Below are 71,310 nucleotides of genomic sequence, written 5' to 3'. Positions count from 1 at the left end.
CAGACACTCTGATAATGTCCCCTTCGTCCATTCAGCCTCCACTCTACCCATGGAGGGGTTAATTGTATCTGGCTTCTTGATTTTGGGCATTAATGGGTGTTCCACTTCTCCAAGGTGTGGATGGGAAGATCCCACAAGAAAGTGGGATTTAATGAGAGATGAGGAATCCATTTATTTAAACCCTTGTATGCAAATGTACTGATTCAATTCCATTCTGCAAATCAGAATTAAATCCCTACACAAATGTTATGGTGAGGAGTGAAATGTTCTCTCTCTCTCCTTGGACTTAAACTGCAAATGCAGGGTTCTGGTCTAAATGGGGTAGAAAAGGACTGTGATTCCCAGTGAATGGTTATTGGATTTGGTCTGTCTCATGGGCACATGCACTTTCTCTTGCTCACCAAGGTTTGGTTTGGGATGGGTGTGGAAGGGTAGAAGTTGCTGACATGTTTAAGTCCCTGTGCTCTTGCAGTGGTGGCTCCTCAGCAGCTTTGCCAAGCTGTGAGGCCAAAAGCACCTTGTGACTCCTGCACCTCCTTCCTCACATGCACTGGTGGCAGCTGATCCTGGAACAACGAGCATGTGTCTTTTCTTTGAAAATGAGAACAGGGCCTTGCTCTCCTGGGGCTTAGCAGTTGTATCCAGAGATATTCACCCCAGCTTGGGCTCAAAGTGAGGGCTGCAGCTCCTCGCCATCACTGCAGGAATTTGACTCCAGCCAACAGTCGTGTTCCAGGGGAGCTCCGATGGCATCGTGCTGAGGGGGCTCAGCCCAGGTGGGGCTGCCCTCTCCCCCGTGCTGCGGGAGATGATGAGATGGGATGAGATGAGATGAGATGAGATGAGCCTCCCACCCTACCCAAAAACTCCTGGCTCTGGAAGAGCTGAACCCAGGCGTGACCCGGGGAGGAGCAGGACAGCACAGAGCCGACTCTGGGCAGCCGGAGCGGGGCGCTGGGCATGGGGGATGCTGCCCGGGGGCACGGGGGGTGCTGCCCATGGGGCGCTGGGCACGGGGGATGCTGCCCAGGGGCACGGGGGATGCTGCCCAGCCCACTGCCGGAGCCCGGCGCTCCCAGCCCTGGGCAATGGGTCCCTCTTGTGGGGATCTCCGCTCCGCAGCCCGCTCGGAGCAGCACCGACACCGCTCGGCCTGGGCTCCCCACGGGCAGCGCTGGGCACAGCGGGTTTGTCTTTCTGGCCCCACGGCAAGAGAGGGAATCCTCTGCCCCGGGAAAGATCCCTGACACCCCTTCCTGCCCGGGTCCTTGAGCCCCTGGCTGGCCTTGCCCGGTTGGTACAGGGCGGCTCCGCCTTCAGAGAGCGGGGATGTGCCCAGAGCCCTGCCAGGCTCTCCCGGCGCCTCCAGGCTCTGTCCCAGGGCGGTGGCGCTGGCAGCGTCCCCTCCTGCGGCACACGGCGCTCGGCAGCGTGAGGGCAGCGGGGTCCGCCCTGCGCCTCTCCAACTGCAGCTGCCTTAGCGCAAAAACAGCCCGGGAGGAAAACCAGCACACCTGGCTTGTTCGCCAGGCAGAAACCCACCAGGGAGAGGTTGGCTTGCACTGCAAGGAGCAGCTGTCGGTAGCACAGAAACAATCCCATGGCAGAGGTCAGCAGGGAAGTTTATCCCTGCTGGCCGTGGGAGGGAGAAATCACCTCTCGCCGCCTTTGGTTGGACACGCTCTCGGTGGAGCCTTGAGCCTTGTGGCTTGCCTGGCTTTGTTTATGATTTCTGTGATGTCCCCACCCTGCGTCCAAGGGCTTGGCAGCCTTGGGAGGGCAGGGAGGCATGAGCGGGGTGGGAATGCTGCGGACAATGCAGCACGGGCTGCGCAAGTGCCGGGCCAAGGTCACCTATTGTTCCAGCGAGTATAAATAGCTGGGCTGTAACAACGCAAAACCCAGCCTGGAAATCAAAACTTGATTTCTTCTTCAGCTCTCTGGTAAGGAAGGTGGAACAAGTGACCAGGAGAGAAAGGAGCGTCTCCAGGAATGCCCTGTGCACAAAGCAGATTGTTATAAAGTTTTGCCCAAATTTCCTGTTTGTACCAGTAATAAGATTTTTTTTTCCCCCTGGAAACTGCAAGAGGTAAATCTGCTCTAAACAGAGATGTAAAAAAATTAGTGTGTTTCCCCCTGTTATAAATAAATGTGATATTTGTATGTCACAAATATTAATGACTGTTACTTCAAAATCAGGTTCAGAAAAAAAAATCAACTTTCTATTTGACAGGTTTTCAGATACAAGAATTACATAGTGATTTAATATTTTTTTCAATAGCATGGCTAAACCTCAGCAAAATCCTCACTGTATTCATCTCTTGAGTGAAGTTATTGGTTTTGCTGCTTTGGAGAAGGACTGGCTCTGCAGGGAGCTGTCTTCACCAGTGCAGGTTCAAGGACATTAAAAGTGAAAATATTCTTGTTCAGTGGCTCCTGGTGCCCACTTGCAGTCTGTTCTATGAGGTCTGTGGTTTCAATCTCATCCCCAAGGATCTTGTCTAACAGGGTTAATCCCTCTCTAAACCTTTACGTGATGCTGTCTGCCCCTGGACTGTCCATGTTGCCCAACCTCAGGGGCTTGGCTTTGGGACACTAGCAGAGCAGGATATACCTTTTGATTAGTAGGGTTCTCCTTTCGGAGAACAGACCTGAAATCAGTTTAATTGAAACAAAAGTAGTTGTAAATCTAGTCATCCCCTACCCCAACCCTCACATCATCATTTGGGAATTTCACTTGAAAGTGAGTATCACCCAAAACCCATCTCTGCTTTGTGAATAATGTATGCATTGAAGGAAAAAGGCACCACAGATAAATTTTCATTTAGGTAAAGGGCAGGCTGCATGTGCAGATCCTAATCTGGCTGAGAAAAAGGCAGTTTCAGAGAAGCTGTGTAAAATGAATGTCTGTTGTTGTGACAGTGTGAAGTACTTTCATATGTCTCAGAGTCTTTATCCCCTTTCATTGTGCTGTTTTCTTTCTTCTGTCAAAGCATTTATTGTTTCTAGAAATTGGCTGAAAGGCTGGGCTTGCATGTCCACTCTTTTTGTGGACCAGAAGTTGTCAGGGTTATTTAACAGTTTGTGCCTATCTAACTGGATTGAGGAGTGCTGAGATGACATGGTCTGTGCCATTGAGATCAATGCTGTTGGGATCACATGTGTGACCAAAGAGAAAGCTGTGACTTCAAAACTCTGTTTGCAAGAACAGTGCTCTGAATTGTGCTCTGGAGTGCTTTGATTGTATTAATGAGAGCATTACTGCACCTTAGAGCTCCAGTGCATGTGTTAGTTTATATCTTGTCTTCCTCTGTCTTGCAAGCCCAGAACAGATATAATTACAGCACATCTTTCCTTTTTAAGTTTCCTGCTGGGATATTTTCTGCTTGAAATCAATGCCTGCCAGTATGCCTGTGAAATTTCCTGAGGAAGTAGTTTAAATGGTGCTGTAAAAACCAGGACTGATTTAGTAAGCAGGAGCAATCCAACATTGTTTCCAGAAACCCATTGCACAGAGGGAAAAGGAGGGCAGAGGGGCTGGGGAGTTCATGCCCATCAGCTGCTGCCTGCACTGCTCTACAAATACCTGCATGGGAAGGAAAATAAGTGGAGAAAAAGGAACATGGATACGGAGCAAAGCAGATGCAGGACATCAGGAAGGATTGTGTTCTTCAGACAGGAAGGTCTAATGAAACAAGGGAAACAGCATCATTGCTTCAAACTGCTCTGCTTGCAGAAGGTGTCCTCATCTCTCACTAGCACAATCTAGACTTCTGTTGTGGGAAATAGCAGAATAATTCCCTCTTTATCTCCTCCAACTGTCTCCTGCCTCGTGTTAGGATGCACCCAGCCCAGTAGCAATTGTTTGCACTGATCTTTGCTGCCACACACTTGGCACTAGCAGCAAGGGAGAGTGAGCACTGGCCAGCTGGGAGAGGTCCCCAGCACTGCTCTGCCCAGGGAGCACAAAGGCAAGCTATAAAGATCTGTGTCTTGCTCTCCTGTCATTCTCCTCTTGCTGTTATGGTCCCAGGAGCAGAGGATGTCCCTTTGGCAGAACCTGGGGGTGGTGCTGCTCTCTGCACACTCACCAGCAGCATCTCTGATGGGGCCAGGCTGCATCTGGGAGCACTGCCAGGCTTGGGGAGGAGAGGATAGACATCACCTCACTTTCAACCCTCACAGAGGTGCCAGGCTGCTGCCCTGGGGGTGTTGGACTGGAGTTGGTGATCAGGACAGTCCCTTCCACAGGTAACTGTGCTTGGCACTCTGCTAACATCCCCCTCTAAGCACTCGAGCCTCTGTGCTAAGAGGTGTTTGAACAACTGGGTGTGGGCATTGGCACAGTGCTGCAAGGCTGCCAAAGGAGCTGGTGTTGGGGCTGGAAGATTAGAGCAAAGGGCATTTCTAGGGTTATGGATATGTTTTACATCAATTCACCATCAGATGGAGCAGTTTTGGAAGCAAAGACCAGAACTGTTCCACTTGCACTCTCCCTGAGGCCAGGACAAGCAGTGCTATATAGCATCCTGCTTTCAGATCAGTGAATCTCCAATTATTTGAGAGCCTTTATCTGAGGGGTAAAAGAGTGGGCTCACAAGTCTCTGTCAGTACTCACTCTCTTGGGAAGTGCAAGAGGCAGCTTCCAGTTTCTTCTTGCAAAGAACAGGAATTCAGCCTGGAGCACTGAGTGGTGTGTGAGTGTGGGGCTGGCAGTGACTGCCCCTCGTGGGGAGCTGGGTCTGCGGGAAGGAAAACGGGAGAGGCTGTGCTGGGTCATGGCACCTGCAACAGCTTTGGGCAAGTACAGAAACTGTGCAGTGATGTTTCAGGTGAGGTGTTAAAGCAGGTGAGTGAGAGGACAGGGAGGGTTTCTGTGCCTCAAACACAGACCTGTCTTGTCTCACCTGTGACATTGCCCTGATTTTGCTCCTGTGGACATTGGTTCACTTGAGCCAGGCTGTGCTGCTTTGCTCCAAGAACAATAATCAGCTCTTTAGGGCAGATATTCAAGCTGTGTTCCAGAACATCACTTAGTATTTACTTTGACACTGCAAGAGTAGTACATAAATAAGTGCCTCTATATTTAGGCATTGGTCCATCAAGGGAGGTTTGCTGGAATGGGGTATCTGTGTGAAGTGCACAGTGAGGTGGGGATAAATTCTGGCTGAAGCAGTGGAGAGGAATATAAAGCCTGGATTTTGAGAGACTGAAAGAATCACTTTGCCTCTGCAGACCTCAGGGGAGAAGAGAAAAAGAGTATTTTTCCTTCCAACTGTGTAACTCCAGTTCTAGCAAGGCACAGGCTGTTGACTGCATGCTGTCTCCATTAGCATCTCGAGTGCTTCCCAGAAATACACCTGCTGACTCCTCTGAATAAGAGGAGTTAAATGAGGTACATTAAAGCCACGTTTCCTTGCCATGAATTTCCAGGAGCTCAATAATGCTGTTTTGGCAAGTTAATCTGGCAGTCCTTGTAGTGATGTCTTTAAAGAGTCATTAAAACCTCTTGTTTTTTTCTAAACAAAAGACTGAACCAAAGATTTTTGTGAATAATGACCTGAGTTAAAAGACTTGGTAAACCTGCTGTTGCATCAGGTAGTACATCATCATCTTTATGATGCTGGAACAAACACCCTGATGATGCCTCAGTGTGGGACAGCACCTAATTTTCTGGAGCTTCCCCAGGCATTCTCTGCCCTCAGCAGCTCTCCTGCCCAAGGTGTGCCCCATCACTGCAGGCATTTCAGATTTGATACCACTTCTTGGTGACAGACAGTTGTAGGTGTTAGGGGTTAAATCCTACCCAGCTCTGAGCACTCATCAGGAATGAGGACCTTTTCAAAGTGAGTTGGAATCCTCTCCCTCCTCCTTGCAAAGGCAGCTGCAGCTGGGATGCAGACAGGGAAACATGAACCAGCCCAGCCAACACAAGGAGATGACAACCTCCCTCGCATCGGCAGCCCTGCCCCCCTAAATCCACTCCGTTGTTTTTGGCCAGTAAATGAAAGCCAAGCTGAGGCCTTGATCCAAAATTTGGTCCCAGGCTGTGTGGGAGAGTTTGTATACGAACCTACAAAGGACAGACTGTTTTGTTTGCGAGGTTTTTTTGGTGGGTGGTTGATTCCCCTCCTTCCCCCCAGTCAATTCATTTTAGGTTTCACAAACAATATTAAGCCAATAATGTCTGTGCCAACAAATTGTGATTCTAATCCTGCTTCTTGATACTTGCAATCCTGACTGTTTGTCTGGGTGAGCAATTTGTGTCAGTTGGCTTCTTCCCTGCCTCCCAAATAACTCTCCCACTGTTGGGAAGCCCTCTGCCCAGGCGGGCTGGGAAAGGCTCTTCTGCTCCAGCTGCCAGTGGCAGTGGTGCTCCAGCTCCTCTGTGGAATTAGCAATCACCCTGCAGGGATACCCATCTCTGCCCTGTCTGCTGGGGAGAGAGGCTGAGGACATACTGACATGGATACTGGGATGAGAGTTTGGGTTTAGCATCAGGGGAAATAATGGGAAGGCCACTGCACACGACAACTGGTTAATTTTCAAGCGGCCTGTAGCTATTTTAGTTACAGTCTCTTTTAAGGAGATCAACACTGAGGGCAAATTCCTTCCCAGATAAATCATGCTCATTCCACATGCACGAGAAAGTGGGGAATTTTGTTTTTCAAGTGGCTGCTTTGCATGTTTCCCTGGCTGGCAGCTCGTGTGCCAGTGCCAGGGCTGGGTTCACTGGGAGCGAGGGCTGTCACTCTGGGGGTGGAGGGGAGGTTCAGCCTCACGTGATGCTCATGGGATAACTCCCTAAGATAACACTCTGAAAAAGCACACAAGCTTTTAAAAATCTTCTAAAAATCCTTTTAGAGAAGGTGTCACCCCTGTCCTTGTAATAATCTTTTGAGCCTTGGAATAAGATGGTTTTTTGTTTAGAAAGGAAGGGGAAGAACAGCTTCAGGGCATGAGCTGCTTTTCCTTTGCCCTGACAGACTCATTCACATCCTAAACCTTGGGCAGCTGCAGCCCCTGCACTCCCTGCATGCCCTTTGGATGCCCCAGCCCTTTGGATGCCCTGGGCAAGGCAGGCACCCAACAGCAACACTGGTGCTGTGGCCACCTCCCTGCACAGGACCCAGCTGTTTCCCTGGGCACTTCTGGCCTGAGCTTTGCTGTTCACCTGACCCTGCTCACAAGGCACAGCAGTGGCTGCACAGGATCCCACCGGAGATCCATGGAGCCTGGGAGTGCTGCAGTGGTAAGGAATGAGGATGCAGATGCCTGCAGCTCCTTGCTGGGGCTGTGAGCATCACCTCTTTGTGCTTGGTAGTGACAGGTGAGGAAAAGCTTTAGTCCTTGCTGCCTCCTTCGAGCTCCAAAATTTCACTGCAAATACCTTGGTGTGGGAGAGGAATGGAGGACCTGAAATGTGGTGACCTGACCTTTCCTATTCCTACAGGCAGCTGTAGCTATGTGGAGGTTTCTTTCTCTCCCATCTGTAAGCTGTGTGCACAGAAAACAATGAATTCCCAACTGCACACACAGAGGAAGCTCCTTGCCTTCCACCAGGACCATTCAGGGAGACAGTTCCTCTGGAGATACTCATGAACACCATGAACATAAACACCACCAATATTTGTCTATTTTATCCAGTGAGATTTATCTGTTCTTTTTTTCATGGTTGAGTTGTGTGTTAACTCTAACTCAGTTGTAAACATGGCTTAAATTTTCCACGTCTGTTACTCTGAATGTGGAAGAATGAAGACGTTTTTGCTAACTCCCTTTAATGCTAAAAGAATTAAGATGTTTTAGTTGTCAGAAACTATGCTGGTGACTTCCATGTGGTCTGCACAGCTTTGTACTGTACAAGGAGGACAATATTGCCTTTGGATGCTTCTAAAACTCTTTGCATCTTGTATTTGGTTTATAAAATTATGGCAGGCACTGTGAAGGTGACTTCATAAATCACTTAGTCTGTTACACTGGCCCAAAGTTAATCTGAGTTTCTAGCCAAAGCAATGGATTTGGCAAACATTAAAATCCAGAGATTTTTTTACATTTGCATAAACAGCTCTAGATTTGAGGGTTAAACTGAATTTGTCTTTGGAGGAGTCAAAAACACTTGGCTCCCCATGTGTCTCAGGGATCCTTGTGCTCTGTGTGAGTTTTTAATTTTACACGAATGAGCACCAGCTGAAATGTTCTGCTCCTTGCTGTGGATAACAGCATCTCTAAGAGGAAATGCTGCAGAATTCCTACATTTTTCAGTAGCTCCTGACCTTAAGCCAGGCCTTGTTTCTGTAGCTGGCTCCTTTCTTACCAAGAAGCTGAACATACAGGCAAACTCAACCAGGCCAAATGAACTTAGGGCTCCTGGGCTGAATTCTGCCTCTTGACTCTGTCACTTGGTTCATTGATGCTTGCTGGAAATGCACTTTCCATGAGCTCTTCTGACTCATGAAAGGGCTCTGATTTCCTGATGTGTGTTGTGCACATTAAACTTCACAAGCAGATCCTGCTTTGGGCAGCATCTGCTTTTCCCAGTCCCAGCCCTGCTGCAGCCCTGGTATTGTTTTACATGAATCTGAAGGCCATGTGTGTTTGTCCCTTCCACGGATAATGTCATTTCTGTTAAGAACCACCATGTCCTTTTTGTTTTGATCCTTTTCCCATGTGCTTGGGATGTACTTGGGGTCATCTTCACTGCAGGCTGAAGATCACTTACAGGGCATTGAATATTTATTTGCTGGATTTACAAGGAAGGTATTGACTGCAGTTACCATGATTAGTTATTAGTCTGTGTCACTAGATTTCATGATAAAGTATTTTCTTTGCTAGCTCTTATTGCTGTGAATTTCCTTTGTCCAGAGCAATAGGATGTTCTCAGTTAAATATAGGGCCTCTGTTTCTGTTTCACTTAGCAAATCTGAAAATTTTATTTCCACATGTTCATAAACTGGCTTTTGAGTTTCTTTTGGGTTGTGTTTTTGGTTGGTTTTGTTTGTTTTGGTTTTTTTTTTCTCCTTGAGCTTCAGTCTGAAGGTTTCCCTTTACTCACGTTCCAAATCCCCGCATGGATTCAAGACCTTGCATGGAATTGCCAATAATGCTCTTTTCCCACAGATATTTGCTCAAAAATAAGGATTTGGTGCATATTCTTTTTCACTGTGTGTAGATGGGGAGGCACAGACTAAACCTACTGAGAATACTGAAGTGGGCTGGTTATGGGGAGCTGCTTTTAGGGTAATTATGCTTCCCATACCCCACCCACACACATGATGTCTGTCAGTAAGGCTGCATGAAAAATATTCCCAGTGACAGGTCACACATGGCCAGAGATGTAACTGGTGTCAGCTGAGCTCTCTCAAGAGAAGCCAGAAATGCTGTGGTCGATCAGAAATGCAGAGATACTCAATGAAAATCTTCTTTATCTGAGTTTCTAATTGGAATTGCTGGGGTGCCCTTCTCTGAACAAATTGCTGCATGGGCTTGTGGAGGCAAAGGCAGGGTGACACTTTCAATATGTGTTTCTGAAAATCTCCTTGGACCCCATCTGTTGCTATCAGTGCTTTTAAAACCCTTAAAATCAAATTCTAGAAAACCAGATCTTACTGTTGTCTGAACTTTTCCATGCTCTTGAAAACCTTCCTATGTATCATGGAGCCAAATGCTCTGTTGAAGTGCAAGTCTGTTCAGAATTTAGTTCAAAGGGGCTGGAAGGAATTCCCGGTACTGCAAAACAGGCAGTGCTGGAGGCCAATCACAGCCCCTCCATTGCTGCACGGGCCTGGCCACAGCCCAGGGGTGGCAAATTGGTGACCCAAAGCATTGGGTTAGTCACAGCCTGATGGGGAATCCAGTAAGATGTCCTGGAGGATTGCACTAGATAGGATGTTCTCCAAACATGGCAAGGAAAGAACAGCTAAAACAACAGAGAATTCAATGCATGCCTTAATTTAACCATGCCTTAGCAACCCTAGCTATGTATTTTCATGACAACTCCATCCATATTTTGAGAACAATCACTCCCAGCCATTAAACTATCAACTATGTACTCAGTGTAACAAAATAATTCATAAACTGATGGACTAAGTGCCAGGAAAAGATGTGATCAAGCAGTCTCATGATACTCCAGAGAAATACTGTCTTGCTCCAATGTGCATTTGAGTTTACTTTTTGTTAAAAATAGATGGAGATGAACATTAACTGAACACAGTGAATGTCTGAGATAACTTACAATGAAATGCTGGGGGGTTGACATTGCAGCACCAAAAGGAAAAACATCAGGAGATCCTACGCTTTGATACTAAGATACGACTTGTGGGCTCAGCATTATTCTAGGCTTTACTCTCTATATTTCAGTGATCTTGGCCAAATGAGAGCTGACCTTAGGGGTTCTCCATCCCAGTGCCCCCTCAGGAGCACTCTGCAGGGCTTTGATACTCTCAGGTGCAGCACTCACAATGTTTCTTCCTTACAGGAGGGGAATGAAGCAGCAATGCCTGGGGCTCCCCATGGGAAGGGTTTGTCACTGGCTTCTGTGCCCAGAAAGCTTGGGACCACCCAGTGAGGGCACACAGGTCTCTGTGATCCTGTGTCTTGGGCATTTTCATGGTTAACAAGGTTGAATATGACTTGATTTCTGAGGGATTTCCTAAATATTTCCTTGGTAGTCTTTACCCCGACTTAATCTCCTAAATTTTTCCAGGGCATTAACTTCTCCTTGCTGATAATTCCCTGGGAGTTTGGCTGTGCAGAATGAGATCCCTGTGTGCTCTGCACCCCCAAACAAAAGAGGCCTGGTGCAAATGGGGGGCACACTGGGGCACCCCAATGTCCCATGGGCCACGAGCCTGTGCCACGGTGGCCAGCCCAGCCCCACCTCCACGGCCCAGCATTCCTGCCTGTAATCCAGGGTGAGACTAACCACCAGATGTCTGACCTCCTCACCCTCCTGGCAACACTAAATGTCCTTTCCTGTAAAGTTCTGCAGGGTTTTATTTTCCTTTCTTTCCCCAGTCTCCAACTGCTGGTTATTATCATTATTAAGCATAAATGGCCTCTTTCACACTCTGCAAGGCGAGTGCTCCTGTGAATGAAGCCTAACTAGCGTGAAAGGGTTTGCATGGTGATACTGCACAGGACTCAGAGAGCGCCTTGTAACTAAATTAATAAGAGAAAGGAACATTATGAACACATCTCCTTTCATAAGTGAGGGGATTTTCCCATAGGCTTGAATCAAGAATGCATCCCATACTTTTGCAAATGAAAAAAAAAGACCAAAGTGAAGACTTTTCTTTAGGATAAGGAAGCTATCTGAAGGGCAGCTAGGAAGAAGGTTTCAAAAACTGAGTAGTGGGAAAGTATTAAGATAATACTCCAGCTCCCAGCCCAGATGAACAGTTGTTTTTCAGTGTAAGTGCAATTGCCTAAAACAAAATACGGCAAAAGGCATCCATCTACAGAACCTGGCAAGGAAAAAAAAAGCATTTCTTTGCCATGTAACAGATGAGTATTGTCCTTGTGCTGCATTTTTAATTTATCATCCATCACATCTATGCACTAAGGGCAATCTGAATGCAAATGTTGCTTTTATTTGCATGAAGGGCTGAAAATAGCTGGATGCAGGTTACAGTTACGGGCATGTGGATATCAAACCTCCCCTACCCTCATCCTGTTACAATTAATGGGCTGTGTTCCTACCTCCTCCCGCTGCAATGCCCTCAAATATCACAAACTAAGCAGAGTCAAGCAGGATCATTACAAGGAAAGAAGAGCTCTGAAGAATCCTCCTGCATTGGCAGCATGGGTCACTCTGAGCCGGCGTTGTCCTGATTCCCAGGCTGCTGCACAGAAAAAACAGAAAATACACAACCTGAGACTGGAATTCAGCAGTCTTACACATTATATATAGAGATTTTTGTCTGTTCCCTTCATTATGATTTGATGCACAGTTCCTGCATCATGGTATTTCCTTGGTAAGGCCAGGCTGATTCATTTCTACACCAAAATCCTGCAGAGTTCATTCCCAAAAGAGCTGATCAGTTCCTCTCTAGAGGGAGCTCCCTCTAGGCTCACTCACAACCATCCCTTCCCCCCTGAACACAGAGGTGAGCTGTGACCCCCACAGGTGAAGAGGAAGGAGCACACATATTTTTTCCAAGAGAAATTGAGACTATAAGTACTCAAATGCATCCCAGGGAAATATCAAATACAGCATTTCATGGTCAGAGGTAGGTTCAAACCAACCTCTCACATCTCTAAGACCCACAAAATTCAGGCCCAGAAAGCCCCAGCCTGAGTTGCTGCACACTGCAGAGTGCAGGGATTTCCCAGTTTCTCAGTGTGCTTCATCCACCATTTCAAAACCATTTTGTAGAAGTATCAGGACACGTCTAATCCTTGAAAAAAAAAGTGGACATCACAGTCATTTAGCAAGATCCCCCCCTTTCACTTTCCTTTGTTAGAGTAGAATGAGATTGGATGGACTGTTGTTTACAGTCCCTTACAGTGGACTCTTTTACTGCCAATGCCACAAATGATGTCATTTGTTTAGTGGGAGACTGACTATTAGAAATGCCAAATGTAATTAGGATCTTTCCTTTCAGCTGGGTCTCACAAACACTGATAGTGAGAAATGGCTCCTACCTTTTGAACTCTCAGACTAGTGGTGGGATCCTTGCCCTGACAGGGCTCTTGGCAAAGGTTTCAACCTCGGGTGAGAAAAGATTTCACACGGTATTTGCAATTCTCCTCTGAATTTGGGAAGTTCGTAAGCTTTCAGCTGGGAGTGACATCACTGGAAATAACTCCTCTCCTGGGTGAAAAAAAAACCCCTCATTAACCCCTGGAGATTGTAGAGCTGAGGCTCTGCCTGCTTCAGGTCCTCCAAGTCTGGGAAAAATGGGGCTGAGGCTGGCCAGATGCTGCCAGCTGGTTTGGAGCCAGCGTGCTGGGATCCTACTCCACCCATGACACTTAGAGAGAAACAAAGGGTGCAAAGGGTGTGTTAGGGACAGGAAGAGGCGTGATGCTTGTGACTGTACTGCAGCTATTCTCTACTGTCAGAAGCCCCCTGAGGGAGGAGGTGGGAGGAGGCCAGGGGAGGAAGGCCAGGAGCAGATGGCATTAATTTAGCACGGCCCAAGGCTGCTGCATAATATGCAGAATATTGGTCCTTGTTTAGAACCAGCATAAAAACCTGTGGCCCTGTCCTTGCAGGCTGGCCTTTTACCCATCATAGCAGGAGAGGAAACTGGGCATCTGAGCCAGTCCTGAAACTCACCCAGCAAAGCTCCAGCTGACATCAGTCACAATGCTGTGAGCATGCAGTGAAGCTCCAGGGCCCATCCAGTGCTTGCTGACATCAATGGAAACCTTTCAATGGACTTCAATAGACTGGGGATCAGGCCCCTGGTTTGTAATTGGGGGCATAGATGGTTCCTTCTGACCAGAGATGGTAGAAGTGTGTCCAAGACATCTCTTCAATGGCTCTGGCTGTCCAAGCACCACTCTTGCCCTGATGAGAGGAGTGTGTGACCAGAGTGACACCACTCAGACACTTCTACACTTCTGGCACCTGCTTCATTGTGATCACTGTGATTTAGTTTCAGCACACTCAGCATGAAGAATGCCACTTGCTATGGCAGCTGGCACTGCTGAGCTCTGGGTGCCCAGCCCTTTCCTCTCCACTCCCCTTCTTCACCAAGAGTTTGCTTCTCAACTTGATGTTGACTTAACTGTAAAATTTACAACCAAGAAAACCTTAAAGGTCCATTTTCTATATTAGGTCCTATCTGCTCTTCTGGTCACCCAGAGAGAGAGAGAGCCCAGCCTGTGACTGGGCAGCTTTGTATTGATGTGAAGAAGTTCAACCCAATAAGTTTTTGCTGGCTGTGATCCTTCAGTGCCAGCTCCATGCTCTCCTCAGACTGTTTCCTTCATCTTCCAAAGTCTTCCCACCACCTCTTTCAGGGATTTTTGTGCAGGTTATTTGAGGATAGGAGTACTTGAGTGAAAATATGGTGATGAAGCACCTGTGCTTTGACTATACACTATCTTCTGCTGCTGGTTTTAATGTTCTGTACATTCCTGTATGATTACTTTTTCTGCATTCTCTCTCTTTTATTGAGCTTGCAAATGCAAATCAGTTCAGTGTTTTTATTCATTTACTTCCAACTGATAAAACGTCTGTGAGGCAGGAGGGAGCCTGGAGTCTGGTCTGTGTCCTTTAAGCACACACTGCATGCAGCCAGTATTTTTTCCTGCTGTTCACAGTTACATCTATAACAAATGGATCAGAAAAGAAAAGCTGATTTTATTTTGAAAAAATGGAAAAATTGAAAAAATTGAATTTTTCTCAAAATTCTCAGAAAACTGAAAAAAAGAAAAGGGATTTGTTATCAACACTGTGGAACTGAAAAAATCCCCAAGTTACTCTTCCCCTCATGCTGCTAAATTTACTGAATAGCCACTATGTGGACTTCATAAAAGAGCAGCCTGGCTACATGGTGAAGAACTTTTTCAGATTTTCCCCTTATTTTATGTAAATTTGCCATTATATTTTAGGGACCTCATTATTGCTTCCTTCGGGTTTTGAGGCCAAAGTTCCTTTCAACTCTTCCCATTATAGCAAATCAATAGCAATGCAGCTTGAAGATAGATCAAACATGTTTTACTGCTTTTCTAAAGCTTTCTGCTATTATTTTGGTGCTACCCTTTAGTTGCATATCTGTGCCACTGAATCCACACAGCCATTTATTTTAATCAGTTCTGAACCTTTTTCTACTGTGCCAATAGGATTATATTGTGTTACCATGCTTAGGTTACATTAGATAATATTGTGTTATTCTTAGGTTATATTCCTAGCCAAGGGTGAAAAAACAATTTTCCCAGTTCATGTCATAAGGGGAATATTGATAATAAACTTTGTCTTTAAGACTTGTAAATCCAGCACAGAACTACGGAGATTTAGGAAGAGGGTTCTCAGTCTCCTGTTTCTGTGCAGGATGCCTAAGTCCAGTTCACTGCCATCTTTTCCAAAGAGTAATGGACTGATTTAAAAACTGTGCCATGCCCCTCTTCTGCCCTGTTTTTCTGGTTTAGGAGCAGAAGATGAGATAGGAAGCTTGTCATTGCATGTAGGTACCTTGGGGTCCACTGTCCCAGCCAGACTGCTGTGCACCTGCTGGGAAGCAGAGCTCTGGTTTCAGTGTGGGGGTTGATCAGACACCACTGATTTCTGGAGGTCCATCACAGTGTCCCTGTGACTTTGGGCAAGGCACAGTTTGCAGTCTCTGCATGCCATGACCCTGCTTTTCACAGCTGCTGGCTACCAGCTACCAGCATCCTGAGTGATGCTGAGTGAAGTGAAGGAATTCGCACACAGTGCTGGCCAGGTGTGGGTTTGCTGAGCACATCCCTGGACAAGCTCCATGCTCCTGATGCTCCTGATACCAACACCAGGGGTAGCACCAGAGTGAGCAGTCTCAGCAGGGCAGCTCTGTCCCTCCCCTGGATGTCACAGGAACTGATGGGGCTGTGTGTGAGTGAACTCCTCTCCTTTGCCAGAGGTTAGCTTGAGATGCAGCCGTGGGGCCATGCTTTGTTCCTGGCACAAAGCTGGTGTAGGACCCACTTCCTGGACACAGGGAGGAAGGAAACCCTAAGGAAGGAAGATGAACAGCACTCTGAGTCATGACCTAAGTCTCAGCCTGCCTCTGGGCAGCATGTGTCATGCTTAATATGAGTGGGGCTTAGGGCACAGTGACAACAGATGTTCCAGATTCAAGTATTGTGAAGATATTGCTTGAGGTTTTCAACTTAGCATTCAAAAATTTATATCTAGACTGGTTTAAAGGCGAACATCTGGAGGAATATATAATGTTGTGGCTTAATTAAGCAATGTTAACAGTAAGCACAGGTCAGTGCATAAGGCAAGATAATGAAGGCTGTAGTGCTGATCATGTGTCCTCCTGGTTTGATGCACCATCAGAGTTGGTGGCTTTGGCCAACCCCTGAGAACTTCCAGAAGCAAATGCAAAAGGGAAATGAGTAAGCCAGAAAGAAACTTCCCAGATGGAGAAGATTTTGCAACATTTCTGTGACTTGACTTCAACTTTTGTATATACAAAACCCTTTCATTGCTGATGTACTTGCTTTAGAGATGAGGAAGAGTCAGAAATACTCAGTAACTTCAGGCTTGAACTGCACTGTGAAAAGCTTTGAGGGGAGGAAAATGCCCTTTCCTCTTCTCCCTGATGATCCATTCTTGAACGTGTCACAGTCCCTTCCAGGCAGGGCCACCTGCTAAGGTGAAATGACCTTCACAAATTTGATAACCTAAAAGCAGGTTTGGGAATTTCACTCATCAGAGATGTTCATTAATAAAAGGCTTGGTGCAGTTATTTAGCTGGATGTGATAATGAGGTGAATTCTTGCAACAGAGCAAAAATGTCAAAGCTGACATTTTCTTGTGTTGGAAACAGAATTTTGTGAGAAAAATTTGAAGACTTTCAGTAAAAAAGGGTACCCAGTGGGGTTTTGACACTTGTTTGCCTATTGCTCTCTCCACCTAAGTTCTGACAGATTCAGTCTTCAAAGAAATTACAAAAGAGATAAAATTGTCACAGTTTGAGAATCAATCAATACCCAGGTGAAAACAATAAAAATTTTTGAAAACAAGGGTAGCAAAACCTTGAACAAAGGTAAAAATTCTTTGCTAACATTTGGCTCTCCAGCCTCAGATGCCTGCAAAAAGTTTGATAATTTTACACAGAGATGCTCTTGTTTATTTCTTCTCTCCAATCTTTCATGGTCATTTGAAAGTTAAAACAGATCCTCCTCCTCCTCTGGACAGTCTAGTACAGTGAAAGCAGCTTGTTACAAAACATGGCTAGGAATGTTTAAATAAAAATATGTAGAATAAAGGAAGGAACTATTCATGATGCATCACTCCTCTGACAGGCTGTGAAGTTATTTCACCCTTCAACACAAGTGCTAAAACATAATGGAATCCCTACTGAGTGTTTTCATGCTTACCAGAACATAAAAAAAATAGCATAACAAAATGCCCAGTGTACCCCTAACTATTAGCTTGGATGAGTAAGGAGGCCAGGGGAAAACAGTGGCACTGTGGGAAATATTTGTGGCCAGGGAAGGAAACAATAACTGAAAGTGATAAAAATGGATGATTCCCCCAGAACCACGCACTGGCCAGGCAGCTCTTTGTGCCCTGTGCAAGGAGGAAAATCTGTAAGCACAACATCAATGTAGATTAAGGGATTTTTCTCTCTGCTACCATAAAGAATTTGAAAAGCCAGATTCAGATTTAGAAAAGGCCTTCAGTCAGGAAAGAAGGCCATTTTTTGGTTACAAAAAAAGACATTCAGCTTATAAGCAAGACTATGTGTGAGATACTTATAATGCACCATTTCAATCTATTCTTTTTGGCTTTTAACTTAGCTGAGAACATGAAATGGGCACAGATGCAGCATTGCAGTGTGCAAAAGTGGGGCACTAAATGGTGCATTAACATAGAGCTGAATTCTGTTGTTAATCAGGCCCTATTCAGAAAGAAACAGTGAAGCTTTTGCCTACATAAAAACACATATGACTTGGCCTTTAATATACAATAATTCATTTAAATTTACTGAATCCACTGAACTTTATGAACTCAGAGTGGTTGTTCAAGTACACATTAATGGTGAACCAGCTGTAAATAATGATTTGCTCCAAAGAAGTTATTAACTCTTACTGCTTTCTTTTCCTCTGATTCACAGCACAGATTGTGAGTGCTTCTGAAGCCTTGCATGTCATTTGATGTTTAAATGCAAAGAACCTATGAAGAATTGTCCTGAATTATTATCATTTACGACAAGGAAGTGAAGTTTTATGGAGGTTCCAAAGGCCTTCTGTACTCAGAAGATGGGATGGTTTAACTTTGTTCTCCCTTTGCATTGATGTAGCTTCAAAACAACCCAATGGGAAGTGACGGTTATAGTGTTGTAAAACTGGTGGAAATAACAGGATTACTTTTGACTGACCACAGGGTTTTCCATGTCAGGAATTTGAACAGCCTGAAATCATTCTGTCCTCAGACTTTTTTACCTTTTAGAAGAAAGGACAAAACAATATCTTTAGGGCTTATATGCAGATTATACAAAGCCTGTGAAAGTAAGTGGAAAGGACAAAAGGCAGGCAAGGGGGAGCAGTCAGCCAGAGGGACCTCTTCAAACCAAACCCAGTGTTCCTTCAACTTAGAAAAGGGTGTTTATCAGTCAGATGAAGGGCAGGACATGGGGAAGCCATCCTACTTAGCATTATGCTGTCTGTAAATTTTTGAGCCACCAGCAGCACCAATATGCTGTAATTTGAGAGAAAACCCCGAAGTGCTCATGCCAACTTCTCAAAGTCACTTCATTCTTATGCATATGAACTTCCTGCAGCAACACTGGCCTGGAGGAGGGAAAGCCCACTCTCCTTCCACCTCTCTGGGCTTGACCATCTCCCTGGGGTAGATGATGGATATGCCCAAGTGTTTGTGGCAGCTCAGGTGCTGGTTGTACCCACAGCCACCTGCCAGTTCTTGCAGAGTTGAGCTGCTCTAAACTGGCTGTGAATCACTCAAAACTCTTGGTTTTGAAGGTACCAAGTTTCCTGTCTTATATTCTCCCAATACCTGTTCAGTATCGTTGCCCTTCAGCCAGGAATACATTTTCCTGTACGTGAAAATAATTGCAGTAATGTTCACAAAATAAAAATGGAAGTGTGCTTCATGTGTTCAAGGTATTTTTTCATACTGAGTCTTTGCTAATATTATTCATAGAAGTAATTGTGTGAAAACCAGAATTTCCAATTTTGCTGGGCTTGCTTTTGGTCTGGTTCCATAAACACTAACAGCATTAGAAAAGACTGAAAATTCTTTTACTTCAAATTAATTGAAGTAACTATGACAACATAACACAATTTATTTCCTTTAACATTGAATGGTGGTAAAATTGGCATTGTTTTGGGCCAGTTCACAATTTGCATCAGAAATAGCCTTGCCAGTTCTGTAAGCTGGTTTATGCTCAAATTTTTCAATTATTCTTTAACTTCTTTTTAAAATGGTTACTTCTCTGGTGAACAGATCAAGTGTTAATGACATTTGAAAGGGCTTTTTTTGAGCCACATAAGACTTAATAAAACCATAATTTTTCATTTTATTGCTTCAGTGGGGAAAAGCTGTTAATTAGGAGTGCCATGGTAAAGAAAACTGCTTTTTGGCTCTGCCTACCAACTGGTTTATTCTGCTTATAAACAATTGGTCCCACTTAATGACTAGACCATACTGTATTTACTAGCTACCGTCAAGCATTCCCAGACCTCATAGTTTTATGTCTGTGAAACACTTGCATATTATGATCTCACCTCATGATACAGAATCTCTCTATTCAAGTTCATACATGACGTGGAAAGTCTCTGAGATGTACTCTGAGGTGTAAAATGAGTGTAATTCCCCTGGAATGAAAGAGATGTGCCAGTTTCTATCAAGTGGAGCTGTGGCCCACAATGTCTCAAAGACATTTGCTTTTGTCTAGAAAACAAGCAAACAAACGTCCTTCATTTCAATGGAAAACAACACTTGTGTCTCTCTTTGCTCAAGTACAGAAGGAGATCAAAGATGGCACAAAGGCTCCTTGCAAGCAGTGTTTCACTTCCAGACAATTAATATGATAGTATCAGGGAAATGAAAATCTATTCCTTGCCTAGGTGTTTCCCCTCATGGACTGGAAAACTACTTGGTTTATCATTTTCTGTCTTTAGGCAAAAAGGTAACTCTTATTTGCATGTTTGTCAGTTTGTGCTTGAGAGTACAAAATTTACTTAAAAACAAGCTCAGCCAGCTAAATGAAATGCCAATGGTCTTATTATCCTGAGAGAGCAGAGCACTTAAGTCCATTATTAAAATGAAGTTAATTGAATTTAAACGTGGGCTTAAAGTAAAGCACAGCCATAAATACTTCACTGAATAAATGGGAGATTATCCTTATGCTTAAATGTAAGCACTAATCAGTATTTTCCTAAAACTAAAGTTTATAGCCTTCTATCAGCAGTTCCAACTATCCCACTAATAATACCTGGCACTAAACCCAGAATTTTTCCAAGAAATTTGTTCAACAGCATGAAAATCAAGACATTGCTCATACAACAAATTAGAAGAGTAGGTTTGAAACAAGAACACAAATATTAAAATCTGGGTGTGATGAGTTATGTATAAGAAAGGCAGGAAAGAGCTTATTTCAAGTTGAATTGTGTGGCTTTCTCAGAAACAGCTTTTTGGCAATCTAGAATGGAAAAACCTCCTTGCTCTACAAAACCCCAAAATGTAGAGAACTGTAGAGAAATGTGGGAACTGCAGAGCAACTATAACTGCTCTGTGTTTATACACCCAGGATCCTCTGCATCAGAGCAGTCCTTGGAATCAAAATTGGGGGTTAAATTAAAAGCTTGAGCCCTGAAATTGCCACTGATATATCTGACTGATTTTGGACATGTGGCATTTTCTAGCTGAACCTAATATTCTTCGTATTTCTAATAGCAATGGAAATGTTTTCCTCTTAGAAAGTGTAATAATCAAATATTCCTCAAGTATGTTGCCATCCTTTTGAGTTGGACCAAAGAATCTCTGGCCTACATCTCTTCCACTGAAGAGAATGCGTCTATATAAATTGTCATAAATTGAGATGGGTCTATTTAAATTTGTTGAAGTACCTCATGAAATACATTGTATTTTACTGCTAGTTTTGAGAAGGAGGAGAATGGACAAAAGGAGAAGTTCAGCTGTAATCCCATCTCATCATTGTCAAAATTCAAGTTTTGGAAGTTGCTTTTCCATTCGATGTTCCTCACTGGCACTACTGTTTCAAAAGGACTTTTCTTCCATCAAACAAAACTTTTCAAATGCCAAATGATTGTTCTGCCTGCTAGCATTTTCTCTCCAGTAATGGCCTGGAATCCTCACCCACCAATTTGCAACCATGGACTTCCAGAGCCAGAGACCAGTGTCTTGTATTTAATGACTTTTAATGGGCTTTGCTTTCGTGAATTTACTCTGTCACCAGTTTTGATTTTTGAACTCATACTCATGTAAAGCTTTAGCATGCACAATGTTTGGGGGCAGAAATTTTAACTCGTTATTACACTTTGAGTGAAGGAAGAACTTTTTCTTTTCAAAAGCCTGCAGCTAAGTTTTCTTCTTCCAGAACTTGAAGACAAAGGCTTTTCTTTCACCTTTTCAATTTGGGCTTTGTGCAGATGTCTTTAATATCCCTTTTCAGCTGTTTCTTTTCAAGATGGAAGAGAATATTTAGGCCTGCTCTGCATGGGACCCATTTGATCTTCAGACCACTCCTTTTGGCTTGTCTGTACCTCTACTAGATGTAGCAATCCTTCCTTGACATGGAGAACTGGCCCTCTGCCTGGAACCTGTGCTGCAGGTGCACCAGGAATTCCCAGCATGGAATCAATCTTTTGTTTGCTATTGCTTTTGTAGCAATTCTTGATGTTCAGTGCATTCCTTGGTGATCAAAAATTCATCCAATACCTGCACTGAACTATTACAAAACATAGCATGGGTGATAATGTTAAATCATGTAATCTTGGATGTTACTTCACCCCCTCATGTGCTACTTTGCATTTATATCTAGACTGGATTTCATCCACCTTTTATTTCCCACTCAGTATGGGAAACTCGTCCTTCAGTTCTTCACACTAAGTCCTCACCTTCACTTTCATACATGACTTTGTTATCCACAGCTCATTTCAGTGCTTTCTCCAGCTCACCCAGTGACACAGTGAGCAGCACCAATGGGCACTCTTCCCTGCCAAATTCCACTTCCTTTGCTGTGAAAAGGAACCAGAAACCATCACTCTTTTCTGCCTTCGTTTGACCAGTTACACCTATTAGGAGACGTTACCTCCTCTTCCCTGGCAGATAATCTTCTCTAAGACAAGTGGGAGACGTTGCCAAGAACCTTTCAGAAATCCAGGTTGAATACATCAAGAAGAATATTATCTTTCTCAAACTCTGGCTGAATCCTTCAGAGAAAACCAGCAGTAATCTGCTAAGTCTGACTTTCCTTTGACAAGCCAACACCTCACAGAGGGTTATAACCTTCCTTTCCACCGCTGGCTCAAATCTTGTCAGAACATTGATGTTCTGGCAAGGGAACTCAAGCTTGCAGTGTGAGGGTGACACAAAGTTTCTCCCAAACTGGGGTTTGAGAGGGTTGAGCTGGTCATTCACAGCTCTAGTCATCTTCATGAAGAGCAAGGGCTAATGATTAGCATTATTTTAATAACAAATGTTTTGATTCTGCAGGCATCTAATTGCATAAATTTGATGTTCTGTATTAAGTGGTTCTTCTAGGGGGTGCAGCTGTTAAACTGTTCCTGTTGACTGGACTTTGGAACCTCTGTGAGCTCTGCTGTCAACAAGACTAACCCATTTTTATGGTGTTTAGCTCAGTAGATACACAGAGAACAACCTGTCTTTTGCAGACCTGTATTCTCATTTACAAATGTTACTTTCCATTTCTGCCATCTTGTTTATACATACAGAGTAGTAAAATGTAAACATAGGCCTGGTATAAAGATCATTCATACTTTATAATTTTTACATGAAAAGCATCATAATCCTAATTAAACTTCCTAATTTTGAGGTGTGTGTGTTGATATGAGCATAGACATAGCATGTGAATACCTTAAATGTGTATACATATGTGTTTATACATATTGCACATGCACATACACATTTATATCCATTAAAAACTCAGATTGTGCTTATTCTTTTTCTGCAGAGAGACTTAATGCAAAGAATCAGTACAGCGTGATCGCAGTTCCCGTTTTGCAAACTGGATAAATTAATCACCAAAAGGGATCAGCGTGCTCTGGGGCAAAGCCAGGATTTACACCGGCAAAATCCAGGGATTGTAGGAAAAGGCACAGCACAAAAGATGGCTGCGTTGCATCGGCGCGAAGGGCGGTATTACAGGATGAAAGAAGGAAGGGAAAAAAGACCTGACACACGAGTTTTGCAGAAAGTTTCTAAAGCGGGGACGAGGTTTCTCCGCCGGCAGCTCGGGGGTGTCGCCGCGCCGGGACCGTCCGCAGGGCTGTGCCCGACACGGGGAGAGGGGCACGGGGGTCCCTGCGGGGGAGATAGTGACAAAATACAGGGGGAGGAAATGGAGCTGCAGTAATTGCTGGAAGGTAATGCTGTGTTCATTCCTTACTGCTTTTTTTTTTTTTGTTTTGCCTTTTTTTTTTTTTCGGTTGGTTGGTGTTTTGGTTTTTTTAACGCGAGCCTGCCGGCCGCTGCATTTGTTCCGCTTTGAAGTGCGTTGTGCAGCAGGGAAGGAGATCCGCGGAGATGGCGTCACTTTATAAAAGTTTCCAGATTTTACCGAGCTTCTTGGTTTGTTTTTTTTTTTTGTTTGTTTGTTTTTCCTTTTTTTTTCTTTTTTTTTCTTTTTTTTTTTTCTTTTTAGGAGAGGGTGTTTTACTATTCGTAATGCAAGTGGGCGATGTGGCCGAGATCTAAATATACCCCCGTGAAAGCAGAACCCCTGAGATAGCGACACCGATAGCTCAGGCTATTGTTAACTTTTGGGATTCCAACTGAATCCCGCAATGTTAAATATTTATTTAATTACTGCAGAGAGAGCAGGAATTCTCGTTGACTCCACTAATGGAGTCAGAGCAGTGCAGTAGGGGAAAGTTTTTTCTCCTGCTTCCCCCCGCCATCGCCCCCACTTCCAAGTCTAAATAGCTGTGGACAAGCACAGGCTGGGATATGAGCATTAAGGGGGAAAAAAAAAGTTTCAGCTTTGTTTTAGGAGTTATATTTCAGTCGGGTAAGCAAACTATATTGCATGTATTTTTCCATATCTTCAGCTCACTCCAAACATAACATTCCAAAGGATAAAATCTGTTACAAAATAAAACTGACTTTGTGACAGCTGAACTTCTATGCGGAGTCTAAAAATTATCTAAAAGCGCCTCGAGAATCCTAAATGTCATTCCCAAGATGTGGTGAATTGTAATTATGGTTGTGAACTATTTTAGTGCCTTACACAGGGCCGGCTAAGCAGCTGAAGCATTTATGAATTTATTTTTTGCCCTTTACAGTGTTACATATGAAGGTATTTAGACAACAACAATACTAATTTGCATCGGATTAGAAAAAATGCAACTAAATTGAAAATGTGTTGTTTGCCTTTTGATTTTCCTTCCTGTACTTCCTTTTAAAACATATGTCATAGGGCAGTGCTTAAAGAGTGCAAGAAGAGTCATCAACAATAAGATAGTGAGTGAGAAATAACATTGTTACTATATTACTGTTTTATGGTTTTCTCATCTTACTGGCTTTTCCAAAAATTTTTGTGTTTAGAACATGATCCAGTTTCCTCTTCTCCTAACAAAAAACAAAAAACAAAAACAAAAAAAACCCCAGAAAAACAACAACAAAAAAATCAGTGGAAATTTTGGTAAGAGAAACCAAATAGTTTGCAACACCCTGTCCAAATCCTGTACTACACTATGCCCAAAAGCACTTTAATTTACAATAGACATTATTATGCTTGTATATGCAGATCTTGATATGGCAGAGGAAATTACTAAACCCAACTATTTGGTCATGAGGCTAGAAAACAAAATTGTGTCCCTAAGTGTGCCACAAAATTTAAATGCAAATTATAAAGGCTCAGCACCCTGTGACTTGGTGACTCTGTTGGAATTACACCCAGAAGGAGAAAGTCAGGTCCTGTCAGTTCCTACATGAGAAAGCCTGAGTGCTCTGCACTGCCATCACTAATTGTTTTGTGTTGGGAAATCCTGAGGTGATAAAACGGCTGTTAGAAAGTTGGCTTGTGAGTAATTAAGTGTAGGTCTAGCTATTAAAACCTGATTTGTTACTCATAGGTTACACTCATCTGTGTTGCCTTCTCTTAAGATAAAGATAAACTCAGTGTTCTTTTCACTGGTCTAGGCCAAAAGTGGCTGTGTAATGAATGGAGAGATGTCAGCTCTATGGTTCACACATATACAGGCGGGAAGAATTACCTTTATCACAACAGATACAGTTACTGTAATGGAGAGCTTCAGTTTCAAACAGTTCCTTTCTCCTTTCATTTATTTCCAGAGGAAATGCTGGAGGATGCATACCCTTCTTCATTAAAAGTTTAAAATACTTATTTTGCTCATAAGCAAAACTTCACTTTAAAAAAAAATTAATTTCTGTTTCAGAGTGTCTCTGTTTACTATACTCAAGCTTCTCCATAGAGTGGGTGTAACCAGGAGCAGAATTTGGCCCGTGATGTGAGCTAAATTTTCAGAGCTTCCACTATTTAGAGCTCCGTTGTGCTAAAAATAGTTTTCCTGTGGTTTTGGCCATGGAGCCACAAATGCAAGTTTTCAGTGCACAGTTATTGTGGATGTTGGGTCCTTCTATTGCTGGATGACACAGCTCATGACTGTGTCAGCAGATGATTATGGTGAGTGAGGTGATTATGTGAGGCTGCATGTCAGATCTCCTCACTGTCCTGGAGTGAGCATGTGTCCCACCCAAATGCCAGGGACCACCAAAAGGGACCATGCTTGGAAGGCAGTGCTTGGGCTGGGCACTGAAAAACCCTAGGAAAAACTGGAACCATGCAGGAGATAATGTTGAGGAATTCACCCAGAAATCTCCATGTTTGACTAATGGTATGGGATATAAAACAAATGGAGGGAAGGGAGTAAACCTTTAGGAAAGGAAGACACAATTTTCTTCATGGCTAATTTGAAGCCAGTTTTCATCAAAGAAAAAAGCTCATGGTGATCACAGGGTTATGGTACCTGTAAGGAGTTCACTGTGATGCCAGATTCATCTTATTTCTGTACTGCATATTCTATCCCAATTCCATGGTCCATCTTCTCTGTTGTCCATAGGAAATTGGTCTGGTTGCTGCAGACAGCTTTGAGGAGCTGTCAAGACAACTCCTCAAAGTGACAAAAAAGACAACTTTTCTCTGAGGTTAGTAGCAGGTGTCAGACTCCAGAAAGTGCTCTTGTAATGAGAGGTCATATTCTAGAAATAGTTGAAAATCACTGATTTAGAAGAATGAGAGCACTGCATGTTTCTATACTGCTGATGTGATGGTGAGGGCAAGCTGGGGATGGTCCAGAAAAATAACACCAGAGGAATATTCAAAGGATTCGAGGTGTTTAAAACTATCTTTATCATTTCCTCTCTAAGAGCACTATAATACTTTGTGTTCATCAGCTGGGACATTTTTTCCATTTCTCTGGGAAGGTTTTCACCCCATTCCAAGAAGATCTGATTTAGGAGTACTCTGCCCTGGCTGGACTGTATCCACAGGTGTCAACAAATGGTGGTTCCCACTCTGATGTGGACTTTGTGATAGTTCTCAAGCAAATGCTCTTATTCATACCTTCATACGCATCTCAGTCTTCCTGTAGTGTCCTTTTTCCTTTCTTAGGATGTTGCCCTTTTAATATATATTTCAGGCTTTTTTTCTTGAATTATGTGTTCAGTTTTGCATCCTAAGTGACTCTCAGGTCTGTTGAACTGGATATACCATACCCAGTACATTCACAATTTTATTCTGTGCAGTGGAGCTGAACTTACAAAACTTTTACATAATTATGTCTTTGTTTCTAACATCCCCATAGATGTCCCATAGCATTATTTAGCTAAGTGTCTCAGCCCATTTCTTTTCCCAGTCTAGGAAGAGAAGTTTGCAGCTTTAAACTTGCTGAGAAGAATACTTTTGGCTTGCCTTCCCTCACCTGGTCTACAATTTCATGTTAATGTCTTCTATCTGTAGCTTCAGGAAACAAGGCTAATTCTTCTCTCCCTTTCTCTCTGTGGGCTGTCATGCAAGGTACCCAGAAGTGTGGCTGTAACAATAACAGGCTACTTAATTTGAGAATTAGCTCTGGGGATTCAAAGGCTGTGAGCCAGTGAGTGTGACTTCACAGGAGCCTACACCTCTGAGAGCCTTGCTGATAAACACTTTAATATCTTTCCTCCAGACACTAAAGGTTATTTCCATTTTCTTACATATGTGATGCAAGGTACACAGCATTTGTATTGTGTTCTTGGGAGGCAGCCTCCCACCACCTCCTGTGCCTTTTCTCAGCCTGCTGTCAATTGTGGGCTTATTTAAGAGAACCAAATGGCCAGAGTGAATGTCACCTCCCTCTCCACTCGCTGAACTCTGCTTAAACACAACACTGTTTTTCTGCCTCAAAAATATACATAAAGGTATGTATAGTATGTTAGCCCCTCCTTAGCCTTTCCCACCCTGAAACTTTTCAAACAGGGATGGCATGTTCCTCTCTTCACTGCCAAAAAAAAAAAATAAATTCCTTTCTCAGCATTTCCCCCTTCCCCCATTTCTTCTCAGCTGACAGCTGTGAGAGTGGAACTTTCTTGAGCTATCCTATCCATTTCCCCTAATTCTGTTTTTAAGCTAGATTTGGTTTAAATATCCAGGCCATCTTTCACACTACAGGGTTTTTTTAACATAAAGTGGCTTTGCAAATGCTTAATGTTGGTAGAGACATGGCAACTGTTTACATATATTTATTTTTCTTTTTTAAACAACATTCCACCTTCTTTCCCCAGTAAATTAGAAAGTTGATAGAGAATGAAATTGAACAATACAGCCATTTAAGAAATTAAAGGAAGGCCATAGTTTTGTAATAAAGCAACTTTTTTTCAAGACTATTTCCTTATAATTCAAACAATCTATTTGATTTTCATACTAATTCACTTCTAAACAACTAAAAATTTCATTAAGAAATATAGGAATAGTATTCAAAATCCGGAGAGTAAAATTAAAATAATGGAATCTAAGATAGTTCTTGAACTTCACACTTCTCAACCATGGAAGGCCTGATAGCTGTAGGTAGTTCTTCTGTTGGTTGTTTTGCACTTTGATCAGACTCTGAGGTTATCTCTCACTCTGACATAAACACCTACTGTAACTCAGCTTTGTGGGAAGGTGCTTTTCTGCCCTCATTGCCATTAGCCTGTGCACAAAGGAATCAGACAGGTACTTGTACTTCAGCTGACTTTATAAGGCAGGCCCCCAAGTATAAACATGGGCAGTTGTCTTTGCAGAATCTAACATAATTTAATTATTAAAACATTCAGGTAAGGGAGGTTAGGTAGTCATTTTTCCTTGGATTAACACAGCTGCATGTCTGTGTGCTGGAAAATCTGGGTTTGACAGTGATAAAATAGGATCGATGGCTCCATGAGTTGTGAAATTCAGGAATTTGTGAAATCACATGATTTCTGGAAAATGTGTCCAGGGCTTTGTCTCCTTGTTGTCCCTTTATTGAACTTGATATGCTATTAGAGTGGACCCACTGGAATGTGGCACCAGAGATCCAAATGATGGAGACCATGTATGAATAGGCAGTGGTGAAAGTGGAGTCAATTTTCCTGTGGCCTTAAGGGCACACAGACCTGAATCATCAGGTAGTCAATGTCACTTGTTTTGTATTTTATCAGTCTCATTGACTACAAAGAGATAATTTGATTTCAGACATTTGGGGGTTACCTATTAGTCTGTAACAAAATGGCACCGAAAAAGGAGACCTACTTTTCAGACCAATTATCATATTTCTTACTACCACACTCCAAAATAGCCTCTGCATTGTGCTTAAAAATCACTGTTTTCTGAGAAGGGTGTGCTGCAAGCAGACATGTCTGCATTGCCTGTAGTTTTAAATTGAGAATTTTTAGGAAAACTTAATTTTGGAAATGTTAGAGTTTTGCTTGTCTTCCCCATACTCTTGCATGCACACCTTCAGCTTCCCTCATCACTGGAGCCCTGAAACCTCCACAGCAGGAAGTGCCTCGGAGCTCTGTGATGTAGATTCACCCAGCAGTATACAAGTGTTTTGTAACTCCTCAACAGAGGAGAACATATTGTTTTCCAGAGACATGATGGTTGGCACATGAACAACACCTAAAATGCCTGCTGCCAATTTGTTGTTTGTTACTTGGTTTATTAATTAAGTTACACAAAAGATTTGGAAAAAGGCCAACAGTTATTGTTTTATTTTTTGTCCCATATTTTGGACTGCCTGGCCAAAGCAGAACAATTGCTGGTGCAGAGATACAGAGGAGTCCCCAAAGGTTAGCTCTGTTCTGGGACTAAATTACACCAAAGCCTTGCTCCTTCACTGCTGCCATGAACTTTAGTAGAGATATCCTGTTGAGCTATTAATTGACTTCTTAAGAACTTCTGTTTACATCCAAGAGCCATGTAGTTTTGAACCAGAAGAAAATTTCTTCAAAGCTCAAATATACTTGAAATCGAAATTTCAGCTTGGCTCAATTGATATTTTTCCCTATTTCTTTGAACTTTACATTGTTTTTTCTTGATTTATTTTTTCTTTTTAGTAGATGATATACCTTTAAGTTAAACAAATAAAATACAGGGTTGCATGTGGCTTCTTTGTAACTTAATTATATATGTATTTTTATATGTATATAGAATCACTTTCAACCATATTTGCATGCTTCTATTTTTTTTCCAAAAGGAATCTGATAGCAAGATTCAGTTGGCATGCCAGATACAATTGGCATGCCAGATGTCTAATTGTAGTTACATGTTCTACAACAGACACACAAATTTATGAACAAATAATGGGTTTGCCACATATATCTGTTCCTACACAATTTTTTTTGACCATAGGAAGAAAATCTGTAGGAATTTCTGTAGTTATCAGATGAGGATTTAACTTAGTTCAGTAGTATGTATGAAGCTGGCCATGATCAGTCTCTGAGGAAAGCAGCCTTTGTGTTGTGAAGTGAGTGAAGTGTGAAATACTTTCCTCTAATTGTGGACATTCCTGTTGCCCATATTAAGTTATATTTTTCAAAGCCATTGGAGTTCAGACCTCAACAATAGTTTGTGGTGAATGGTTCTACCTGGTCCTGAAGAGCAGAGCTGAGCATGGGTCAGCCTTGCACTCATTGCTCATTCTTCTTTAAAATACCCTCATATCTAATAATTCACTCAGTTAAAAATGACAAGAAACACTTGTGCCTGCAGTATGCTTAACCAAGGTCAGACATTGTTGTGCCACACTGGATATGTTTTTGGCCCAATATCACTCTGAATTTTTTTTTCTGTGCAGTCCAAAAGCAGCTTTGAGGCAACAGTGCTCACTTCCATGTCACACAATGAGGACGGCAAGAGTCTGTCCCATGGTGGCATTATACACAGTAGGAAAATCTTCATCTGTGCAATCCTTTCTATAGCCATCCTTGACACCGCTGACATAAGCTCCACTAGGTATTTTAGTAATTTACTCAGAGACACAGCCCCTTGAAGGACCTCAGCTGCTCCAAGACATTGTGGATAACACCCAGAGATGAGGCTGGGGGGACCATGCCACTCTCTACAACACCTTGGAAGGAGGTTGTAACCAGGTAGGAGCCGGGCTCTGCTCCTGGGCAGTGACAACACAAGAGGACACAGTCTTAAGCTGCACCAGGGGAGGTTCAGGTTGGACACCAGGAGGAATTTCTTCACAGAAATGGTGCTCAGAAATTGCAGGGAGCTGCCCAGGGAGATGGCAGTCACTGTTCCTGAAGAGTTTCAGGAAAGACTGAGCGTGTCCCTCAGTGCCATGGGCTGGTTGGCACGGCGGTGTTGGTCAGAGGTTGGGCTCAGTGATCTCCAACTCTTTTCCTCTGTGAGGACAGCCCCGGTTCCCAGGGCAGCAGCGCACGGTACGGCGAGAGAGCGCCGACCCTCGGCCCCAGCAGTGCCCGCCATCGCAGCGGGACCTTCGGGGCCTTTTCTACTGCTCCGTTATGTGAGACGTTATTTTCTGATCACCGAACCCCGCACACTTATTTAGTAATTCATTATTTGTGTTTATTTCGCTCCCTTTCACAGCGCGGGGCCAATTCCCCACAGGGCCCCTTCCCACACGGCACCCGTCCCGGGCCCGGCCCTTTTCCCGCTTCCTCCCGCCGCCGCCGTGGCGCGCGCGCGGCCCCGCCCCACGCACATCCGGGTCCCGGCGCTGGCCCCGCCGGCCCCGCCGCCGCTCCCGTCCCGCCGCCTCCCCCGGCAAAGTTTCGCTGCAGCAGCAGCGGCGGCCGCGGCCCAGCCGGCACCTCACGGACACCCGCCCCGGGGAGGCCGCCTGCTCCGCGCCGGGTGGGTCGGGGCGGCGGGATGGTTGGGGAGGGAGGTTGCGGGCCGCGGGGTCGCGGCGCTGCGAGTCGGGTTCCGGGCGGCCGTGCGGGTGCGGGGGGAGACGGGGCCGAGGCCTCGGGCGGGCCCGCGGTAACACGGGGGTCCCGGCGGGGCGGGAGGGCGCGGGGAGCGGCCTGCGGGGGAAGGAGCAGCCCCGAGAAGGAGAGGAGAGCGCGGGGCCGCCCGCGGGGCTGCGCGGACACGCGTGGTGCCGGTGCAGGAGCGGACGCCGCCGGGCTCGGCGGAGGCTCGAGAGGGTTGTCTCTTATTTTTGTTGTTTGGGTTTTTTCGGGTGTTTTGTTTTTTGGGGAGGATTCGAGGACTCTCTTAACTGGAGTCAGGCCTGAGCGAGCGAGGGGAGAGCAACAAACATATTTGCAGGCTCTGGTGAAGAGGCGGGAGGCGATGTGCGGGCTCACACACACACACACACACACACACTTACACACTTGTCCACCTTGGCCTTTCTCTCGTGTAGCCCTGACAGCTGCCTGGCAACAGATGCACAGCTTCGGGGATTTAGAATGGCAATTTTTGTCTTCTGCGGGTTGTAAATTTAATAGAGGAAATATGCTCTTGCGGTTAAAAGCACAAGACTGGAAATCAAATAATCTGTGCTTTGTTCCAGTTGTGGGGTTTCTAATGTGACCTTAAGGTGATTGAGTGATATTTCGCAGGAAAGTGAGATAGGGAAGAACTGATTCAGCAGTAGTGTTGAATGTATTATTGAACAAGTTCAATAATAGTTGTTGAGTCTCTTGGTAGAATAGGTAGGGATTTAGAAATTCCATGCAGTGAATCACTTGGGCTCACTGCTGTAACAAAACCTCCAAGGAATAACTGTCAGAATTTGCATCAGCAAAGTTTTGTCTGTCATGGGAAATTAGATTGTCAGTATATGATGGGTTTAGATGAAATCTCATGCTGTTTTCATTCCTTCGTTAATTTCAGATAATTAGCCTTCCATGGGTGGCTTTAAAAAGAATGAAAACTGAAATGAGCGTAGTTACTGTGTGTGTCAGTTACAGAAGTTCTGCTCAGAATATCTTCCTGGTATTCTGAGGAATCACAGTTTGACTGGAGTAAAGAAAAAGGTGCAAACACTTGCAGGCATGTGCCTGTGCTCATCAAAACCTGTAATGCTTTATGAAGTTGGCAGCTAGTGGTAGTGGAAGTTAATAGAAGCAGCAAATAACTTAATTGAAGATGTTTCATAATTAGTGTGTTGTAACTTTTGAGAGTGCCCTGTCTGTTGGATTTAATGTCTTAATCCCTACCGTTTGATAGTGGTTTACTCTTACCTCTGATATTATAATTTTGTTCACTTGGCCTTGAAATTGCTGCTAAGTGACTAATGCCACTTATTTCTGCAAAATAAAACCCCAAGAAACCATGTGCTTACTGGGATACCTACCTTTTTCAAATCTTTCTTTTCCTTTCAAATGTGGAGGACATGCACTTGAGATAGGAATTTTCTCTTTTTCTGAAGAGGACTTTCCAGGTGGAAGCCCAGATGGACAGTGGTGATGGGGCTGACAAATGGAAAAGAAGGAAGAGAGGCTTCTTCTGCATTTCTTTCTATTGATGACAAAAGATCACAACAGGGTGTGCTGCTGTGTACAGCTGTGTGGGTGGTTTTTTTTGGGTTTTTTTTGAGGGTTGTAGTTTTAACCTCTAATGGAACTTGAAGGAACAACTGTAATTGTTGACCCTGTACTATTTTGTACTTGTTGGAAGTCAGATTTTTACTCTTGCACCTGGAGTTGGTGATCTGTGCAGAGGTTTTTTTATGATCACAGAATATTATTTGAGCTAGAAAAAACTGTCTCCCAAGATGGAGTGATCATGCTTAATTAAGGAACTTTTTGGGCTTATTTGAATGTTCTTTGCAAATTATGTTGAGATCTTTAATGCTTTGGAGGACATATTTAATTGCAGAAAACTGTCCTCTATTTTCTTTATAGATGTCTAAGGAAAGTGCAAGGGACTCTTTTATTGCTCTTGGCTGAATTACATACCTGCAGAAATACTCCTGTGGCAATTCTGTGCAAGTCCCTGTGTCTTCCCTTCCTTCCAGTTAAGGCCTTGCTGGTTATATTCATGTTTGTTTGGGTTTTTTTAATTAAAATACAAGTTTCTTCAAATGTCTCTGTTAGATTTGGTGGGATTAATTTTATTTTAATCTGTTACTGTTTCTTTAAAGATCTTTACTGATTTTTTTTAATAACAGGTAAGCAGCTCCTGTTCAGAATGAGAAGATTTATTCTTGTGTGAGCTGAGTGCACTTGAGATATCTTCATGGCTAACGATAAGCAGCTCATTAAAAGCAAGCTGAGCAGTAATTTAACACTTTTGCCGTTATCATTAGTCACAGTGCAAGTTCCTGCCCTGTTTTCTGGAAGCCTTTTTAGCCCTGTTCCTGTGACCACGTAGAGAAGTTTGGCTGGGCTGGGGCGCGCTTGACCAGCGTGGGTTGGCGTGGTGCAGGACGCTGCCTGCCAAGTCCTATCCCCACTGACCTACCACCAAGGTTGTGCCTGCCAGCACTGTCATCCTTGACAGAGGATCTTTGTCAGAGTCCCTGCTACTGATACACCAACTATGAAGTAGTGTCTCTGAATTCTGGGTCAGTGGATGTCACAAACTGACAAATTTAGAATACTTTGCCATTCATTCATTCTGTGCGAGGGGGAAAAAAAAAACTTGTTGAATTACTATTGTCAGTGTTCCCTCCAATCCTGTAGCTTTTGTAAACTTGTCACGGGCTTAATGCAATTCAGTTGGAATGAAGTGTATACAGACACACACACACATATACATCTTTATTTTTTGTCTTCTTTTAAAGCTTTTTGGCTGGCCCATTTTCCAGGTTATACTTTCTGTTGCCAACTCAGAGTATTTAGAATCTTGGTCTTTAATGAAGGTCTTGCACATGAGCGTTTACATTTTTAGAAGGCTTTGTCCAGCTTGTTAATTTTTTAGCATACTTTAGGGTTTGTGAAAAGCACAAGATGTCCTTTATTTTCCCATTTTTGTTTCCAAGTGTAGTACTGAGGTCATTCCTAATCACCCACTTGCTTGTCCATGTCCAACCTACCAATGGAGGCATAGGCCTTTGTTTTCATGTTTAGTGAAATGTAGCAGTGCTTTTCTCTGGAATTTTAATTAAGAAATGGATTCTAAGTTGTAGTTATCTGCTTTGGTTAGAGTAGATCTTAAATTAAAAAACCTTAAAAACAGGAGGCAGTTTCAGGGCTGTCTACTGTTGATGGTGGCATTTTCCAGCATAATGCTTCTGCTGGAAAGTGCCACTTAGCTGAAACAGAGAAGTGAGAAAATGTACAGTTCTGATAAAACACTTAAGGAAGACAGGTTTTGGTTCTAAGATGGAAATTACAGTTTTGAGTATTTCTGCATAGGCTAATTGCTCAGTAATTAGTGCAGCTGCAGAGACCAGGGCCATGGGAGCATTGGATTTTTTTGTTGTAAATGTGGATGCTTTAAGAGATAGACTATTTTAGGCATAGCAAGTTTTGGTGTTTTCTCCCTCCCTCTCCCTTCCCCTGTATCAGAGTTAAACTCAAATTTTGCCAAGATGCAGAACAAATTCAAAACTGTTCTTTGATTATCATTTTTCTGAGCTTTTATTGGCATCAGATGGAAATGAGGATGCTTTGGAAATGCAGTGGAGCTCTCTTGGCCTGGACCTCTTTTGTGGTATAAATCATTATCACTGGTATTATTTTTTGACGGTAGTTTTTGAGGAAACTTTAAGAAGAAGCAGAAGCATCACTTTGCTATCTGAGTTACATCTTTCATGTACATTGTATTACTTGCTGCTTGTGCTTGGCCTCAGAGTTTGTTAGGTTTTTTATAAGAGAGTGCTGGTTAAATACTTCTCAGCTGACAGAGTTAAATGCTTCAGCATTTTTTTAAGCTATGTTAGATGGTGTACAGATGTGGAAATTAAAAGCAAAAGTATTGTGTGAGACAGCCCTGTCAGCAATTGTCAGTAGATTTTTCTGTTTGCAGGGCAGTCACGGTTAGTAAAAGTTTTGAAGATACCAGATAGTTCTTTTGTCTTCTTGTTTACATATATTATCAGTTAGATTATATTTCCTTACAAGGCATGTTTGAAGCAAGAAATCTAGTGCTAGGGTAAAAGCACTTACCGTAGATTTTGGTCAGCAGGATGCCAGTTCTCATGAAAATACCACAAGTTCCGTTTTGATATGATTTATAAAATCGCTTTCATCTTTTACTTAACTTCTTTTGCCTCTTGTCCCCATAAGTTTTTTTCATTGGTGGGATTCGTTGTGGCTGAGATGTTGCTGAGGGTGATTGAATAGAAATCTTTTCTATGGAGAGGCTGTGGCAGTGGTTTGAAGGATGCAGGCCCTTCAAGTTCATTGAACAAGTTTTTTAATCACAGTGTTGTCTTAGGATTTGTTCTGTGCTTGATGTGTATGGAGAAACTGTGGAACTAAAATTTCTGCTGTATTTGTTTTCAAGAAAAAACTCTTAATAAATGTGCCATTGCATGGGACTGTGTGCTAGGCTACAATGTAAGCTTGGGAAAATGATAATAAAACCCAAGCACAATCCTGCACAGTTCCTGTCAGGAAATTTATAAGGAAAGAAGGATTTTAATAAAGCCAAGTGAAATGATGTGTGAGGTTGTAGTTTTAAAGAAAGTATTGATCTGTGTATATAGCATAACACACTATAATATACTACTGCAGTTCAGTTTCTGAGCTTTCTGTATGAATATGTATGTTAATGTGTGTATGGAGTCAAAATACTTGAGCATTTCTGAGTTTGAAGGGCAATAAAGTTGAGAGCAGCTTTAACTGCAGAACAGCTTTAACTGCAGATCTGCAGCAGCTCTAATGAACTCCCAGTTGTGCTGTGCTTATAAGTGGTGCTTTGTTTATTGTATGAAGTTGAGTCTCAAAACAGCTTCTAATCATCAGCAGTGAAGTTCCTTGTTTCACATTGGGTATGATGCTACAGGAGGCTTCCTGAATTTGCAAACAAGTAAATTAGTGGAAAGAGAATAGTCCTTGTACATTTGAACACAGCCTTAGTGCTGGCAGTAGGAAGGCATGAGGGTCATTGTTTTTGCCCATTTTAAAATGGTTTTACCCATTTTATTCTTGTGCTTGTGAAAGCATCATTCACTGCCCTGCTGCTTGGGATGATGGTTTGCTTGGTTAATGGTACTTCAAACCTAGATTTTGCAGGTGGGAAATTAGTTTGGAATCAATTGGAGAATACATTACATACAAAATGCATCTCATGAAACTAGGTACACTATATTTAATGTTACATTTTCTGTTCTGCAGTGACTCTTGCTCAGGTCCTTTTAGCCAGAAGGCGATTCCTTGGTATGGCATCAAGTGGACCTACTGAACTTGCCAGTTTAATGGAGTAAGGCTAAGGAAATGTCACAAGAATTGATAAAGGGAAGTCGAGTTGCTCGGTATTTGTGATGGCAGATGGAAGGTGGTAGAGTTCTCCCACTGCTTAAATGAAATATAGGTTCTGTTGTTGGCCAACTTTGTTTAGATCTGGCTGAAGTATTAATGAGGGGCTTCAAACAATGGATCTGTTCACCCAACTAGTTTCCTTCCATTTGCTGTAGTCATTAACAAGAACTTTTAAAGTATAAATAATGCATGCCCCAAAGTCTAATTTTGATACAACGATTACTTCCTTTTATACTTGCCCTTTAAAAGCCCCCTCATGCTACTCCATGTAATTCATTACACTCACTCCTAAAAGAGTGTTTGTAGCTTTTTTAATGTAACAGTGTGGTTTTCAGTTGATGTTCTCTTGTAGCTTGGCTGAAAAGTTATTAAATAAAAGAAGGTAATGCATAATAGACCCTCTGCCTCTTAAGGAAGCTTTTTTTCCCCATGAAAGTTGTTACCAGCTGTGTCTAGAGGTGCAGCAATAAGAGTAATTTGTGCACCATTGAATGAAAATGTGGCTTTTTAAAGCATTTGTTTCTGTATTCAAAGCTCAGTGATGCTCTGTGGTACTGCAATCACTGCTCATGACTTGGGCTTTTAAGCCTTAGAAGAAATTGATTGTAAGTACAGATGATCTGGGGAAGCTGTTCCTGGCAGATGTCAGGATTACTTAGAAACCTTTCACAAATTACATGCTGAAATTACAGCAAATGCAAGTAAATGTTCTAAATGTGGTTTGTGCCACACATTCAGAAATCTAAAAATCCCGCATGAATTGCAATTTCTACATGGAAATGTTTGGTTTCTACTTAAATACCTGAACCTACAGCTCTGTGGCCTTAAATAGCTCATGAAGCCAGCTCATGATTCATGAACCTTTTTAACTCTGCCTTGTTTTCTTAAGAAAGGCAAAAGCTGTAAACCTTCAGTGTTTTGCCATCCAGAATGAACTTTGGGCAGGTGTGCAGTGTGATAAATTCAGTGTCATTTTTTACTTGTCAAAGCCTATTCGTATTTTATTGCATTTTCTTTCTTGGCCTTGATTTCCTTGAACAGGTTCAAATACACTTCTACTGAAGAGTCTTTAAAGCCTCCTAAGTGGCCAGAATGGAGTCACAGTGAATGACATTAAGGACTTCAACAGTCTTATTTTTCAGTGGTTAGAGTTACAAGCATGTATGTGGAAACTTTTTTTGAAGAAGTTGAAGCAGTTTTGATCAAATCTGTTGATCAGAACAGTGTGATCTGTTCTGATGGTTCTGAAATACTTGTTTTACCAGGCTTTGCTTTTGTTGGTGGGCCCTCAAATGTAAAGTTTTTAGAGTTAATTATGTTACTTACTGTGAACAGATTATTTCTAAAATGATAGTTTGTAGGACAGTCATTTATCATAATTCCCTTGCCACTTGCCCTACAAATACAAATTACTGCAGAATATCATCTTAGTAGAACTGTTCCAACTTCCTTTCCTTTTAGTGAGCTTCTTTATTCCACGAGTGTATTTGTGGGTAAATGATGTTGAAATTGTATAAAACAAATAAAGTATCTTTTCTATTTGATCCATTATGTTCAAAATAATAAAAAACAAAATTTTACATGATCATAGCATAGAATTGTAGATCTTTAAATTTGGTTTCTTAATACAGATGGGGCTCCTGTAATGGGATGGATCAGGGGATGTTTGTTAAGATCTCCTTTGAGCTCAACTTAACTAGAGGACTTTCCAGTGCATCTTCTGCCTTGATGATGCATAAGATTCTTTGAAAGCATAGCTGAAAGCAAAAATAGAACATTTTAATTGTCTCTGGTCTGAGATTCTAGGTGGGTTCATTTCCTTTTCTAGGGGTGTGAGCAGTTGCTGATCTTGCAGCTATTGAATGTATGCAAGGCTTGAAAGTAAGTTAGTTGCAACTATAAACAGCTTTTACTTTTTGAAACAGTAAACTTTTATCCTCAGTAAAAGAAAAAATTCAGTCTGAGTTCCTGGCCAAGTTTATTTCCCTTTATGTATTTCCTGTTACTTTGAAGGGTGCAAAGATTCTCATGTGTAATAGTCCAAGGGATCTAAATTAGTCTGAAAGTGCAGACATTGTGATATTTCTGAAGAAAACAGGTGATTTGTAATTATTTGAGTTTTTTCCTTTAGTTTTTTTCTCAATACCTTCTTCTAGGGAGTTACTGAAGCAGTGGGAGACTTCTATTCTCTTTTTTTTTCCATTTTGTTTTTTTATGAGAGCTCTAGGAAGAAAGACCTTCAAACAGTTTTTTCTGTTTGTTTTGCTTTTCCGATTTTTTTTCCATATTACTGAAACAAAGTTGAATAATCAAAGAAGTACCAATGGGATTAAGCTACTGCATGAAATAAATGGATTTTTTTCCTGTAAAGGAACACCAGGTGTCCTTGGGATTGTTCCCTGCTTTCCTCACCCTCTAACTCCATAATAGAAAATATAGGCTGGTTACACTTGGGACATAAATGCCTTGCCTAGGGATGTTTGCTGTAGCTTTGGCTGCTGGTGCTTAGCACATGGTTTTGTTACATAGAAGGATCTGTCCAAGTGCCTGAGTGAGCCTGTAAATGTGCCCAGACACTTAAAAAGCCTTGTCAGGTGACTTTTAGTTTATCAAAGATGGGAGGAAAAGAGATCTTTGTGATTAAAGGTAGCAATCTAAGAGAACCAGCATAGAGATATTTAACATTTTGCTCCCCCCCACCCTCCTTTTCTCTTATGTGCAGATTTGGTGTCTTGGGCTGGGGTAGGTGTTCTAATTCACCGTGGTTTATCAAAAGTGGAGAGACAATGTTGTTTGGCAGTCTCTGTAGCAAGAGAGGAAGCATCTTTTGTTATTGACATCCTTTCTCTTAGCTCTGCTCTTGCTTTTTGCCAGCTGCTCATTGTCTATACTTGCTTATTTAGTATTCACAAGGGATTTTACAAGTTCTTATCAGTTCTTTGCCACAGCCCATCATTTCCTCTTGTCATCGGTACTCCTTAAATTGCTGGGGGGAGGATTTGCATTAGGACTGGTGAGTGGTAAAACACCATTCATGAGCCAGTTGTTCTGCTCTTCTCCTTTCCGAGGCACTTTATAGTAAAGGTCACATTTCTAATGCTTACTCCACCACGTCTTTTCCCCCCTTCTTTTTTCTGGGGAGAAGAAAACAATTTTTTTTTGCCAAGGCTAAAAATATCCAGCTCTTCAAATACTCTTCTTAAAAGATATAAGGAAGTGCAGCATAAAATTAGCTACAGCTAAAAAAAGGCTGACCACCTCTCTGGGTGGCTGGAGAAGGTTTGGTTTGTGCTTTTTATTGGGTTTTCTTTTAATTGTGCTATGTGTTCTTTGTCTGCAGTTTCTTCCTAATTTCTTTTCATATTCTCAAAAACATGGGGTAACTAATTAGAGCTCAAGAAAAAGCAGATGCTTTAGGATTTTTTCCTTTTTGGAAATAAAGATCCATTTGAGAAGCTGAGTATTTCCATGCAGTATTGGCCTTGGAACTGGTGGTTCCAGCCTGCCTCTTCCCTGTTTCTTCAAAGCAAGTTTAGTTTTCTAGTGCAGCACCATGACAGGGATATATTGCTAGTTTGAAAGTATATTCCTCCAGCTTATCTTGTGAGAGAAAGTGATCAATTTAAGGAGTGTTAATGGGAGTTGTGCTGTCTCTACTGACCATCATCCCTTGATGGTCCCTGTTCCCACTAATCAGTAGTGCAAGCTTTGGGGACTGATCACTTTTTTGGAGTGGGGTCATAGTACTTCTGGGATTTGGTTTTGAAACAAAGTCAGGTGCAATGCTAGGGTTGAAAGAGGAAGTCTTCTCATCTATGCCTTTTGTTTTACCACAGCCTTTATTTGCTTACTAATTCCTTGTTCAATTATCTTTTTACTAGAACTAAATTGGAGGAATCCATCATCATTTTTGATGTGAAGGCTTCATCACTGACATCTCTATGTTCATTTGTCATCCTCCAGGAAATAATAGAAATAATACGGCTCATCAGCTGCAATAACTGCTTTGGGTGTACACTGACATTTATTTGGAAAAAAACAAATTAATTAACAAAAAAACCCAACAGACAAAACCCAACAAACTTTTTGAAGACTTGTGTCAAATGACGTCAATGGCCAGTTTGTTCTCCTTTACTAGCCCAGCTGTAAAGCGTCTGTTGGGCTGGAAACAAGGAGATGAAGAGGAAAAATGGGCAGAAAAAGCTGTTGATGCTTTGGTAAAAAAGCTGAAAAAGAAAAAGGGTGCTATGGAAGAACTGGAGAAAGCCTTGAGCAGCCCAGGGCAGCCCAGCAAGTGCGTTACTATCCCCCGCTCCTTGGACGGACGGCTGCAGGTTTCTCACAGGAAGGGCCTTCCCCACGTCATCTACTGCCGTGTGTGGCGCTGGCCGGATCTGCAGAGCCACCACGAGCTGAAGCCCTTGGATATTTGTGAATTTCCTTTTGGATCCAAACAAAAGGAAGTCTGCATTAATCCATACCACTACAAGAGGGTGGAGAGCCCAGGTATGTTTGAAAGTTATTGTCCAAAAAACTGAACAGAATCTTTAGTAACCACTTAACTATTCACTCCATCCTCCTCCTCCTCTGGTACTGTACAACCAATTGAAAGTGGTGTGTGAGGCAGTTTGGGAGAGGAATGTTCAAAGGGCACATTACTGGTGGGGTTTTGGGGAGGTGTGTGGTCCATTCTGTACTAATGGTCCGAGCTGTTTTCTTTGGGATTAATCACCTTTAACCAACAGACTTCTTTAGCCTGCTGCACTTAAAGTTAGTAGCAATCTTCTCCTTTGTTGTGAAATAGAAAGCAGTGATGTGTTCTTTCAGATTCACTTTCTTTGAGAAACTTGTTTCAATCTCAGTCCTTGCAAGGATGTTGGTGGCTGCCTTTCAGGGGCTTGCTATTTAAAAAGTGTGTGACATGAACTGAAAAGATAAAAAATAAAATTAATAAAATTCTAGAGTGGTAGAGTTCCCCACATGACTTCCAGTTAGGAGACAGCAGAGATGAATACAAGCAGGAGATGTGATCAGTTAGAGGGAGGTATGTGTCAGATGTGTGTCAGGTAAGGAGCCTGCTTTTAAAATGTGCTGTGGGAAAGGTGAGGAGGATTGGGATTGCAGTGGGAGAGATGAAGAATGTTGCTCTGGACAGTGTGGTGAGAAGTTGCTTCCCTTGCTCCCCAGAGTGGTTGTAACTCTGCTGCATTGACTGTAGTGCTCAAGTGCACTGCTGCAGCACTGGAATTCCAGACTCCAGCAGTGCTGAAGTTAAAATATATGGCAGTACAGATTCTGTTTCTCTTCAGTGGAAAGGACAATATGTAACTGGATAGTTTGACTCTAGTAATAGAGACTGTATTCTCATTTTCTCTGATTTGCTAACGTGTGCAGATGTAAGTTTTGCACTTCTGCATCAGTGTTTCAGTATGTGCCACATTTAGCCTGGTTTAGTTTATTATATTTTAGAAAAAGGTCACCTTCTGGTGGTGTGAAATATGTGTGTGTTTTTGTGATTCTTGCAAGAGTAAAGTTTGAATCTTTCATTAAGAATGATGTAAAAAATGAAGGAGAGGATGGGGGAGAGGCATGCCACATTCATCCCCTGCTCCTCTTTCCACCCCAGCTAGAGTTGAAATTATGATGAGCAGAATAGCACATTATTGGTATCTCTTACCTTATATCTCAGGTTTTAACCTAAATGCATTTGGGATTTGTTTGTTTTTTGCAGTTCTACCTCCAGTGTTAGTGCCTAGACATAGTGAATTCAACCCCCAGCACAGCCTGCTAGTTCAGTTCAGGAACCTGAGCCACAACGAGCCGCACATGCCTCACAACGCGACGTTTCCGGACTCCTTCCAGCAGCCCAACAGCACTCCATTCTCCATCTCACCAAACAGCCCCTACCCCCCTTCTCCAGCCAGCAGCACTTACCCAAGCTCCCCAGCCAGCTCTGGGCCATCCAGTCCCTTTCAGCTGCCAGGTGAGTACAGCCTGAATGGCAGTTCAATAAAAATCATTGAAATGTCACATGTTGTTGTGACCCGTGACCTCAGGAATTAGTGGTGTTTGCCATAAATGGCTTTTTCTTTTGCATTTTATGGGATTTTATTCCTAGTTTTGTCACTGGTCAGAGTTAATTGTTACATTTTATTTTTCCAACTGTTTTTTGTCATGGATGTAATACTGGTGAGTTTTTTTGCACAGCTTCGCTACAGAATAACTTATCCATACTTTAGAAGAAGAAACAGCAATGAAAAGAAATCAAAAGCAGGATGCTGAACAGGAAGTTTACTGATGTCTTTCACTGAATAAAAACATTTAAAATATGGTGTTTAACTGGAAAAAAGAACCATTTTTGTTGGGAACAAGTTGGATTAAACTGATTCTGTTTAACTGAGTTGGAAAACACTGAAAAAACAATTCATAGAGACAAAGGAAAGAAGTCTTACTGATTCTGTGTGATTATTGGTGTGGTTTATAAAGCCAGGAATTTAATAGAGATTTTATTTTTCCATTAGCTCAGTAGCCTAATCTTTGTAGTCTGGTTGCTCAGTTCCCCAGAAGTGTCCCAGTCAGAGAGCATCTGTGTTGGCCAAGTACTGGGGTGGATGCATTTATGGGGCACAGTGGGGTGTTGCCACACTCAGTGCTGTGCTGATGGAAGAAAACAGATCCACACCTCTGTAATGAGCTCAGCCTGCAGGAGCAGCAAATCCCCCAAACTCTTCTAGGCCTTTGTTATACTAAGCAAATAGTTACTTCTTCTACTGCTTTGTTTTTGAACACTGAGAAGAGGGTAGGCAAGAAAGCTTTTGTTTGTGTGACAAAAAGGGGGAAGCAGAGTCATCAAGCCCAAATGCAAGGAGTGCAGGTATTAAAGGAAAAAAAATGCAGAAAGAAAAAAGTGCATCTCTCATTTTTTTTCAAGTTTCCAATCTTGTTATTGGTTCCATAGGTAAAATTTCAGCTATTGCAGGAGTTTACTGTAAAGACAGCTGGCTGTGTTCAGATTTCTTTGAAAATGAGACCAAATTTTTTAACATCTTGTTTGGTAATATTTGTGTATGTTTACAACTGTAGAGTGTATAAATAAATACTCTAAATTGTTGAAATTTATTCTTATTTTTTTCATGTTTGTAGCTGATACTCCACCTCCTGCATATATGCCCCCTGATGAACAAATGGGGCAGGATAATTCACAGTCTATGGACACAAGCAATACAATGATCCCTCAGATCATGCCAAATATTTCTACCAGAGGTAAGTTGTATAGTCTGGTGTAAAATTACATAGTTTGGTGTCTTGCAACTCATGACCAGACTGAATGAATAACTTCAAATGGGCCAGTAAATCTTGCTGGTAGGTGGAAGCAGTCCTCCTAGCCCCTTACTCTGGCTGTAAGAGACATAATTGAGAAATAAAATTTACCTTGCTTATTTTTATTTTCATCTTTTCCTTTCAAAGCCTCAGGTGCATAATGTTGCTTACAGTGAGTTGAATTTTTTTTCATTCCTTTTCTGCTACCTTTGTCTGTTGCTGGAATAACATTTGCACAAAGGCTCTGAAAATTGAGTCCCAAAATACCAATTATAAGAGATTTTTTAAAAGTGGGCAGAAGGTTTATGTTTTACCTGCTATCACATAGTCTGTTCTCTGTGTGTGTGTGTGTAAGGTTGTTTTTGTTTAATATCAGGCTTAAATTGGAAAACAATCGTAAAATCAACTGGCCAGCTAAAATGCACAAAGGTCAAAATCTTTAAGGTTATAATCAGGACACTTCTTGCCCATCATAGTTGTTTACTCTGATTTTACTTAGCTTGGTGTTTTGGAAGGTCTGCTTGACAGTTGTAGCTTTTGTGTTTTAACTCTTTCCTAAACTGTTCCTTCCATTTGCTTTTCAGATGTTCAGCCTGTTGCCTATGAAGAACCCAAACACTGGTGTTCCATTGTGTATTATGAGTTAAATAACCGTGTTGGGGAGGCTTTCCATGCATCTTCCACAAGTGTCTTAGTAGATGGCTTTACAGACCCCTCCAATAACAAGAACAGGTTCTGCTTAGGCTTGCTCTCCAACGTGAATCGCAACTCAACGATCGAGAACACTCGGCGGCACATTGGCAAAGGTAAAGCTGGGTTTGTCTTATGGCAAGGGTAAAGCTGGGTTTGTCTTATGGCAAAGGTAGAGCTGGGTTTGTCTAATGGCAAGGGTAAAGCTGGGTTTGTCTTATGGCAAGGGTAAAGCTGGGTTTGTCTAATGGCAAGGGTAAAGCTGGGTTTGTCTTATGGCAAGGGTAAAGCTGGGTTTGTCTTATGGCAAAGGTAAAGCTGGGTTTGTCTTATGGCAAAGGTAAAATTGAGTTTGTCTTATGACAGAGGTAAAACTGAGTTGTCTTATGAACCAAGTGTTTGGTTTTATTTCTCTACACTGCAGCAGTGATAATTCTCAGATGAGAATGCTGGAGGTAATCTGAGATGTGATACATTATCTACCTCTCCAGTATCAGAAAACAACTTAGTTAGGTATGGTTTGATTCTAATTAGTCAGGAATTGCATGCATTTTTCTTTGTCACTAATTAAAAAGACTAAATATTACCCCTGCCTTACCAAAATAGATTGCCATGGGGGCTTGCTTGTTAGGGTAAACGTAGTGATCTGTGTTTCAGCACCAAGAAACATTACAGGATATACCATGATACTCCACATTATATCTGCTTCTTAAATTCTGCCTGCATACACCTTTGCAGTATGTCAGAGATTTTTTTTTTGTTTTGTTTTGTTGTTGTAAGGTATTACCTTCTGTCTACAGTATGTTCAAATATCTTGGCGAGTTGGCAGCAGGACTTTGAAGTGCTAATGCAAAACTGCAAGGGCTCATTTGTCTGAGTGAATCCATGGGGCGTGGATGTGTGTGGGAGGGATTCCTGGAGACAGCAGGTTTTGCAAGATCTTCTAGTTTTCCTTTACTGTTTTGGCTGATAGTACATAGAGATGCACAGTTTTCATCTTTGATGGAATGTGCCTGGATTATCTTAAATTGTAGAACACTTTTTCTGAATTTTTTTTTTTTTGTGATTAACTCAGTCCTGAGAAAAGAACCCTCTTTCTCTTGCACATGTTTAGAAGCCTTTTTACCACCTAAGAGCATTTGGTAAAGATGGTCTTGAGTTTTGATTAATGAAAGTTCACCCTTTCCCGTAACAATCTTTTAATTAGAAATACCTATAAATATGACAACATTTTGCAGATAATTTGGAGACCAGAAGTTCTATTTGTGTCTGTTGGAAACTTGGCCCTGTGTTGCAGTTGTCCAAAAAAAATTTATAAATAAAATAATATGATAAAGGAGAGCAAGTGATTTGTGGAGCATGGGTGGTTTGTGAGGCTCTTTTGTTTTGGCTCACCCCTTTTAGTGGTATTGGCAGAGAAATCTTGTGCATCTGCCTAAGGTCAGAAGTGTAACCAGGACCCATCATCATATTGTAGAATAGTAATGAGCTTTAAAATGGCTGCATCTCTACTAGTAATTATTGAACTTAAACTTTGCTTTATGGTGACTCTTCTGACAACAATTAAGGTTATTTAGAGATAAAATACTGTTTATTTAAGGCTTTTGCTTCTTCAAAGGTCTTGAGGTTTTGCCTCCTTAGAGCTAGTCAATCCTGTGTGCTAAGGTTTTTTACTGTAGCTGGCAAGTGGTGGTCACTGTCTTTTTAAATAAATAGGGTTGTGTTGTGAAAATGCAGTCTTGCCCACCCCAGATTCTGACAGCTGCTTGTAGTTGTTGAAGCCAACAGTTCCTCTGCAACCTCCATCCTACCTTAGTCCCAAGTGGGTCTAGCACTGTTCACAGCAGTGGCTGCTGTCTGATGGATTAACTTGCATCTGTTGACTTGCTGCAGCCTCCTCTGGCACATCACAGGATGGTCCTTAGTGGATTCTCAGGGTGTTGCAGGGATGACTTAAACAGAGCTGGATCTCAGGCATGTAAAACTGGCATAGGGGAGGGAAGGCAGATTCTCAGTGAAGCAGCAGGCAGCAGATGAGTTTGGGTGCTGAAAGGATGGGCAGCTTTTGTATATTAATTTTTAGTCAATAATAATGTTGTATAGACTTCAAAACATGTGCATAGCTGAATGCAGACAGATGTGATTAATCTGGGGGCTATGTTGATGTTAAGGTTTGTAAACCCTGATGGTAATTAAGTGGAGCAGCTAGTTGGACTTACCTGTCCTTCAGCTTGATAAAATGTACTGAAAATCTGAGCAGACTGTGGATATTCTTTCTCATTCATGTCCCATCACTGACCCTTCTCCCAGGACACACCTATTTCTGTTCTACTTGGCATAGGTAGAAGCTGCCAGGTGTATAAAACTGGGGTTTTAATAATAAATTCACATAAATTCTCTAGAAAAATAGCTTGAAATAACAATTGAAATGTGGCAGTAATTTTTTCATTCTATTCTGTAATTGATCAGAGAAGGACATCTAGTGGCTGGTGTACCATGAGCCTGCTGTGTTGAAATGAGGGTGTGTTAAAATGCAAGCAAAAGCTTTCCTGAAAACCTCCTCAGGCAGAAACTTACTCTTTTTTCCCCCCAATAAAATAGAATTTAAGATAACTACCTCGAAATCAGAGACAACAAAGTAATTTGAAATGTTCTTATCTTTGTTTTCAAGGAGTTCATCTCTACTATGTTGGTGGAGAAGTCTATGCTGAATGTTTAAGTGATAGCAGCATATTTGTACAGAGCAGGAACTGCAACTACCACCATGGCTTTCATCCAACAACTGTATGCAAGATTCCCAGTGGATGCAGCCTGAAGATTTTTAACAATCAGGAGTTTGCTCAGCTTTTAGCTCAGTCTGTCAATCATGGATTTGAAGCAGTATATGAGCTCACCAAAATGTGCACCATTCGAATGAGTTTTGTAAAGGTAAATTATTCTGAGAGTATTTAAGTTTATTGTGGGGTTGGGTATTTAGCAGTAATTCCATTAGCACTGCAGCAAAGCTGTTCTGGCCTGATGTGGTTCTTTTCAATTATAAGTATATTTAAAGTGATTAACTGAGGGGGAAGGAAATCAATGCAAGAAAGGAAAAGCACAGATTTTATATTGAATGTTGGCTGTGTATTCAGTTACTTTAGTATTCAGGACAGGAATTTATTCATTATAGTTGCTGTAATTTTGTTAAGGGAGATTTAAGTTCATGGTCTAAATTTCAAGCAGTAAAGTGAATTACAAGTCCACTAAAAGAATGTGAGTAGAAAGGAGCAAAATTATTGTAGAAAATCTTCAGCTTCTTCAAATGGATTATTAGTTTAAAAAAATCCCTGGATATGGAAAAAAGACATGGTTTGAGTTCCTGAAGTCAAGGTGTGCTGTTCTCACAGGAGTGTTTCCTGAGTATTATTTAATCAAGATGTTGTCTGTCTCAGGTTTAGTGTGGAGTCCAAACTTGGGCTTTCCAGGTGTTCTGTTTGCATCTTGTCCCAAAGATGTCTCACTGCTTTTGTCAGTTATGACAAATACTGCTCAGTTTGAGAGTGTGGAGGGGAGGGGACAGGAGGTTGAAAGAGAAGAGAGATGTGGCCATGGCCAGGAGTCATCCTCAGGGGCTCCACAGGAGGCTGTAGCATGCAAGACTTGATTCAGGATTCCAGGTGCACTTCCCTCCTGCTCCTTCCCAGCCTCGGGTTTGTTCCTTTAGATCAGTGTGACTAGATTGGGAATTACCTTCAGATAAATACCTTGAGATCATGATTTCCTGTTTCTTGTTGGTAGTTATTTTAAAAGACAATCATGTCCTCAAATTGATCAGTACCCTTTTGTTCATTTTCTAGGGCTGGGGAGCTGAATATCACCGGCAGGATGTCACGAGCACCCCGTGCTGGATAGAAATTCATCTTCATGGGCCCCTCCAGTGGCTGGATAAAGTACTTACACAAATGGGTTCTCCTCTTAATCCCATCTCATCTGTTTCATAGTGCTGCAATTCCACCTTCAGCCTTATTTTTAGTGAACTTATTCTAATTCTAGAGAAACTTCCAGTGGATACTGTGAGCTATATGGAGAATGGATCTTATGATTTAACTTTTTTTTTTTAGATCCCTTTGTGACCAATTCCATTGTGTATAGCTAATCAGTTTTACATTTCAAATTGTTCTTGTGATGCTTAAGTGACAGTTGAGCCCTAAGGGAAAAAATAGTCTATTGAAAAATTCAGAACACTTTTCCCCTTCTTCCCCTTAAAACTTAAACAGACAAATGTCTTAACTGGAAAACCTTTTTGTCCTGTAGGGACAAGAATTAATGAAGACTGACTTCAGAAAAGAAATACATATCATAATTTGGGATTTTTTTAATGTGTTTTAATGAAACTGTTTGAACATGTGCAGCTCCAGCTTGCAAGCTGTATTTTTAGCTTAGTGTTTTAACATCTTACGGTTGACATCTGTCATAAGCAAAATTAGACTTTATTATGGCTAATTTGCCTCAGATTGAACAATGTGATTTTTTTAAATGTACACATGAAATATACTTTTTACAAATATTGGAGTGGTGTAAAAACACTTGTATTTTCTATTTGAAAATGCTGTCATAAACACATTGTATATTAATGCAGAATAGCAGTTCTTAGCCTTTTCCCACTTTGGTTTTGTAATATCTCTTTTACCACCATTTAAAGTAGTAATTGATCCAAGGTAAACATCCTGCACGGTTCTGGAGTAGTGATTCTTGTTTTGCTTTGATTTACACTCATGCCGTTTGGATTTGGTTGCCAAGGCTATTTCTTTTTAGGTACCTTTCTCTATTTTAACATAAACACTACTATTTGTAAATGGCAGTGCTTACTACTTTTTGGAAGGAATAAGTTTTTTGTTTTCTTTTTGGTGTTCTAGCTCTTTATTTTACCAGTCTGGAATTGATCTGTGTTAGGCCTTTTTAGTCTCTCAGTAGACATTATGCAGTATTAGTGATTACACTGTATTTAATTCACTTTCAAGTATGAGTTTGAGTCTCTTTGAAGACTGTGAGTGGCTTAGCAAATGAATAACTGAATGCAGAAGCTTTTACTTCCAGATCATGTAATTTAATTCAGACCTCTTGGTAATGACCAAAAGTAATCACTTCTTTGTAGCCTGCATAAAACTGTGCTCTTGATCCTGTCCCTGATGGCAGGGCTTCAGTCAGAAGACTTGTAGCTGTGGTTGGCATCTTTATGGGATTGAAGGACTGTGTTAATATGACAATGGAATTTCTCTCTCACATCTAAAGAATCACAGAATGTTAAGGGTTGGAGGGGACCTTAAAGATCTCCCAGTCCCAACCCCCTTTTCCATGGGCAGGGACACCTCCCACCAGACCAGGCTGCTCCAGCCTTTCTCCAACCTGGCTTTGAACACTGCCAGGGTTGGGGGCATTCACAGCCTCTCTGGGCAACCTGTGCCAGTGCCTTACCAGCCTCAGTAAAGAATTTCTTCTGTATGTCTAAGCTAAATTTGCCCTCTTTCAGTTTGGACCTGTTACTCCTTGTCCTGTCACTACAGTTCTAGACAAAGAGTCCCACTCCAGCTTCCCTGTATCCCCTTCAGATGCTGGAAGGTTCCCATGAGGTCTCCACTCAACCTTCCTTCTCCGGGCTGAACAGCCTCAACTTTTTCAGCCTCTCTTTACAGGGGAGGTGCTCCAGTCCTCTTACCAGAATTGTGGCCTCAGGACTTGCTCCAGCAGTTGCATGTCCTTCTTACACTGGGGGCCCAGAGCTGTGCTCAGCACTGCAGGTGGGGTCTGACCAGGGCAGAGCAGAGGGGGCAGTGCCTTCCCTCCATCCCCCTGCTGCCCATGTTCCTTGGGATGCAGCCCAGGACTCTGTTGGTTTTCTGGGCTGTGAGTGCTCAGTGCCAGGTCAGGGTGAGCTTTTCATCAGCCATCACCCCCCCAGTCATTCTCTGCAGGGCTGCTCTCAGTCACTCCTGTGCCCAGCCTGTGGGTGTGTCTGGGATTGCTGGGACCCAGGTGTAGGACCTTGCACTTGGCTTGGTTGAACTTAACCATGTTTGCACTTGGCAAAGTAGAGAATTTAAACACTGTACTGAACACTAAAATCAGTTACATAACATAGACATATTTCTGTCCTTTATATCATAAAAAAGAGGCTGAGAGAAACATATTAAGAAAATTAGAAGTGAATTATATACAAAATTTTGCATGCAGAAAGACCCTATTATATTTTTTAAACTCACCTTGCTTTTTCTCTTTCCTGAACACCTTTTCAAAAAAGGGTTCAGTGTTTGGGGGAGAGACTGAAAACTATTATGCAAATACTTATTAAAAAATGTGTTGCAGTTAATTACTGCAATCCTGAGAAAATTATTTTTTAAACAAGTTCTTGTGTCTTCTGTTGAATGACAGTTTCTCCTCAAGTGTGGAAATCGTGCATCGTATGGTACCTAAGTAACAAATGATCTTAGAGGATAAGAATTGTTTACGTGTCATTAAAATGTTTTTTATGAATTGCCTTAAAGGAATAAAATGTAACACTTCTGCAGAACCCTAATGTTTTCTTGTACAGGAATTTCTGTATTACTGTTTTGGTTTTTTGTGTTTTGTTTTGTTTTTTTAAACAGTTTCTCAAGTATGTTTGAAAACAGATGAGTGCATCTTCAGGAGAAGGGGAGTAACATTTATCTGCCACTTAGCTTTGGTTTCTTCCCTTTCATTCTTTGGAGCTGCAACCCACAGACAGTTCTTTTGATTGAATAAGATGCCAAGTCAGTTGGCCACAGGATCCTGCTTCTATTTTCTTCTTGGGGCCTGACATTTGTCAAGTTGCTGAATATGTATATTTAACACTACAGAATATTATATTTCTTGACTAGCTTATGTAATAAATGACATGGCACATTGAATTAAGGAAAGATTGCAGTTGTAGGTACAAGATTTTACTTTATCCAAAATGTTTTTCACCTGGCTTCTCTCTGTTCACTTGTATGCTTATATGTGGCTGACTGAATGACTCAAGAATGGGTGCTGCAGTGGGTGCTGTGAGCCAGAGCTGGTGTTTAGTGCTAGTGTTGTGGTTAGATTGGCTACCCATGCACTGAACCATAATTTCTGCAATAATATCCAGTTAACCCACTTCTGATGCTGTCATTAAGTACTGAAGTGCTCTGGCATTTTTCTGCTTTGTACATATTCTGGAACTGCAATAGCTGCAGTGCTGGGATATCCTTGTGACTGCTGGTTTTGGCAGGGCAGGCTTGCAGGAGCAAACCCAGTCAGGTTTGTCCGCATCCTACATCTCTGTCCTTCCTAGTAGGGCTTTTTGGGAGCTTTCTGGTTAGCAGATTTTGTGTGCTACTGGTTCATGATGTTGCTAATCCTGTTTTGTTCATCTGTGCTGCTGATACAATATTCAGATCTGGGTGCATGGATAGACTGGATAGAAAGTTGTTTGATGCCAACAGTGTGTAAAGTGTCACCAGAGCAGGGAGTGCTGCTCCTGGTAGAGCACACTGTGCAGAAATCACCCCTTGGCCTAGAGAGAGGGATGGGGAGATGGACTCAGCCAGTGGTGTGGTAGTGGCAGATGGAGCCTTTCCAGTGTAGCCCGGCTTAGACTGAATGTTGCTCCTCAGTAAAACCTCATTTGGCTCTTGTAGTGTGTTTTCTTCTTTCTGGGCCTCTTTCTGCTTTGCACCAGCCCCAGCACTGGTTGACAGCTTTGGCAATACCAGCAGAGAGCCTGGAGCAGGCTTATCCTGGAGGCTTTCCTGGCAGTGCTTTTACAGTCCCTGAGATAAGGCAGCAGCTTGGCTGTGCTTCCTCACACACCTGGGCCTTGCTGGCAGCCAGGCAGTGCATGTGTGTCACACTCATTAATGCATCAGGCATGAAGGGCTGACACTGGGTTATAGTATCTACAGGACCAAAATAAAACCACCTAGCATGACTGACCAGTGAGGGACACATCTGACAGAACAGCCCAACAGGCAAAAGAATGATGAAACAGCCCAGGTGTTACAATTCAGGATAGAATTGTTTAAAATGTTGGAATTATTTTAGTTTTGCTTGAAGCAATGATTTTTTTTCTCCCCACAGTATTAAAATGTGAAAGTTGTCAATTCTTGGGTGTAAGATTAACTTGGATTCTTGCAGTCTGACTCTAGAGGACATTGAAATGTGTCAGGCTTCCTCACTAGTCTGAAATAGTAACTTTTTCAGGATACTGTTTTACTTGCTCAAAGTGCTGGTGATGGTTTCTGGAAAGGCAAAGAAACAAACAAAAACCGAAAACAAAACCAAACCATTTTCTAAATTTTTTGCTTCAAATGACAAACATGTGACTAACTTTCTTCTGGAGTTGTGAAGTTTCTGTTGAGGAGGGTTTCCCATTCTGAATTCAAATCAATAGACCAAACCATCAGATTACAATATAATGTTGCTTTCTTGTGCTGCTCCATAAACCTGCTTCTGTGTTTGTTGCAAGCATAACCTTTATGCTTTTGTTTACATTGTAGAAAACACAGTTCTAGCAATGAGGTTTTTTCATTTAACTCTAAACATCTTTTTATTTTGTTAATTTTAAAATTACTAGGTTTTGCTATGTTATGTTTTTAAAGATATTTTTTGCATACTGCTGCTCATATTTCAATAAACAAAACAAAAACCCCACATATTCTTCTGATTTCCTTTCTCTGTAATTCTGTGTCTCAAGTGTTTGTTTACAAGGGTTAATTTATCCCGTGCTGATGCCTCTCCATGACCATATTCCTCCTCACACAAAGGTGATCCTGTCATTTCAAGAATACTTTTCTGTAGCTTTTTGGAAACGTGAAAGCTGCTGTGCTCTCAGAAGCAGAGACTTAAATTATTTCCTAACTTCATTTTAAATAGTTCTTTTTTCTTGTAGAATGCAGCTAGCCAAAATGGTATCATTTTGATAGTACTTATGTAACTATTTTTTGTACTGCCAACTGAAGTATTTCTGTGAGACCTCAGCAATCTGCTGACTGTTGGGGGTGGTTGGGGTTTTTTTTCCCACTGTGGCCAACCATAACATTTTGAAACAACTCATCGTGCCTGAATGTGTTGAGCTTGAGCTGCTGACCAAGAGCCTTTCTGTGAATTGAAGGCTGCTCAGATATCTCTTGTAACTCAGTACTGCTGCAATAAAATGTACATTTAGAACTTTGGTGAACTCCATATTAGCTTCTTTTTAAAGACTGAGGGGAAGAAAACATTTCCCTTGTTTACCAAGATATTGCAGAACTAGAGGGTGAAAAGTGGTGTGCATATATTAAATCTTTTTTTGGCAGGATGAGTACAAAAACACTGAATCCCAATTCCACAATGACAAATGATTTTGCTGGTATAAAACTGAAATGAAGATGGTGATACAACTTTATCTTGTCTGGGCTTCCTGCTTTGGGATTTAATTTTACCAGCAGACTGCCACCTGCAGTAATGCTCTGAAATTCTGACATTTTCTCAATAATAAGAGCTTTTTTTCCTCTGAATGAGAATCCGGTCACTCAGGTAAAAATATATTTTTTTAATTAAACTCTTGATACTGTACTATTTTCATGGGTTTGCTTCCAAGACAAGGATTGCCATGAAAATCCTCCAGAAGATTTACTGTGGTAGTATTACACAGATTATACAGCCTAATTTTTGAGATCTCAGATGAAGTTTCAGTGGCTTATTGGCTTTCCAGAAGCTTTATGTGGATTTTTATGAGTAGTTTTTTAAGTAAAAAGCAAGCAAACAAAATACTTAGATTATTAAAAGTTTTAAATAATGTGAAAATGAAGAGGGGTTTTTCTTAATCTCACTGGTCTTTCTGCAGAATTTGGAGGTACAGTAGCAACTCTGGGAGTAGGTGGCCAAAGCAACCTCTGAAATTCTTTATTCATGAGATTTTTACAAATGGAGAAAAAGTTTTGGGTGAAACCAGCCCTCTTCCACCCCCTCTCCAGCCTACACTGCGTGTTCAATAAGTCAGAGGCTGCTTCTGTTCACTGCTATGTGAAAAGCAAATTAAAGTAATTAAACATTGGGTGTCCTGTACCCTGTGACAGGAGAGATCTTTCTTGTCCTGGAGTACAGAGCAGCTTTCTGCCAGCTCAGTCAGTTTCATATTTAATTGCTGAACTCTCTGTTGCTGTTCGATGTGCCCCTGCTCTGCTGGAGGGAGGAGCAGTGGGCAGCACATCTGAGGTGTCACAGGCAGCTCTGTCACTGTCACCTCCTGCAGCCCCTGCCTCAGGCTGGAGTCGGTGTGGCTGTCACCAGAGGGATGCTCTGAGTTAGCACAGACTGAGCCAGTGGGGATTGCACAGACAGGGACCATGGACAGAAATGTTCCTGCTACAGCTGATGTGGGACAGCAGGGGCAAGGTAAAATCTCAGACAAGTGGGATTTATACACACCAGCAGATTAATACCAGAAAGCTTTATGGGACCCAACATGTGTCATGCATCCAATAAAACAGTTCCAGCAAGTGAAGCAACGCCTGTCAGTCCCTCCCTGGTGTGCTTGCAGTTGGAAAGTGGATTTTTTGGTCAGCTCGAATTCTGAGCCTGGTAAAACAGAAAGATTTCTACACATATGTTTCATACATTGGCTAAAATTATGGTGGTGCCCCATCCCTGGAAATGCTCAAAGCCAGACTGGAAGGGGCTTGGAGCAATTTGGCATTGGAAAATGACCCTGCTCATGGCAGGGGAGTTGGTACTGGATGATCTTTAAGGTCCTTTCCAACCCAAGCTGTTCTAGGATTCTATGATTCAAATTATCATTAATGAAACTCTCTTCTGCAATAGAAATGATCCTGGATATTGATGAGAGCAACACAGGGCATGGATAAAAGCATTCCCAGAAAATCAGTTAATGCTCTCAGCATGACAGGTTCTTCTGTAGTATTACTCCAACCAGGCTGTGGCGAAAATTAGGATTATTCTGGAGCTATTCTTGAATGTTTAAATAAAGAGTGCAAAGCAACGTGTGCTCTGTCAGGTTCTGAGGCTCTTGCCAGCAGAAATTCTTAGACCAAACTCATTATGGCTGGTAGCTGAAAACAAGTTGTCATAACTTAAAAATAAATAAGAAATGTCTGATTTGATAAAACTTGATTTATTCAAAAAGGGCTGAGAGAAATACACTTGCATTTATTGTTGCTTTCTGCATTAATTGGAATTACACTAGTTAAATTTGGTTCAGAGGAAATATTGGCCACATATCAAGGAATAAAATATTGAAATCTGTTATGGAGTAGTTTAGCTTATTGGAGCAAAATAAGACATGGTAACAAAGACAATGACATGGAAGTGTTATCAACTGTGCAATTTTTGGGTTATAAAAGAAGAAGCTTGCAAACAGACTTCCATATATACACATTTTGTCTGTGTTCTTAAGTGCAAGCCTGTGTGTAATTGCATTGTTAAATCTCCTCCTTTGGATGAAATAAGTTATGTACACATATATACACCCATCTCCTCTGGAGTACTCTGCAGGTCAAGAACAGGGTTAGGAGCAGCATCTGACACTACTTTGAACCCATTTCAGATGATTCAATACCCAAAACTGCAGCTAAAATAGGATTTAGGACTATTTTTGTAGTTCAGTAGGATTTGGGATTTAGCTATCCAGAAACACACTGGATCCAGGTGTTTCTGGATAGCTGCAATTCTCCTGTATGTTGAGCCATTTGATTTGAAAAAAACCAAAACCAAAAAAACCCAAAACCCAAGCCCTTTGCCTGCTGTTTGTGGGAATTATGGACACTTTTCCCACATTCATGCAGCTTCATTTGGAATTGTGTGGTAACTGCAAGTTTACAAGAAATCAGCATCTACAAAATAGTTTGTCACCTACCAGTGTTAAGCAGGAGCTTTTCTTGTTCTGATTTTAGAACAAAATCAGATAGTAATTTGAAATGGTAGGGGTTGCCAGTGACCAGTGTTGAATCAAGCTGTTGTCATATTGATAATTTATACTTCTAATTGGGCTAGGTTTAGATGAAGAGCAAGGAGTGGTAAAGTAAAGCTACTATTCCTATAAAGCTGTGTTTTATGGCTTTCAGAACTTATCCACTTTGTGTATCAAACTTGGAGCACTCTGCTCACACTTCTCATTAGTTTGCATAATATTAAATATATTAATTTTTTTCCGACTTCTCCCCAACCTGATTATTTTGGTTTCATGCTGTGGCAAATAATTTCCTTTGCAGCTTATGAAAGATGAAAATAAATTCATTAGGTAGTAAGTGTTTCACATAAGTAGTAACTTAAGACTTGACCAATGATGCATTCAAACATCAAAAACACCCTTAACAGAATGACAATCAAAAGCCTAAATAAACATTTTTCATTTTCTCCTCCTGCCTGGCAGGCCTCCCACAGCATCACCATGCAGTTCCAGCAGCAGTTGGGAAAAACAGGTCTGGAAGGTAACCTCATCTCTGTGGAGCTGTTAGGTAAATACACTGGTTTTGTACACTTGATGCTTGGTTTCCTAAACATGGGGGAACAAGCTCCACCAGATGCCCAAATCAGAGATTGTTGTTAATACAATTATCCTTGTATGGACACTGAATGGGTGGATGATGACATTTGCATACACACAGAGCTTAATCTGGAATCACGGGGCAATTTTTTGCAAAACCTGTATCAGTTTGCTAAAGCATTCTCTTCAGTTCATAACAGTGCTTTTTATTTACAGCTACTCAGATTGGCATACAGCAGAATTTTGAGCAATCTCCTCCTGCCCACTACTCTAGAGGGGCTCACATCCATGCACTGGCACATGGCACTAGCTCCTTATGGCACAGGGTTTGTGGTGCCTGCTCCTGCTGGGATGAGAGGTGTCAGACAGCTTGTGTCCTCCACGGGTTCCTCGCCTCCCTGAGCGATCTGTCGTAAGGAAGAGTAGCAAAAAAAGAATTTTTCAGCTGGCAGTTTATGAAGAACACAATGAATGTCACAGTCAAGAACAGAAAGAAAAATAGAATGATGTAAGTCACCAGGTCTGGCTTATTTATTTCGCCTTCTTTTAACACCCTGGCTGTTGACATGTAAAGAGCGGAGGAGCTCACGGGTCTCGGAGTGCTGCTCAGGTAGGGCGTGTTGGTCTGAATCATTAGGTGAGCTTCAGTGGCACTGGTAGAATTGAGCAATTCACTATACATGTTCTTGCTTAAATTTCTTCCACAGCAGAAGTAAAACAGGAGGGCAAACGCAGTCAGTCTTTGGCATAGGAAAGAAATAATGTTCCTGCTTGTAAAAGGATGCAACCCAGCCGCATGTTGTCTGAAACAAATTAATTCACTTGCACGGCTCAGTGACTTTCTTTTAAATCTTCTTGCCTCATATCTACAGCATTTACTCGCAAATATTAATCAAAAATGATACAGGTACCTCGTGTCCTGGCCCTGGTTTTCCCAGCACTCCTCGTTTTGGGGGAATGCGCTGGCTCATCTGCCGGTCAGCCGGGATGTGCGGGGAGCTCTGGGAGCGCGCTGCGAGCCCGGTGCCACCGCTCCGGCATGGGCTGGGGGACACAGAGCCTCTTCAGCAGCGGGCACGGAGCAGGGATGTGCGGGAAAGGCGCTGTGAGCCCGGTGCCACCGCTCCGGCATGGGCTGGGGGACACAGAGCCTCTTCAGCAGCGGGCACGGAGCAGGGATGTGCTGGGAGCGCGCTGTGAGCCCGGTGCCACCGCTCCTGCAGCATGGGCTGGGGGACACAGAGCCACAGAGCCTCTTCAGCCCGGCTGGCAGCGGGCACGGAGCAGCCCCGGCTGGGCTGGCAGCGCTCACTGTCCGCCAAGGGGAGGCACGGTGGTTTTCCAGCGGCTCTGCAGGAGGGGGATGCACATAAATCCGGGGTTAAACGGCATCTGCGCCCAGAGGCGGCTGCTGCCTGCCTGGAGATGCGGCCGGATTTGCCGTCGCGGTTCCCTGCCTCGGGAGGCTCCGCGCTGCTGAAATCCCGGCGCTGGGAAGCATTAGTTGACTTTCTTAATCCCAGTTAGCGGCGCTCTCTGGAGCCAGCGGGAAGAGGCTGAGCTTTCTGCTTGAGCTTTCCAGGCACTCCTTCATTGCTTTGAGAGAAATAAATTTAAAAAAATAATTATTAAAAAAAAAAAAAGAGCGATGTCCCTTTGTTCGAGAGAGAAACCCCAAAAAAGCTCCGCTGAGAATGGGTCAGTTTTTGGCAGCCTCCCCCGGCGCTGGGCTCAGCCGAGGCGCGGGCTGGGGCAGTGCGGCTCTGTTAGACCCGGCTCTGCTAGACCCGGCTCTGTCAGACCCGGCTCTGTCAGACCCGGCCTTGCCCCTCGCTCCGTGGGCAGGGCAGGGCACAGGGCAGGGCTGCGTGGTGCTGCCGACCAGCTCCGCAGCCCGCGGTGCAGCTGGCACTGACACGATGCTAAAAAGGAAGAGATCTTCGGATAAATTCCCGTGAGTGCCTGAGGCTCTGGCTGGAGGTTTTGAGCTGGGGGAGGGTAGCAGAGAACGGGACAAAAAAAGAAGAAAATTGCTTCAAAACCTTTCTTTCTTCTTCATCCCTTTATTGTTTAAATCTAGAGTAATCAATGTCCTTTTTTTTTTTTTTTTTTACTCCTCTGTGATCCCCAGCACCCTCTCCAGCCTGACAATTAGCATGGTAATTCTTTTTTTCAGCAAATTGCTTTATGCTGCTATTAGCTCCTGGCTGCTCGCCAGCTTGCTCTCACAATCTCCCATGCATCAGATAAGCGCCGTTAATACTTTTATTTTAACGCATTGGAACTTGAAAAATGGGCCGGGGAGACGAGAGGAGCAAGGAAGAGTAACCGGGCAGAGGAAAACACCACCTCCAGCCCCAGGGTGCTGATCCCAGCAAACGCTAAAGCTGCTTATGATGAGCTATTGCAGCCAACAGTGCCAGTGGTTAAACATTTCACTTAGCATAATAAATGTTTCTGCTGAGAGAGGGCGAATGAAGAGAAGAGAAATCTTCTGGTCAGTTAGATTTGAATAAAATAAAAACTCAACACCCTCTGAGGCCCTGGTCAGCTTGTTCCTCATCTCCTGCCAGGCTCCAGGTGCTCCAGTTAAACCCCTTGTGCCACCAGCAGCTCTGCTGGGGTGGCAGAAAGCTCACACATCTCTGTCACATTGCTGTTCACACCCTCCTGCATCCATCCTCAGAAGAGCCATTACCTGTGTGTTTACTCACAAGTCCTGGGCACCCTGTCATCCACAAGGAGCTCTCTCTCTATGGAAGGTTTTCTCGACTCTCCCTCTCTCTCTTTTCCTCCTGTTTTTCAGCCCCAGTGCTCTGAGTGCCTCATGCTGCTCTCAGGATGGCAGCAGGGGCTTTTCCTGCCTGCCCCCAGAGCTCCTCCTGGGAGCACATCTCCTGCCCACAGAGCCACAGGAGCTACACCTATTTACTCTGCAGGTTCAAAGAACAGGATGCCGAGGCAGGCAGCCGTGGGGGCTGGAAAAATCAACAGAGCCACAGAGTTTGAACTCTCATGCTGAAATGTCTCCTTTCATGCCTCCTTCAAAGAGGGGACTCTGTGAGCAGCAGCACGGCAAGGCTGAATGCCTTCCCAGCACCATCCCATCTTCAGTTCTCTCCTCTCTGAACTGCTTTTTGAGTTTAACAAAGCTTTACGTGTTGTTTTTGTTTTTTTTTTTACTTATTTCCTTTATTGTTTTCATTGTTTTATTTATTTCCTTATTGTTTCATTATTTCCTTTATTGTTTCATTGGTAACATATTGTTACCAATATATAAGAAAACCAAGAAGGTGTCTGGGGCTGAATCCTACAAATAGTGTGCACAGTCTTAATGTTTTACATACAGGCTCTCTGCAGATGTTTCCAACTCTGTAACAGGAGGAAAATGCAACAAAAGATGCATAGGGGTGTCATGGCCATTGATGTGTTTCCTCCCTGCACAGAGGTGTGGTGCAGAAGAAAGGGCTCTGCCAGGGGCTCCTTGGCATCTTTCACTCCATCCCTTGAGCCCATGGGGAGCATTATCCTGGTGTGTCCCTGGGGAGAATGGCACAGTCCTGGGATGGGATGGGGTGGGATGGGATGGGGTGGGATGGGATGGGGTGGGATGGGATGGAATGGATGGGATGGGATGGGATGGGATGGGATGGGATGGGATGGGATGGGATGGGATGGATGGGATGGGATGGGATGGGATGGGATGGGATGGGATGGGATGGGATGGATGGGATGGGATGGGATGGGATGGGATGGGATGGGATGGGATGGGATGGGATGGGATGGGATGGGATGGGATGGGATGGGGTGGGATGGGATGGGGTGGGATGGGATGGGGTGGGATGGGATGTTTCCCTGCACTCCCCTGGGTGTGTCCCTGGGGTAGGATGGCACAGCCCTGGGATGGGGTGGTTCCCTTGCTGCTGGGACAGGGCAAAGGCGCTGTTTGCTCTGCCCTGTAAATGCCCCCAGATACCTCGTGGGGCTGCATCTCTGCCCTGCACACACAGGGTGAGCACCCTCTCTCCACCCCTGTTCACTACAGGTTGCATGTACCCACAGAACCAGAGTCTTTATTTTTTCCCTTTTGCTCCCACACAATGTTCTCTCTCATTCCTGGAAGATCCCTGCCCTGAGGGTGCCGTGTCCCAGCTCTGGTGCCAGGGCTGTCATTGTTTCCAGTGGTCACAGTGCAGCTGCCCAGTGTGGGGATCAATCCTTGGGGTGTTTTACAGGAGCTTTGTGTCCACACAGGGAGGTCTGAACTCCTCTTGCTTTTAGGCTGGCTGGAGCTCATATACAAACTGGTGAGAAGCCTTGGGAGTAAATCAGATGTATTTTCTGTGGTATCCAGGCTTAATCTTAAAACAGCTAAATTGCCATAAATAACACCTTAATTGCAAAAATAAGAGCTGATCCTTTCTCTTTGTTCTCCTTAATTTGGAAGAGTTTTTAAAGTCTTCAGTTCCTTTTAATTTTTCCTCATTAACTTATTCCTTATTTAGTAGTTTCACTGGGTTTGTTTCTTGGTTTGGGGGATTTTTTTAATTCTTTCCCAAGGCTGCCAGCATTTAGTGGCTGATTTTGTTAGTTTTTATGTGCACTGGCAGTAGCACTGCAAGGACAAACACAGGGCCTCTGACACTGGCTAGAGTTTAATGATAATAAACTTTAGAGTGTTGCAACTTCCTGTCCTGCTTAGAAACTGGGTCAGCATTGCTGGCCCTGGTGGCATCATGGGGACAGTCTGGGGCTGGAAAGGCTTCTCCCTCCTCCTGTGTCACCCCACGTCTGGGTTTGTCTGCCCTCAGATACATTCAAGAGCAAGAAATTTTGTTCAGGTGTTTTGTTTAGGAGTTGGTTGATGGTTGTGGCGACTCGGTGGCAGTTCTGGTCCAGTCTAGTGAAATAAATAATGACATAAACTGTGCAGAGCCGAGGAGAGGGAGAGCAGAGCCTGTGCCCCTCAGCCCCATCCCTGCTGCTCCCCAGGACAATCCTGTTTGCTTTGCCAATCCTTCAGCCCAGCTCCCACCACACACAGCGCGAATCCTGGCGGGTGGGAATTGCTGGGCGTGGATCCACGCTCTGAAGGGCTGGAGCCTTTCCCCAGCCCCAGCCTGGTAAATAATGCATGATCTCTGTCATGTGCTTACGCAACCCCTACCACGATAAACACCAACCCAGGGAAATGAAAGTGGAAAGAAACATTATCTTTCTCCCTAATGCAACCATTTACAATCTGCATTACGATCCTTCTGCTCTGCAGAGTGAGCAGCAGGCAGGGGGATGTTTCTATTAGCAGACCAGAATGCCACAAATCACGGGCTGGAACTTTCCAGTGCCGCATAAAAGCAGCTTAAAACCATATAAAGGAAAGAAAATAAAAATAACATACAGGAATTATTACCTTTTCTGTTCGCTCCAAAGGCAAATGCTTATTTCCAGGTGCCTGAGTTTGAGATATTTAGGAACATATTTTCAAGTGCAGGGCATTAAAATTTAGTGCTAGACACCTGATGTGGGGATCTTGCCTTTGGTTCTTAAATATGGGGCAGGATGCCTGAAGAAATTGGCTCAAGTGCAGACAAGGCATGAAAATGTTTTGTTTCAGAAGAGCTTGTGTGTGTTATTTCAAACTAACTGCTACCATTAGGTTCCTCAGGACACGTTTGCACCAGCTAAAGCAGGAGCATTTAGGAAGTTTCCAGAGAAGTCTGAGGCAGTGGGGTGGAACTGGGTGATCTTAAGGTCCCTTCCAACCCAAACCATTCTGGGATTTTATACAAGGGAGCTTGTGTCTCTTTGGTCAGCGCTGCATCCAAATCCTGTGCTCTTCTCCAGGCTGGGACAGTGCTGTGGTTCACCCAGCCTTGGGATGGGCAATAAGCAGCACACACCTCCTGCCATCCCAGTGAGCTTTGCCACTGCTCCAGTGGGTGTGGGGGAGTGACTCTGGCTGCTGCATGGATGGTGGGAGCATCCCAGCCTCCCTGCCCTGCCCTCCCTGGCCCAGCATGGTGGGCAGCTCCACGTGGCCTCTGGGGGGTTCTGCAGGGGCAAGAGCTTCACCCTTGGTGAAGGTTGTGTGTGGGTGTGCATGGATTCCCTGGGTCCTGACAAAAATAGCAATTTTCTCTGTGCAGTCACCTTCTTGGTGTGTTCAGAAGGCAAAGCACAGCTGGACAGAGTTTCACCCAGCCAGGAGATGTGGGTGGGCGTCCAGTGATGCTCCTGGGGATGCAGCTCCCATACATCCACACATACAGAACATGAGCAGGAGGTGCTCTGGAAAAAAAACCAAAAGGTTTCATTGCAGAGAAAGGTTGTCTTTGGTGCCTCCTTTACACTCAAACAGATCCTGAGTCCAACAGTGCTGGTTTTTCAGCTGAGCTGGGAACAAAAGGGGCCGTGGAGCTGGGCTGGGCTCTGCAGCAGCAGCAAAGCTTCCCCCAGCTCAGGGCTCAGGTAGGCACTGTGGTGGTGCCTGCTTGTGCTGGCTCAGGACCATGGCAGTGCTGGCCCTGCAGCCCCAGGACACTCCCTGGGGCTGTTTCTGGCCCAGCCTGGTGCTCTCTGGGACAGGGATGTGCAGTATCAGGGCTGTGTGCTGTTCTCTGGGGCTGTATGGCCAGCATTCAACCCCACTTACTGGGGGTTGAGTTTTAGGAAGAAAAGAAAGGATGAAGGGATACAACTTCAACAAGGTTTCAGTTCTGAACATGGTTTGCTTCTGGTGTCAGCAGTCCCTCACCAACTTGCAAGATGAATAAAAGGCAGTGTCAGCCCCATCCTGAATAGATCCTCTGGGGAGGCTGTGGAAAATTGTGCTTCTCTGTCTCCTATCCATGTCTCTTCTCAAAAGGATTAAAGGGAGTCTTTCTTCAGTCTGCTGCACAAAAGATATCCCACCTGTGTGTATAACCCTCCTCCTGCCTGTTCCACTGGGATGCTGCAAAAATTCCCATTTAACTGTAATGTTAACTTCATTGTAGGGAATTCAGACCAGGAGTGGCTGGGGGTCCCCATCATCTCTTGAGAAAGTGTTGAACTCTCAGGCAGAAATCCTCTGGCATCTCCCTCCTCCTCCCTACATTAATTTTGCCAGTATCAGGTGTTTGGGATGAGCCAAGGATTATTTGTGAAGCTTCCCAGATCATCACAGGGCTCTTTTATTACCAGACTCTGTCTTTATTTACGGCTTCTTGCTGGTCCAACTCCCCTGTCTGGTGTCAGAAGTGTTTCCTCCTCTGTTTCTGAGCCCTGGGCAGGGTCTGTCAGTGGTGGGCAGCTCTGGCTGTGGCTGGCAGGCAGCAGTGACAGCCTGGGGAGATGGGGCTCCCCTTTCTTCTCTGAGTATTGATTTTTGCTCTGCTTTTCTTAAGGTTGATATCGTCAGCTCTGAGGGGAGTCAACAGCAAGTAATAAGGTGAGATATTAAACCTGGATGATCCCCTAGACACACAGAGGGAAGTTGTTTTACAGCCCATGGGTGTTCCTGCCTCCTGCATGCATGCCAAGCCTGGGTGTCTCTGGTCATGTTCTGTGCAATGAGATGTCTATATTGCAATATCTTAGTTTGCAAACTCCTCCTTGCTTTGAAAAACAGACTTGGTAATACTTCCCTACCCTGCAGGGATCCAGAGGATTAATCAGTAAAGGTGGCAAGGTGCTCTGATGTGGAAAAATTGAAAAAAAAACCCAACAAACTAAAGAACCATCTAAAACAGGGTGGAAGATGGAGCTGACCCCTGGGGGTGATGAAGCTGAAATCTTAATAAGCTATTGACACTCTCTGGAAAGTTCTACCATCATCCCACTGGAGTACCAGTCCCTCAGTGTGGCTGGCTACTGCTTTAAGATGTATTTCCATCTATGACTGTGAAAAAATTAAAGGAAAATTGAACACAGTGTTCCTCAGCAGGCCAAGGATTGGGGAGTTTAATTGCTTGTGCGCTTTCTGATAAAGAAAAACAGTTTTGTGGTTTCTTATTTGTCATTCAGAACACTCTCAAGACTCAAGAAATCACATTCCTTGTTTTTAACTCCAGGGTCTTTCTGATGTTGTGATAGAAACCTCCTCTAAAACACACAGAACCCCTCTGAAAACAGGGCCTGCCCATAGCAGGGGATGGTCTGTCCTCAGTAGAGACTGGGTTTCCTCCAGCTGAAATCTTGTTTGTGTCCTAAGCTGAAATAAATTATCTGTAGCATGGCAGAACAAAAACCTTGTTTCAATTTCTTTTTGTGAAATACTTAATTGAGAAAAGCAACCTCTTCCCTATTTTTCTGCTCTCTAAAAACACCTGCAGATGTACAAGGGAAGGGTAAATTAATCATTTCCATTCCTACAGAAGAGCTGATCTGAAAGATTTGTGCTGTTCACTGAAGATGCTCACCCAAAAAGGGAGACAAAAAGCTCCTAGAAATGTACATCAGGTTTCTGTGTCTGTTTATTCCTTGATCTGAAGTGGACTCTGAATCCCAGAGAAGGATTTGATATTACAGAATTTTACATATTTCCATATTGTCAGCACCTTCTATTTCAGCTACATTTTATTACAGGAGTGACAATGCTCTGTCCCTGCCTGAGCAGACCCAGCCTTGAATCAGATGAAATTTTCCTGGTGATGCACAAACCCTGGAGCAGCCTCTCCCTGTTTCTGTGAGAGGATGCTGGTGAGACCTGTGGGGAGAGCCGGAGGAGAAGAGAGCCCAGCTGCCAGGGAGGGCTGGAAAGCAAGATCTGTGAGTGGGAAGCCCAGCTGCCAATGCCTGCAGCAGGGAACCCACCCAGGGTGGCACAGCTCACCCTTGTGAGCGCTCTGTGTCCTCTCTGTCCCTTCCCAGCTGTGACAGCTCCGTGCTTGGCTCTCCCTGCCTCAGGCTGTAATTAGCAGTCATCAAGGTGCTGCCCACGCTGCCACAGGGATGGCAGTGCTGGAGCAGCTGAGCTTTGGGAAGCCTTGGAGACATCTCCAGGGGCTGCCCTCGTCCCCATCGCCACCGCAGCAAAGCTGCTCTGCAGCTCGGGGTTATTGAATGTACCTGGAAATAAAATCTAGCAGGGTGTGACAAGGGTTATTTTAATAATCTCAAATCTTATTGCTTCTGCAATAGCTGCTCCTTCATGGAGCAAGAAAATTGGTTTTAATTTCATTTTGCCATGATTTCACGGAAATAAATTTGAGAAACTCAAACTCCACTATCAGTTGGAAAAACAATATTTTCTTTTTCTCACCTGTAACAGTGCTCATGAAACTGCATGAAATATAAAGCAAATAGAAATACTTGCAACTAATTTCCCCCATCGTAAAGTAAAAGCTTGATCTGATTTTTAGATCAGATTTTTGATCTGATTTTTGCATAGGAAAGGTGTGCTAGCAAGAGATGGTTCTTTTGAGGTGATGGAAGATCTTGTTACTCAGTCATGTTCCTTGCCTAGATAGAAGCAGATACATTCCTGATGTATTTTAATTAGTTCTAAACCTATGCAGGTGAGGAGTGCAGTACAGTACTGTTATTAAAATTCATGCTTCACAATCAGAACAGTTAGTGCAGTCTCTGAGAACAGCAAATCAAAGAGCTTTTAACTTTGGTTAATAGTGGAATTGTCTAACTCCTGCTATCATTTAACCCATTGCTAAGTTTTTAAGTAGATAGAAAGGCTGTGATCATAAAGTGAAATTGTTGCATTAAGATCATAAGGAGAAAAGCTGTGATCCTTCTCAAAGGCTACATGAGGCCAGCCATTAATTATAAATGCTCATTAATTATAATGGATTTTCTGCCACAAAATCTCTAACTGCTCTCTTGAACTGAACTTCAGTAGGGCAGCTGTGACAAATGTAGGAGGGTTGCCCCTTTTAAAAGGCTGGGGGTTTCTCTCTTGTGGCATCCATGCTGAAACTGAAGCAAAATGACTAATGAAGTTAAGAACCTCATTCTTTAGAAGATCAAAGTCATAAAATTCTGTTAATTCCCTTTGAGAGAAAACTATCAATTATAGCAAAGAGATTTTTTTCCCTGTAACTTTTTGTTGCATTTTAAAACTCCTTAATTGTTCCCAAGCCCATCTTCCTTTGTATTTTGCTATAGACTAATTTACTGCAGTGTCAGGAATCTAAAAAAGGTATCTCTAGGACAAAATATCAATTATTCCTCTTAAGAACAGAAGTAACACCCAATTCCTCTTTAGCAGAACCCAGCACAGGCTCTTTGGTTATCAGGGAGCTCTGCTGGAATTCAGCTGCACAAGATCCATGTTCTTAGAAAAAGGGGAGTAAATTTGATATTTTTGTTTCGTATTTGTACTTCTCATCTTCTCCTATCTGAGCTGCTTCCTTCTCCTCTTTTGGGGGTCCAGGAATTTCTGCTGAATTTTTGTAGGGTAAACGTCATCTGAACTTCTTCAAATCACCCCTCCCAAGTGTATTTTTGTGTCCCCATTCAGTTTTGGGGGAATCCTGGAAGGTAGGGAGAGACAGAGATGTTTAACTGCATGGTTGCAACACAACTAAATTTGGCTGTAGCTTTTAATCTCTCTTTAACTGCAGATTTTAACTCCTCCAGTGCCAGGCTGTTCCTAGAGCTGCCACCATCACTTTCCACTGCCTAGTGTCGCATTTGGCAGAAATATCCCAGATCTGTGTAGTCCCCACTCTTAGCCTGGGGGTGCTCATCTCTTCAATTAAAAATTTCCACAGAAGTATTTTTTTCCTTTGATATTTTAGAAAAAAAAATCGTGGGATGAAAATGTTGCATCAATATTTTCAATGGTTATTTAGAGAATGAAGCGTTTGGACATGCTTGAAAATACTGCTGGGCACCTATTTGCATGTGTAGGTGCCTAAATATCTGAGAAAAACAACCATCTGGTGTCTCTGGACTCAGATCCTCAGAAAATATGTAGTCTACTCAAGGAAAATTTAGGCACATACATTTCCTTTGATGATTTGCTCAGCTCTTAATATCTCCCTCTCTAATGTGCAGAGGAAGAATACACAAAAGGCTTTGAAAGGCTCTGATGCCTTTGCACTGTGTGTATGTGTTTTACAGATAACATTATGGAAAACTAGCAGGAAAACCCATATATTTTATACAAGTATTCTGCTCTCCAATTTCAACATCCTTTAAAACTCTTACTTTATAAAATAAATAATTGCCTACCTGGTGCCTAGATAGCATTGCCAGTTATTTCAAAGGCAATTAATTTCTGAAATTATTTTTCAGCTACCTCAAATTGCTTCTCCTCCTTAAAGACTCATTTTCTTCCATCCTGTTCAAGCAGAATTCCAGATTTCATATTTTAATTTCTGTAGAACTCCTGGGTTGTCTAAAGAGAGAATTTGGCCTCAGCATGCCAGAACACAACAAGTACAAACCTTTCTGCTGCCAGGAGTCAGCCCTGCTTTGTGCACACCTTACCTGGGACAGAAGCATCAGCACCTGAGTGCAGAATATTTTCTGATCTGTGCATGGTACCACTGCTGCAAAGCAACACAAAAGCCTGTAATTCTGAGGAGGAGACCATATTGTGCCAGATTTGGGTGGAAGCTCTTGCTGACATCAAGATAATTCCCAGTGGGTGACTGCCAGCAGAATTTTGGGTTTTTTTAGTTTGGTCGCTAGATGAAGTGGACGCTGAGAAACACTGGTTATAAAAACTCCACTCCTAAACACAAGAACTGTTCCAGCTTCCACAGGGCAAAGGCTGGGACAGGGAATTAGTAAAATTATATTAATTTCAATGCTGATTCTTCAAATATAGGGCAACGTCTTGATTCTGAACCTGTTACATGACTTTCTTCCCTCAGTGTTGACAGTATTTAATGCCAAAATTAATGAGATACTCATTGATGCTGGGCCAATTCTCTGACTTGCACGTTGTCAATCAGGTAGAAATCCAAATGTTCACCCACTCTCTAAACCATTTAATGTCTCTGACTCCATCAGAAGCACATGACACATCTTGTGGATCATGTGGAATAAAATCAGATATTCTTTCCTTTTCACTCTGATGGAAAAGAAAGCTCCCCACGATTCTCAACTGTATAATCGTTTCCTATGAAATAAATTACTTTATCTGTCTTAATACTGTCACACTTCTGTTCTCCAGTGATCTACTTCTTCCATCTGTGTGCATAACTGTAATCTTCTCTACACCTACTCTATGTATGCTCAAGTGTCAAAATCCAGCCTCAGTCATTCCTGTCATCAGTCTCTTATTCCTGATGGGGTAGTGGGTAAAACATCACTGCCCCTCAGACTTCTCTGGGAGATTTCTGGGCTCACCTTGCAGAGTCTACATGAGCTATCTGAAATACAGTGTGACTGAGTTTTGCTTTGGTTTTTGTCACCTGAAATTTTCCACTTATGGAATGACAGGGTATTTTCACTGCTGTGTGTCTTGTTTCCATCATGACTGATGCTGCAATGAAGCATAATTTCAGGAGATATCCACATCACCCAAATCCTCTGAAAGTTGACTTGCTGTTTCTTATTGAGTAATTCTCTGTGACTCATCCTTTGTTCTCTGATACAAATTTTTTTCACTCGTTTGCAGAATATTGTTCAGACAATTGAGCTTACTTTCTGAAATCACCATCTTTTCTGGTGAGGCAGCACAATCACTTTCCCCTTTCACAAAGCCCTGTGAGAGAATGAGGCAACCCATTTGTTACCACCATCTTGTTTGCCTTAAAATACAGATTATACTTGGCTAAACAAAACAACTGCAGGAAAAAAAAGAAAAAGAAACCCTCCTGGAAGTTCTGCATCTACATAGTTTGACATGACAGCGTGCCTCTCCTGCTGAGCCACGACTGGCTTTGCTCACAAAATGCTCCCATTGCCTTCCCCCAAACATGAGGCTGTGGGAGCCCCAGGAATTCTGTACCTCAGGATCTGAAGTGTCAGGCACTGACAGTCCTGCAATGTGGATTTCTTGTGAATCCTGTGCCAGGGGCCATGCTGCTTATCATGTCTCATGTAAATAAAATAACCCCTCTTCTCCTGCAGCTGTTGGTATAATTTCCTGTCTCTGCCCCAGATTCCAGGCTGCCCTCAGCATCCACTCCTCAGATTCACAGCTGGATAAATTTTGCCATCTCATGAAAGATTCTGATACTTCTTTGGACTGATTTATTCATCAGCCTAATTAAAATGTTTTGCTCTGGTAGTTCAAAACCTTTTTTCTCTTCTCTTCTCTTCTCTTCTCTTCTCTTCTCTTCTCTTCTCTTCTCTTCTCTTCTCTTCTCTTCTCTTCTCTTCTCTTCTCTTCTCTCTTCTCTTCTCTTCTCTTCTCTTCTCTTCTCTTCTCTTCTCTTCTCTTCTCTTCTCTTCTCTTCTCTTCTCTTCTCTTCTCTTCTCTTCTCTTCTCTTCTCTTCTCTTCTCTTCTCTCCTCTCCTCTCCTCTCCTCTCCTCTCCTCTCCTCTCCTCTCCTCTCCTCTCCTCTCCTCTCCTCTCTTTTCTCTCTTTTCCTTTTTTTCTTAATGGAAAGGAATCCTTTTCTTTTACATTGTAAATATAAATTTGTAAGTATTGCAAATATTGGGTAAATAGATTTACCCAATCTATTGTGTGCATCAAAACTTGGTAGGATGCCTGCTCATGGAGAAACAGGAGGCAAGAGTTGAAGCATTATCAGCTGTGGGAATGACCTACGACATATGGGACATTTGGTAATTATCCAGTCTGTATTATGTAGGACATAATATCACACAGTTCTGCTAAAACTTGAAAGTAGAGAGAAGGAAAATGATGGCAAATGACTGATTGCAAAGATAAAGATTCTTAACTGCATATTCATATTGTTTGGATCTTAAAAAAAGGCCTGAAATTTGCTTGTTGAATTCAAGTTCGTTACAGAGCAAAGGCTCGGCTTTGAAGGATGTTTATTGATAGAAGAAGAAATGTTTGAATCATAAATATCCACAGCTGAGAATGATTTACAAGTGTATGACTGCAGCGCCTGGCTGTGAAGGAAGTCTGTGCTGGTTTCTGTGCTGCAGTGTGAGCAGGGAGGATTTCTGATGC

General features: G+C 42.8%; 2 protein-coding genes across 3 annotated transcripts; one reads left to right on the top strand and one right to left on the bottom strand.

Moving 5' to 3' along the window:
• Positions 1 to 31,151: 31,151 nt before the first annotated feature.
• Positions 31,152 to 53,440, top strand: SMAD5 (SMAD family member 5). Of its 2 annotated transcripts, none has more exons than XM_066560078.1 (7): positions 31,152 to 31,232; positions 40,724 to 41,266; positions 42,492 to 42,743; positions 43,904 to 44,023; positions 44,665 to 44,886; positions 47,442 to 47,698; positions 48,607 to 53,440. In XM_066560078.1, the coding sequence occupies exons 2-7, from the start codon at positions 40,864 to 40,866 to the stop codon at positions 48,748 to 48,750; spliced, it is 1,398 nt and encodes a 465-aa protein (XP_066416175.1). In that variant the 5' UTR covers positions 31,152 to 31,232; positions 40,724 to 40,863; the 3' UTR covers positions 48,751 to 53,440. The 2 variants fall into 2 exon arrangements, with proteins under 2 accessions (XP_066416175.1, XP_066416174.1); XM_066560077.1 differs by having other exon boundaries at positions 31,154 to 31,232; positions 40,642 to 41,266.
• Positions 53,441 to 55,882: 2,442 nt separating this feature from the next.
• On the bottom strand, positions 55,883 to 60,050 carry SMIM32 (small integral membrane protein 32). The gene is given in 4 exon segments (XM_066560063.1): positions 55,883 to 58,012; positions 58,184 to 58,221; positions 58,223 to 58,868; positions 59,971 to 60,050. Coding segments are annotated over 3 exon segments (438 nt in total). The 5' UTR covers positions 58,244 to 58,868; positions 59,971 to 60,050; the 3' UTR covers positions 55,883 to 57,633.
• Between the last annotated feature and the right edge of the window lie 11,260 nt (positions 60,051 to 71,310).

The sequence above is a fragment of the Molothrus aeneus genome, chromosome 15, assembly GCF_037042795.1.
Source record: "Molothrus aeneus isolate 106 chromosome 15, BPBGC_Maene_1.0, whole genome shotgun sequence".
In the NCBI taxonomy this organism is placed as follows: domain Eukaryota; kingdom Metazoa; phylum Chordata; class Aves; order Passeriformes; family Icteridae; genus Molothrus; species Molothrus aeneus.
This window is presented reverse-complemented; position numbering and strand designations above follow the sequence as displayed.

What these genes read in the sequence shown, in the direction of transcription:
- SMAD5 (XM_066560078.1), top strand. Translation starts at nt 40,864, where the DNA reads ATGACGTCAATGGCCAGTTTGTTCTCCTTTACTAGCCCAGCTGTAAAG. An exon ending in GCCAAATATTTCTACCAGAG is followed by an intron (nt 44,024 to 44,664) that starts GTAAGTTGTATA and finishes TTTGCTTTTCAG; the next exon opens with ATGTTCAGCCTGTTGCCTAT. An exon ending in TTCGAATGAGTTTTGTAAAG is followed by an intron (nt 47,699 to 48,606) that starts GTAAATTATTCT and finishes TTCATTTTCTAG; the next exon opens with GGCTGGGGAGCTGAATATCA.